Source organism: Lolium rigidum, chromosome 2 (assembly GCF_022539505.1).
Source record: "Lolium rigidum isolate FL_2022 chromosome 2, APGP_CSIRO_Lrig_0.1, whole genome shotgun sequence".
In the NCBI taxonomy this organism is placed as follows: Eukaryota; Viridiplantae; Streptophyta; class Magnoliopsida; order Poales; family Poaceae; genus Lolium; species Lolium rigidum.
The window spans coordinates 112135338-112197021 of NC_061509.1; the positions used below are offsets into that span (position 1 = coordinate 112135338).

Sequence of the window (61684 nt, forward strand, 5' to 3'; positions counted from 1 at the left end):
TGATCATAGTATATCATACTCCTCTCTTGACCCTTGAAAACTTCCTTCACACCAAACTTCAAGCAAACTCATTAGAGGGTTAGTGCTCAATTAAAAATTCACATGTTCAGAGGTGACACAATCATTATTAATACTTCTGGACATTGCACAAAGCTACTTGGACATTAATGGATCAAAGAAATTCATCCAACATAGCAAAAGAGGCAATGCGAAATAAAAGGCAGAATCTGTCAAAAACAGAACAGTCCGTAAAGACGAACCTGGAAGGGGCACTTAACTTGCTCAAACGGAAAAACTCAAAACTAATGAAAGTTGCGTACATATCTGAGGATCAAGCAGGTAAATTTGCAGATTTTTTTGATTTTTGTACAGAGACTTCTTCGCGAATTCGTGACAGACAGCAATGTTGTTTCTGTGCAGCAATCCAAATCTAGCATCAACTTACCATAGAGACTTTACTTGGCACAAAAACATGATAAGGAGAGGTTGCTACAGTAGTAAACAACTTCCAAGACTCAAATATAAAACAAAGTACTGTAGTAAAAACATGGGTTGTCTCCCAGAAGCGCTTTTCTTTAACGCCTTTCAGCTAGGCGCAGAAAGTGTGAATCAAGTATTATCAAGAGATGAGGCATCGACATTACCTTGGGCTTTACCTTTACCTTTCTTGTTCTTTTTCTTACTCTTTGATTTAGGGAATATATGACTACCCCCGGGTGTAGAGGTGAATTTTAGGGTGCCTTCTCCCATATCTATGACTGCTCCCAATAGTTTCAGCAGGGATCTTCCGAGTGTGATTTGTCCTGTTCTGCACATTCAATAACGAGATAATCAATGGATATTGTTCTCCCAAGAATGGTTGTATGCACACCCGCAGCTATTCCTTTAGGAATTATAACACAGTTAGCAATAAGAGTTATTCCTTCTCCCCCTTCAACGAATCCCCAAAGTTGCAAAGATTCATGAATACTCTTAGGCATTAGGCAAAATTCAGACATAATATCACAATTGGCATGAAGAGTTTGGTCACCGATAACAATTTTAATAGTAGGATCCCATAATGAAGGTTCGAGTTCACTAAAACTTGATCAAGACGGTTACGAACATATCTATAATTTTCATTCAAGCGAGATGCACTTGTCTCAAGAGTGTTTAATCTATTATAAATGCTAATAAGGAGTTGAATCAAAGTTATTAGCTGAATCATGTGATGCAACCAACTTTTTATGGCATTAAAAGCTTGATCCCCATTGCAATGAAGGAAATCTCCTCCCACTACAGCATCCAAGGCATATCTATAGCGAATCATAAGACCAAAATAAAAATTACTAAGTAGCAAACTTAGCGTCATTTGAGGTTCGAGCTTTACGATAAGAAGTAAAAATTCTCGACCAAGCATCTTTAAAACTCTCCTCATCCCCTTGTTTAAAAGTAAAAACTAATTCCTCAGGTGAAGAAGTAACAGGTGCAGAGCTAGACATGATAACAAAAGTAGACTAAATGCAAGTAACTAATTTTTTTGTGTTTTTGATATAGAGAGCAAGACAGTAAATAAAGTAAAGCTAGCAACTAATTTTTTTGTGTTTTGTTTAAGTGCAGCAAACAAAGTAGTAAATAAAATAAAGCAAGACAAAAACAAAGTAAAGAGATTGGATTGTGGAGACTCCCCTTGCAGCGTGTCTTGATCTCCCCGGCAACGGCGCCAGAAAACAGTCTTGATGCACGTGAAACACACGTCCGTTGGGAACCCCAAGAGGAAGGTGTGATGTGCACAGCGATAAGTTTTCCCTCGAGAAAGAAACCAAGGTTTATCGAACCGGGAGGAGCCAAGAAGCACGTTGAAGGTTGTTGGTGGCGGAGTGTAGTGCGGCGCAACACCGGGGATTCCGGCGCCAACGTGGAACCTGCACAACACAACCAAAGTACTTTGCCCCAGCGAAACGGTGAGGTTGTCAATCTCACCGGCTTGCTGTAACAAAGGATTAACCGTATTGTGTGGAAGATGATTGTTTGCAGAAAACGAGTAAAGAACAATTGCGATAGATTGTATGCGATGTAAAGAATAGGACCGGGGTCCACAGTTCACTAGAGGTGTCTCTCCCATAAGATAAATAGCATGTTGGGTGAACAAATTACGGTCGGGCAATTGACAAATAGAGAGGGCATGACAATGCACATACATGATATGATAAATATAGTGAGATTTAATTGGGCATTACGACAAAGTACATAGACCGCTATCCAGCATGCATCTATGCCTAAAAAGTCCACCTTCAGGTTATCATCCGAACCCCTTCCAGTATTAAGTTGCAAACAACAAAAAATTGCATTAAGTATGGTGCGTAATGTAATCAACAACTACATCCTTGGACATAGCATCAATGTTTTATCCCTAGTGGCAACAGCACATCCACAACCTTAGAACTTTACGTCACCTGTCCCAGATTTAATGGAGGCATGAACCCACTATCGAGCATAAATACTCCCTCTTGGAGTTAAGAGCAAAAACTTGGCCGAGCCTCTACTAATAACGGAGAGCATGCAAGATCATAAACAACACATAGGTAATAGATTGATAATTAACATAACATAGTATTCTCTATCCATCGGATCCCGACAAACACAACATATAGCATTACGGATAGATGATCTTGATCATGTTAGGCAGCTCACAAGATCCAACAATGAAGCACATAAGGAGAAGACGACCATCTAGCTACTGCTATGGACCCATAGTCCGGGGTGAACTACTCACTCATCACTCCGGAGGCGACCATGGCGGTGAAGAGTCCTCCGGGAGATGATTCCCCCTCTCCGGCAAGGTGCGGGAGGCGATCTCCCGAATCCCCGAGATGGGATTGGCGGCGGCGGCGTCTCGATGGGTTTTACGTATCGTGGCTCTCGATGCGGGGGTTTCGCGACGGAGGCTTTAATTAGGCGGAAGGGCAACGCGGGGGCCACACGAGGGCCCCACACGCTAGGGCCGCGCGGCCAAGACACGGGCCGCGCCGCCCTAGTGTGGCGGCGCCTCGTGGCCCCACTTCCTTTCCCCCTCGGTCTTACGGAAGCTTCGTGGCAAAATAGGACCCCGGGCATTGATTTCGTCCAATTCCGAGAATATTTCCTTTGTAGGATTTCTGAAACCAAAAACAGCAGAAAACAACAAGCTGGCTCTTCGGCATCTTGTTAATAGGTTAGTGCCGGAAAATGCATAAATACGACATATAATGTGTATAAAACATGTAGATATCATCAATAATGTGGCATGGAACATAAGAAATTATAGATACATTTGAGACGTATCAACCATCCATGTCTTAAATCAGGAAATAGAATAAGAAGCTCATTGTTGTCCATTATGCCTAACTAGTGTAAACAAGAAACAAAAAGATGCAATTGCAGGATCTAAAGGAAATAGCTTCGAGCGCACACACAACGGCAACGGAAAGTACTCGAGTTACTCGGGACCGAAGTATGAGTGCCTTTTACCTTTCCTCCCCGGCAACGGCGCCGGAAAATAGCTTGATGTCTACGGGTGCTTCTATTCTTGTAGATAGTGTTGGGCCTCCAAGAGCGAGAGGTTTGTAGAACAGCGAGCAAGTTTCCCTTAAGTGGATCACCCAAGGTTTATCGAACTCAGGGAGGAAGAGGTCAAAGATATCCCTCTCAAGCAACCCTGCAATCACAAAGCAAGAAGTCTCTTGTGTCCCCAACACACCAAATACACTTGTCAGATGTATAGGTGCACCAGTTCGGCGAAGAGATAGTGAAATACAAGTGGTATGAATGAATATGAGTGGTAATAGCAATCTGAATAAAATATGGCAGCGAGTAAACATGCAACAAAACAGTAAACAAACGGAGATTCGATGCTTGGAAGCAAGGCCCGGGGATCCTGCTTTCACTAGTGGACACTCTCAACAATGATCACATAATAGAACCACTCTACACCCTCTTGTTGGATGATGAACACCACTAAGTGTGTAGGATTACACGAACCCTCAATGCCGGAGTTAACAAGCTCCACAATATTCGATATTCATGTTTAAATAACCTTAGAGTGCAAGATAGATCAACACAATTACACCGAGAACTAACATAACATGCACACTGTCACCATCACACTATGAAGGAGGCATAGATCACATCAATACTATCATAGAAATAATTAACTCCATAACCTACAAGAGATTATGATCATAGACTACGCCAAGTACTACACGGTGCACACACTGTTACCATTACACCGTGAAGGAAGAATAGAGTACTTTAATAACATCACTAGAGTAGCACATAGATGATATTCAACTAGATCACATAAAGAGAGAGATGAACCACATAGCTACAGCGGAGCCCTCAGCCCCGGGGGTGAATTACTCCCTCCTCATCATGGAGACAGCGATGGCGGTGAAGATGGCGGTGGAGACAGCGGTGGAGATGACTCCGGGGGCAATTCCCCGTCCCGGCAGGGTGCCGGAACAGAGACTTCTGTCCCCCGATTTGGGGTTTCGCGATGGCGGCGGCTCTGGAAGGTTTTCTCTGGTTTCGTCAATCCGTATCGAAGATTTAGGTCAGGGACCTTTAAATAGACGAAGAGGCGGAGTCGGAGGGCTGACGAGGCGGTGACACAATAGGGGGGCGCGGCCCAGGCCCTAGCCGCGCCGCCCTATCATCTGGGCCCACCAGGGCTCCCCTCTGGTGGCTCTCGGGTGTTGCGGAAGCTTCGTGGAAAAATAGGATGTCTGGGCATTGATTTCGTCCGATTCCGAGAATATTTCCTTACTAGGATTTCGGAACCAAAAACAGCAGAAAACGGAGCCGGCCCTTCGGCATCTCGTCAATAGGTTAGTTCCGGAAAATGCATAAATATGACATATAATGTGTATAAAACATGTAGATATCATCAATAATGTGGCATGGAACATAAGAAATTATCGATACGTCGGAGACGTATCAAGGAACTCGACGAAATTTTCATCAAGGAGGAACCAAAAAAAAAAGGTGGACAAATCTTCGGGTTCATTGACTCGTCATATTGTTTCAAGCAAGGGCATCGGTGATGTACCCGACAATATACAAGAACCAATATATTCGGTTGTCTTATCAAGCCCGAGAGAAAATAGAAGAACCCGCAAAATGGGTCATTGCATCAGCCGAACAAGGCACTTGACAAAATATTCTCGGAGCGCCAAAGTCGCGAATAAACTCCGAATGCCGCAAAACTCGCGAAGGTAAGACCCGGGTCCGTCCCGTGTGGCGTGGCATCGCCAAAGACTGCGCTCTGCTACTTTTTTCCACATCAACGAGATGTGAAGAAATATCTCAGCGGACGCGCCTGTGGACCCGATAAAACGTGACTGGGGCTCGACGGCATGGTAAGACCTTAAGCGGCACCTGTCGAGTTAGCACCAGGCATCCCGAGATCATGTCCAGGGACGTGATCTTGAAGTAGGTTTTGTGGATTGCCACTAGAGCAGGTTAACTAGTACACTGATCCGTCGGATGAACTAGCCCCAATTACCATTATCCCCGTACAATATAGATATGGATGTCAAATAAAAATAGCAACGGCTCTGGAGTCGATAAAAGAGAGGTTGCGCCAAGTTCTTTATCGAGTAGTACAACTTGAGTCTATGCCCGGTGCAAGCACCTGCGCATAGGCTCGGGGGCTACTCTTATCGAGAGTATTGTTCACCCTCCCGATAAGATACAAGAAAGAGGAAAAATTGTGGTGTTGATTAAAAGCAAGTTGAGCCTACACCCAAGTGCAAACACTTGGTTGTAGCCTTGGGGGCTACTCCCATCGGGAGCGCTGGTCGCGCACCCGATAGAAAGATAACTTCGACGGCATCTACGGCAATTAAGGTTTGTAGACTCAACTCGATTCTATGACTCGAGTGGAGCCTACTCCCATCGGGAGCACATGGATTTCATCAAGTCTTCCGCAAATATAGTTAAGTTCTTCATCGAGTAGTACAACTTGAGTCTATGCCTAAGTGCAAGCACTTACCCATAGACTCGGGGCTACTCCCATCGGGAGCCGCTGCGCGCCCGATAGAAAAATAATTTCGAGAATCGTCGACATCATTTATGCTACACATGATCTACGACATGGACCTCGCCTTTGGAGATGATTATGCTTGGAGTCTCTACGCAAGTCTTCGACTTCCCTAGACACTCTGGGGCTACCGACATGGGTATACCCTTTGGGTACCCATTATTGGTATACTCGGATCGGCTCGGCCCAATATGGAGAAGGCCCAACAAGGCAACCCGAAGAAGTAGTCGACTAGGACTCTTGTAAAACCCTAGGCTGGTTGCATATATAAAGCTAGCCAGGGCACCCGGAATAAGGGAGGGAGAGAGAGAGACAACATAGCTCCGCCTATGGAGGCACCCTGTAAACACATCTATGATCATATACTGGATTGCTAGCAGCACGTAGGGATCCTCCACCGAGGGGACCCGAAGCTGGGTACGTCGTGTGCCTAATCTCGCTCCCGGAATCTCCATCGTCGCTCTCTCGAAACCCAAGTCTACAATACGTAGGCATTGCCGAGGTGTTCCCTCGTCAACGGGAGGGTTCGTTGCTCTTTAAAGTCTCTGGCACTTTTCTCTTCGATGGTTTTTCACCCAGATACATGAATAAATATTCAGAGCACTTACGTCGACTTCAGTTTGGCGAATTTATCTTCAAAAATAATATCTTTAAAAAGGTGTTTCCATCTCTCCTTAAGATTTCGGGATCCTGACGAAACAAGCATAGAAGCGTGTGCACAAGCGCAATAAAATTCGAAAATTGTAATGTAACTAGTGCAAAAACTAAAAGGTAAAAATGCTGCAATTCAGACTCATCAACATTCCCAAGCTTAGACTCTTGCACACGGTGGGAAGATTCCACCTCCCGGAGGAAGAACTACCTGGAGTCGACTGGATAGCTTCCGTTTGATGAACCGTGAGTATGTCTTGACTCTTGAGAACAACACCAATGCCATACGTGCCACTTGTTTCACTTTGAACCCCTGACCTTTAAGTTATTTTAGTAGAATGAAAGTACCTGATACACTTCCCAAAGGAAATAATATTGAGTGTCCTGCGATTCGTTGTTTGTACTATGTTATTGCTAACACCTTGCAGGCGTGTGGTGATTTTACAAGAGTTAATGATGAGGACATGATGGTCCTCGCAAAGGCTGTTTTTCCAAACTGCAACTTAACGCCACATCTGGGCGTTCTTCTCGTGATGTATTTGAAGCGCCAAGCACTTGGAGCTCGGGGCCTCATATGAGGAGGAGTTATCACCATTCTCGCACGAGCACTTCACATCAATGTAAGTAATATACAAACATTGGAAGGGCCTTGTCGTCTTGGTTTTGCTACTCTTAATGCATGTGGTATGGTTAGAAAAATAAATGGTGGATATTACTTCAACATACCGTAAGTTGATCACTTGATCGTTGCTCCTTTGCCTAATGGTCTATTCTCTATCGAGGATCGACGTTTTCATTATGATGCGCAGGTTGAGGCAAGTCTACCATAGCCACAAAATGAACCCGAAGGAGAAGAAGAAGTAGAAGAAGAGCATGAAGGGACCAAAGAGGAGAAGCATCCGAAAAACAACTTCACCACCTATGAGGACATGTACGCGTCGAAAGGAAGAATTGAGAACATGAGCAACCTCGCCAGCAGCCTTCGAGACTCTACCGCGGACCTCTCGTCCCAGTTCACCTATTAGAGCAGCCAATGGAACTTCGGAAACTATCCTCCACCGCCACAATGAGCATAAAGAGGGCTTGCAAAATTAAGCCTAAGCTTGGAGATGTGTTACACAAGCATTTTTATTTGTGTTGAATAAATTTGTACTCCTGCTCTTTGAGAGCTTTGAAACACTCGTGTTCTTTTGTTCCAACACTTTTCTTTTACTTTTGCTTTTGCTTTTGCTTTTGCTTTTGTTTTTTGTTTGTTTTTCTTTTTCATTTGTTTTTAGTTCCTTAGTTTGTCGCCAATCCTATTCTTTTTCCCTCTAAACCCCATATTAAAATAATACAAAAATATTTTTCCTTTTATCCTTATTTGTGAAAAAGTGGATTATCGGTTGCCTCTTTGCTTTGATATTATTAATGAGAGTGATCTACTATGAGTTTTGAAGGAACATATCCTAAGGAAGAGAAGAGTGACGTCACTTATAAGAGGTATGTCTTATATCTCCCACTTTTGAAATTTGAAATGTTTATGCTAGTTATTACTTCTGTCAAGATATTGTGCTAGTGGGAGTGATTCAAAACAATTGGAGTAAAGCTTTTTATCTGTGTGTTTAATTAGTTGTGATAGCTCTTGCTCTAGTTCATTTAGTTAACCGAGTCTTGACTTGGAAATAATATTGCCAGAAAAATTCTACAATAATAACTTATGTGATGACCAATTTTCTTAAGAGTTTAACTTTGGAGATACTTAACCACATAGATTTAGTGATAGACTTGATAGCACTCTTGAAAAGAGTTGTTTGATTGAAATGAAGTCTAGTGGTGAGTGAGACACATGCCAAAACTGAAATGTTGTGAATCAAAGTATGATATTGCTTAAAGCTTATCAACAAATTGTGGTGCATGATACGTCTCCGACGTATCGATAATTTCTTATGTTCTATGCCATATTATTGATGATACCTACATGTTTTATGCACATTTTATGTCATATTAGTGCATTTTCTGGAACTAACCTATTAACAAGATGCCGAAGTGCCGGTTCCTGTTTTCTACTGTTTTTGGTTTCGGAAATCCTAGTAACGAAATATTCTCGGAATTGGACGAAACGAAGACCCGGGGCCCTATTTTTCCACGGAGCTTCCAGAAGACCGAAGAACACACGAAGTGGGGCCACGAGGTGGCCAAACTATAGGGCGGCGCGGCCCAAGCCCTGGCCGCGCCGACCTATAGTGTGGGCCCTCGTCTGGCCCCCGACTCTGCCCTTCCGCCTATTTAAAGCCTCCGTCGCGAAACCCCTGATGCGAAAAACCACGATACGGAAAACCTTACTGAGACGCCGTCGCCGCCGATCCCATCTCGGGGGATTCGGAGATCTCCTCCGGCACCCTGCCGGAGAGGGGATTCATCTCCCGGAGGACTCTACACCGCCATGGTCGCCTCCGGAGTGATGAGTGAGTAGTTCACCCCTGGACTATGGGTCCATAGCGGTAGCTAGATGGTTGTCTTCTCCTCATTGTGCTTCATTGTTGGATCTTGTGAGCTGCCTAACATGATCAAGATCATCTATACGTAATTCTATATGTTGTGTTTGTCGGGATCCGATGGATAGAGAATACCATGTCATGTTAATTATCAAGTTATTACACATGTGTTGTTTATGATCTTGCATGCTCTCCGTTTCTAGTAGAGGCTCTGGCCAAGTTTTTGCTTTTAACTCCAAGAGGGAGTACTTATGCTCGATAGTGGGTTCATGCTGCATTGACACACAGGACGGTGACGAGAAAGTTCTAAGGTTGTGTTGTCTTTGTTGCCACTAGGGATAAAACATTGGCGCTATGTCCGAGGATGTAGTTGTTGATTACATTACGCACCATACTTAATGCAATTGTCTGTTGCTTTGCAACTTAATGCTGGAGGGGTTCGGATGATAACTCTGAAGGTGGACTTTTTAGGCATAGATGCGGTTGGATGGCGGTCTATGTACTTTGTCGTAATGCCCAATTAAATCTCACTATACTTATCATGTCATGTATGTGCATTGTTATGCCCTCTCTATTTGTCAATTGCCCGACTGTAATTTGTTCACCCAACATGCTTTTATCTTATGGGAGAGACACCTCTAGTGAGCTGTGGACCCCGGTCCATTCTTTAATCTTGAAATACAAATCTGTTGCAATACTTGTTTTTACTATTTTCTCTGCAAACAATCATCTTCCACACAATACGGTTAATCCTTTGTTACGGCAAGCCGGTGAGATTGACAACCTCACTTGTTTCGTTGGGGCAAAGTACTTTGGTTGTGTTGTGCGGGTTCCACGTTGGCGCGGAATCTGCGGTGTTGCGCCGCACTACATCCCGCCGCCATCAACCTTCAACGTGCTTCTTGGCTCCTCCTGGTTCGATAAACCTTGGTTTCTTTACGAGGGAAAACTTGCTGCTTGTGCGCATCATACCTTCCTCTTGGGGTTGCCCAACGAACGTGTGAAATACACGCCATCAAGCTCTTTTACGGCGCCGTTGCCGGGGAGATCAAGACACGGCTGCAAGGGGAGTCTCCACTTCTCAATCTCTTTACTTTGTTTTTGTCTTGCTTTATTTTATTTACTACTTTGTTTGCTGCACTTATATCAAAACACAAAAAAATTAGTTGCTAGCTTTACTTTATTTGCTTGTCTTGTTTGCTATATCAAAAACACAAAAAAATTAGTTTACTTGCATTTACTTTATCTAGTTTGCTTTATTTACTATTGCTAAAATGGCTACCCCTGAAAATACTAAGTTGTGTGACTTCACTAGCACAAATAATAATGATTTCTTATGCACACCTATTGCTCCACACTGCTACTACGGCAGAATTCTTTGAAATTAAACCTGCTTTACTTAATCTTGTTATGCGAGAGCAATTTTCACGGTGTTAGTTCGATGATGCTTGCTGCCCATCTCAATAATTTTGTTGAACTATGTGAAATGCAAAAGTATAAAGATGTAGATGGTGACATTATAAAATTAAAATTGTTCCCTTTCTCATTAAGAGGAAGAGCTAAAGATTGGTTGCTATCTCTGCCTAAGAATAGTATTGATTCATGGACTAAATGCAAGGATGCTTTTATTGGTAGATATTATCCCCCTGCTAAAATTATATCTTTGAGGAGTAGCATAATGAATTTTAAACAATTGGATAATGAACATGTTGCTCAAGCTTGGGAAAGAATGAAATCTCTGGTTAAAAATTGCCCAACCCATGGATTGACTACTTGGATGATCATCCAAACCTTCTATGCGAGGACTAAATTTTTCTTCGCGAATTTATTGGATTCAGCTGCTGGAGGTACCTTTATGTCCATCACTCTTGGTGAAGCAACAAAGCTTCTTGATAATATGATGGTTAATTACTACTGAATGGCACACGGAAAGAGCTCCACAAGGTAAGAAGGTAAATTCTGTTGAAGAATCCTCTTCCTTGAATGATAAGGTTGATGCTATTATGTCTATGCTTGCGAATGATAGGACTAATGTTGATCCTAATAATGTTCCATTAGCTTCATTGGTTGCCCAAGAAGAACATGTTGATGTAAACTTCATTAAAAATAATAATTTCAACAACAATGCTTATCGGAACAATTCTAGTAATAACTATAGGCCATATCCTTATAATAATGGTAACGGTTATGCTAATTCTTATGGGAATTCTTACAACAATAATAGGAATACACCCCTGGACTTGAAGCCATGCTTAAAGAATTTATTAGTACACAAAGCTGCCTTTAACAAATCTGTTGAGGAAAAGCTCAATAAAATTGATATTCTTGTTTCTAGAGTTGATAGTCTTGCCTACGATGTTGATCTTTTGAAATCGAAAGTTATGCCTAATAGGGATATTGAAAATAAAATTGTTACTACAGCAAATGCCATCCAAGTTAGAATTAATGAGAATATAAGATTAATGGGTGAGCTGCGTGCTAGGTGGGATAGAGAAGAAAATGAAAAACTAGCTAAAAAGGAAAATGTAGCTAAAGTTTGGACTATTACCACCACTAGCAATGCTAATGATTCATATGTTGCTGCACCTCCTACTATCAATGATAAAATAATTGGTGTTAGCAATGCTTCTACTCCTAGTGCAAAGCGCGCAAAATTACTGAAGCTGCTAAAGCTATTTGAGCTGCTTGTGATAAAGCTGCTGAAATTTTTTCCAACCTTGGGGATGATAATCCCATTGCTTTAGATTGTAATGATTTAGATTTTGATGATTGCCACATCTCTGAAGTTATAAAGTTCTTGCAAAAACTTGCTAAGAGTCCCAATGCTAGCGCTATAAATTTGGCTTTCACAAAACATATTACAAATGCTCTCATAAAAGCTAGAGAAGAGAAACTAAAACTTGAAACTTCTATTCCTAGAAAGCTAGAGGATGGTTGGGAGCCCATCATTAAAATGAGAATCAAAGATTTTGATTGTAATGCTTTATGTGATCTTGGTGCAAGTATTTACTGTTATGCCTAAAAAAGTCTATGATATGCTTGACTTGCCACCATTGAAAAATTGTTATTTGGATGTTAATCTCGTTGATAATGCTAAAAAGAAACCTTTGGGGAAAGTTGATAATGTTCATATTATGGTTAACAATAACCTTGTCCCCGTTGATTTTGTTGTCTTGGATATTGAATGCAATGCATCTTGCCCCATTATATTGGGAAGACCTTTTCTTCGAACCGTTGGTGCTACTATTGATATGAAGGAAGGTAATATTAAATATCAATTTCCTCTCAAGAAAGGTATGGAACACTTCCCTAGAAAGAGAATGAAGTTACCTTATGATTCTATTATTAGAACAAATTATGATGTTGATGCTTCATCTCTCGATGTTACTTGAGTATACACTTTACGCGCCTAGGCTGAAGGCGTTAAAGAAAAGCGCTTATGGGAGACAACCCATGTTTTTACTCCAGTATTTTTGTTTTATATTTGTGTCTTGGAAGTTGTTTACTACTGTAGCAACCTCTCCTTATCTTAGTTTTATGTTTTGTTGTGCCAAGTAAAGTCTTTGATAGAAAAGTAAGTACTAGATTTGGATTACTTGCGCGAGTTCCAGATTTCTTTGCTTGTCACGAATACTGGGTCTATCTCCCTGTAGGTAGCTCAGAAAATTACGCCAATTTACGAGCATGATCCTCGGATATGTACGCAACTTTCATTCAATTTGAGCATTTTCGTTTGAGCAAGTCTGGTGGCCTAATAAAATCCATCTTTACGGACTGTTCTGTTTTGACAGATTCTGTCTTTTATTTCGCATTGCCTCTTTTGCTATGTTGGATGAATTTCTTTGATCCACTAATGTCCAGTAGCTTTATGCAATGTCCAGAAGTGTTAAGAATGATTGTGTCACCTCTGAACATGTGAATTTTTATTATGCACTAACCCTCTAATGAGTTGTTTCGAGTTTGGTGTGGAGGAAGTTTTCAAGGATCAAGAGAGGAGTATGATGCAATATGATCAAGGAGAGTGAAAGCTCTAAGCTTGGGGATGCCCCGGTGGTTCACCCCTGCATATATTAAGAAGACTCAAGCGTCTAAGCTTGGGGATGCCCAAGGCATCCCCTTCTTCATCGACAACATTATCGGGTTCCTCCCACTGAAACTATATTTTTATTCGGCCACATCTTATGCACTTTGCTTGGAGCGTCGGTTTGTTTTTGTTTTTTGTTTTGTTTGAATAAAATGGATCCTAGCATTCACTTTATGGGAGAGAGACACGCTCACGCTGTTGCATATGGACAAATATGTCCTTAGGCTCTACTCATAGTATTCATGGCGAAGTTTCTCCTTCGTTAAATTGTTATATGGTTGGAATTGGAAAATGATACATGTAGTAATTGCTATAAATGTCTTGGATAATTTGATACTTGGCAATTGTTGTGCTCATGTTTAAGCTCTTGCATCATATACTTTGCACCCATTAATGAAGAAATACTTAGAGCTTGCTAATTTGGTTTGCATATTTGGTTTCTCTAGAGTCTAGATAACATCTAGTATTGAGTTTTGAACAACAAGGAAGACGGTATGGAGTCTTATAATGTTTACCATATGTCTTTTATGTGAGTGTCTTGCTGTACCGTTCATCCTTGTGTTTGTTTCAAATAACCTTGCTAGCCTAAACCTTGTATCGAGAGGGAATACTTCTCATGCATCCAAAATCCTTGAGCCAACCACTATGCCATTTGTGTCCACCATACCTACCTACTACATGGTATTTATCCGCCATTCCAAAGTAAATTGCTTGAGTGCTACCTTTAAAATTCCATCATTCACCTTTGCAATATATAGCTCATGGGACAAATAGCTTAAAAACTATTGTGGTATTGAATATGTACTTATGCACTTTATCTCTTATTAAGTTGCTTGTTGAGCGATAACCATGTTTACGGGGACGCCATCAACTATTCTTTGTTGGATATCATGTGAGTTGCTATGCATGTCCGTCTTGTACGAAGCAAGAGAGATCTACCACCTTCATGGTTGGAGCATGCATATTGTTAGAGAAGAACTTTGGGCCGCTAACTAAAGCCATGATTCATGGTGGAAGTTTCAGTTTGGACATATATCCTCAATCTCATATGAGAATAATAATTGTTGCCACATGCTTATGCATTAAAGAGGAGTCCATTATCACGTTGTCCATGTTGTCCCGGTATGGATGTCTAAGTTGAGAATAATCAAAAGCGAGAAATCCAAAATGCGAGCTTTCTCCTTAGACCTTTGTACGGGCGGCATGGAGGTACCCCATTGTGACACTTGGTCAAAACATGTGCATTGCAAAGATCCGGTAGTCCAAGTTAATTAGGACAAGGTGCGGGCACTATTAGTATACTATGCATGAGACTTGCAACTTGTAAGATATAATGTACATAACTCATATGCTTTATTACTACCGTTGACAAAATTGTTTCATGTTTTCAAAATAAAAGCTCTAGCACAAATATAGCAATCGATGCTTTCCTCTTTGAAGGACCATTCTCTTTACTTTTATGTTGAGTCGGTTCACCTATTTCTCTCCACCTCAAGAAGCAAACACTTGTGTGAACTGTGCATTGATTCCTACATACTTGCATATTGTACTTGTTATATTACTCTATGTTGACAATTATCCATGAGATATACATGTTACAAGTTGAAAGCAACCGCTGAAACTTAATCTTCCTTTGTGTTGCTTCAATACCTTTACTTTGATTTATTGCTTTATGAGTTAACTCTTATGCAAGACTTATTAATACTTGTCTTGAAGTACTATTCATGAAAAGTCTTTGCTTTATGATTCACTTGTTTACTCATGTCATCACCATTGTTTTGATCGCTGCATTCACTACATATGTTTACAAATAGTATGATCAAGGTTATGATGGCATATCACTTCAGAAATTATCTTTGTTATCGTTTTACCTGCTCGGGACGAGCAGAACTAAGCTTGGGGATGCTTGATACGTCTCAGACGTATCGATAATTTCTTATGTTCTATGCCATATTATTGATGATACCTACATGTTTTATGCACACTTTATGTCATATTCGTGCATTTTACGGAACTAACCTATTAACAAGATGCCGAAGTGCCGGTTCTTGTTTTCTGCTGTTTTTGGTTTCAGAAATCCTAGTAACGAAATATTCTCGGAATTGGACGAAACGAAGACCCAGGGGCCTATTTTTCCACGGAGCTTCCAGAAGACCGAAGAACACACGAAGTGGGGCCACGAGGTGGCCAAACCATAGGGCGGCGCGGCCCAGGCCCGGCCGCGCCGACCTATGGTGTGGGCCCCTCGTCGGCCCCCGACTGCGCCCTTCCGCCTACTTAAAGCCTCCGTCGCGAAACCCCCGATGCGAAAAACCACGATACGGAAAACCTTGCGAGACGCCGTCGCCGCCGATCCCATCTCGGGGGATTACCGGAGATCTCCTCCGGCACCCTGCCGGAGAGGGATTCATCTCCCGGAGGACTCTACACCGCCATGGTCGCCTCCGGAGTGATGAGTGAGTAGTTCACCCCTGGACTATGGGTCCATAGCGGTAGCTAGATGGTTGTCTTCTCCTCATTGTGCTTCATTGTTGGATCTTGTGAGCTGCCTAACATGATCAAGATCATCTATACTGTAATTCTATATGTTGTGTTTGTCGGGATCCGATGGATAGAGAATACCATGTCATGTTAATTATCAAGTTATTATACATGTGTTGTTTATGATCTTGCATGCTCTCCGTTTCTAGTAGAGGCTCCGGCCAAGTTTTTGCTTTTAACTCCAAGAGGGAGTACTTATGCTCGATAGTGGGTTCATGCACGCATTGACACCAGGACGAGTGACGAAAGTTCTAAGGTTGTGTTGTCTTTGTTGCCACTAGGGATAAAACATTGGCGCTATGTCCGAGGATGTAGTTGTTGATTACATTACGCACCATACTTAATGCAATTGTCTGTTGTTTTGCAACTTAATGCTTGGAGGGGGTTCGGATGATAACCTGAAGGTGGACTTTTTAGGCATAGATGCGAGTTGGATGGCGGTCTATGTACTTTGTCGTAATGCCCAATTAAATCTCACTATACTTATCATGTCATGTATGTGCATTGTTATGCCCTCTCTATTTGTCAATTGCCCGACTGTAATTTGTTCACCCAACATGCTTTTATCTTATGGGAGAGACACCTCTAGTGAGCTGTGGACCCCGGTCCATTCTTTAATACTTGAAATACAAATCTGCTTGCAATACTTGTTTTTACTGTTTTCTCTGCAAACAATCATCTTCCACACAATACGGTTAATCCTTTGTTACGGCAAGCCGGTGAGATTGACAACCTCACTTGTTTCGTTGGGGCAAAGTACTTTGGTTGTGTTGTGCGGGTTCCACGTTGGCGCCGGAATCTCCGGTGTTGCGCCGCACTACATCCCGCCGCCATCAACCTTCAACGTGCTTCTTGGCTCCTCCTGGTTCGATAAACCTTGGTTTCTTTCTGAGGGAAAACTTGCTGTTGTGCGCATCATACCTTCCTCTTGGGGTTGCCCAACGAACGTGTGAAATACACGCCATCAGTGCACACTCTTGGGATGCTAACAACTCCGCTAGCTTACGCATGATTTGCGGATTCAAAATCCCAATTTCAGCTATTGAGTTGTAGACATGGATAGCGAGCTACTTGTGGGCAAAAGCATTAGTACTCTTGAGAGTTGTGCAAAATATTGCTAAAAGGTCATCTATGACTTTTATTTGTAATCCAAAATGGATCACTTCTAAGTTGTTGGCATGGACTCGTTACTACTAGATGAATTTTCTTGAAAAGCATTGAATGAATAGTAGTGTTTTGGTAGCCTTGATCTATTGATGTGGGTGTCAATAAGATACTTCGTTGCTTATGCTGCTTTTGACATGAATTCTCACACTTAACTTTGATGATAATAAACTTCCTAGTGTTTCTTGACATACTCAGAGTTAACTAGATGAATTAGGATGATTGTTTACACAACTAGTTATCCATGTGCACAGAATATTTATTGTGATTGTCTCGAGTTACCAACGCTCATATTATATTCTTGGCATTTCTCTAACTATGCCAAGCTTTCGAATGGAAGAAGGCTGGACTCATAAGGCACAACTTGTAAGTGAAATTACCTTCTCGTTATTTTGGTTCAAATGCTGAGTTCCTTGTGATTTTGATTTCTTGCTGGAGGACGATCAAGGATAAGCTTGGGGAGGTTGATGGATGTGAAATACGCCATTTCTCCTCATGTTTAAACCCTTTGCTAATTCAATAAAATGACTAAACATCTCTATTAGTGTGACACTAATGACTAATTATTGCAAAGATGTGCAATCCCTTCTCTTTTTGTGTGATGTGCATGAAATAGCGTTTTTAAGGCAAATGGGCCTGCAATTATTGAAGATAATATCGTCACAAATGCAGCAAAGTCAATCGGGCTCCCAAAGTCGGTTCCAGGAGCAATAGCGGACAACGGTACGGGAAAGCCCCGTCCATACCGTCCGCCCATACTGGGCGCCGGAGACCCCTGGGGTCAAACCCTATAACTTTCGTGAAGGGAGCCATTCTAGAAAGAGAGCCATTCGTCACCAAACAGAGCCGGCATCCACCAGATCTATATGCAACTCATCGAAGGAAATCCACCACCATAGTTCATCCACCTCCTCTCCAATCCCCTTCATAGTCATAGCCATCACCTTGTAATAGAGATCTCCATGAAAATTGGCGACCATTGTAAGAATATTTGATTTCAATCCAAGTGTTTGCAACAATGATTTCTATATCTTTGATCTTGTTATTATGCGTGAGTAGACCTCACGAGTTATGGGTTGAGGTGAATCCTCGCAGCGTTTATGTGTATAGATTGAATAGGAGCTATGCTATCTTGTATTTTTGTCTCTTTGCCTCGATCTGAGGACTTATAGGTACCCGAGCCTCTTCGAATCGATCAAGGGAAGAGGTGAGATGAGTGGAGAACGACGTGCTACCTCGAAATATCAGTGAAAAAAAGGAGAAAGTTACGGTACTCGCTTAGTGATTCGATTGGGATAAACAACAGTATTATCTATCTTAATGCTTTGGTCTGTTTTACTTAATAATGGTTGTAACTTGCGGTTGTAGGGACAACGGTTGGATCAAGATGCTATTGTTACCTCTGGTTTTAGGGACAATAGTATTTACGGATGTGCTGCTCACAAATCTCTTATCACTATTTTATTTGTGACATAATATGGTGGTTCATTTATATCTTAATCCCATATGTATGCATAGCTGGAGGAGAATCCTTGACCCTGGCCTATTTTCCATCCATTGAATACAACACCAAACAAAGTAAACTAGAAAGGTCCGGCAAACGTAAGATAAAACTAAACAGCAAGTCTTGTAGAAGTTTCCATAAATCCATTTAGCAGTGTTTTCCAAGGTTCAATTAAACCTAGATCTTCTAGGGAAAATCTTACAATACTACAATCCATAATCCGGATCGAAGGTATCACTACTATAAGCCATTTCGGTAGCACGTCGGTGCTCTGTTCGGGCACCGGTCTAGGAGGTGCACCGATTTGTGCGCCTTTCGCTCTTCGCTCCTTCTCTTCAACTTTACGACCTCGGCCTTCAACATGGGCTTCCATATTTACCTCACTTCTCTTCGTCTATGACAATGTATCCCTACCATTGACATGAGATGGATTATAACTTAGTATACCATCCTTGAGGGTGAACGGTCTCGCACAAATAATTGAATTCACCTTTAGGTAATGTGATGGTCTTGACGTGTATGATGTGGTGAAGACCGAATTTCAGGCTACATTATGTAGATTGATTAGAGTGCATATCACTGTTCTTTTGTGAACCAACCAGGTACAAACTAAGTTAAATGAAACTTTTGAATGTTTAGGTTTTGCGAAAATGAATCAGAATTTAGTTGGGCCGCAGCCACCGTCCATATTTGGTTTAGGAGGCCATAGTTTGTTATCTATATTAATCCATATATGTTGTAGGACATAAGTCCCTCTTTCATATATTTGTGTCACGTGACAATATATTGCATTAGTCTTCAAGGTGAAAGTGGATCCGATGGTACCTAATGTGAAGTACTAGTTTATCGGATTAAATTAATTAGGATCGGAGGGTACCCTAATGCTGACATATCCGCATATCTGCTCTATTAGATGGGTATGCAAGCTAGGAATCAACCCTGGTTGTCTAGTAACACCACCGCACACACCCTTCACGTGTGGTATTGTCATTAAGCCCTCCCTACGACCACCTACCTATTGTATGTGGACCATCATTGCCCCTCCATGCGCGCTTACGTTGTGGGGTTCCCATCGCACGAAGTCAGCTCTCCGTACGAGAACATACAAATTATAGATATTTATAATAAATAATATTAACAGATTACATTATGAAAGACAAATTATGTGTGTACTTACTATATACAAACAAATAATTTTAATACTATGTAAAAGTAGATAGTACCTATACTATTTTCTTGTATATCTGTAAAAGGAATATATATGCACTACACATTTTATCATAGAGGGCAATATATTGGTATCAAAAAGATACAATTACATTCGACCTCTACATCAATTCAATATTAAGAGTAAGTCAAGACATCTAGGATACAAGTGTGTGTATGTTTTTTTGCATTGGAAGTATGTAAGCAAACTGAATTTATTTTTTTGTGCGTGTTGAACATTGATCTCCATTCTCATGGAATTGGAGTTAGAGCATCTCCGGCTCGCGTTCCCAAAACGTTCTCCAAACGGCGCCGGATCGAGCGTTTGGGGGACGTGTTTTGTTCGTGTCGTGTTTGGGGACGTCGCTCCCCAGCCACGTCCCCCAAACACCGCCCCAAACTTTTTTAAAGGGTTTTTGAAAACACAACCATTTATTAAATATAGCATATAAATAGATATGTTTGTGGAGATTGTTTTAAAATTAAAATACAACAAACAATAAAACAACTAAACAAATGTAACAAATGGGGCTAGATCAAGGTGCCATGGCATTTGCTGATAATCCTTTGATCCTCCACATATGCTCAACGAGATCAGCTTGAAGTTGATCGTGAACATTGCTATCACGGATCTCTACAGGCAACTCATGATCAACCTCCGCAAGAGGGATCTGACACTCATAGGGACCAACATGTGTCCTGGCATGATTCTTGCGGTCATCCTCGATGATCATGTTGTGCATGATCACACAAACCTGCATCACCTTCCACATTTGGTCGTGAGACCAGCTTAGAGCAGGGTACCGGACAATTACAAATTGAGCTTAAAGCACACCAAATGCCCGCTCGACATCCTTCCTGCAAGCTTCCTGTCGCGCAGCAAAGTGGGAATTCTTCTGACCTGATGGAACCGAGATTGTTTTGACAAAAGTGACCCATTTTGGATATATACCATCGGCTAGATAATAGCCTTTGGTATATTGGTGGCCATTGATCTCATAGTTGCTTGGTGGAGCATGCCTTTCCACTAGTCTGCTGAACACCGGAGACTGCTGCAACACGTTGATCTCATTGTGTGATCCCACCATGCCAAAGAAAGAGTGCCAAATCCACAGGTCATAATCTGCCACAGCTTCAAGCACCACACTGCAATATCCATGACACCCTTTGTATATACCTTGCCAAGCAAACGGGCATTTCTTCCATGACCAGTGCATGCAATCGATGCTTCCAAGAATTTTAGGGAATCCTCTGGCATCATTTTGTGCCATGATCATTGCAGTCTTTTCCTCAGTTGGCCCTCTCAAGTAGTATTTGCCAAACTTTCCCACCACAGCTCGGCAAAACTTGTACATGCACTCAATGATAGTAGACTCACTCATGCGAAGGTAGTCGTCTTGTGTATCGACGGAGTGCTCCGTATGCAAGCATCCTCATGGCAGCGGTGCGCTTCTGAATCGATGAGAACCCGGCAACGCCTACAGCGCCGTGCTTGAGCTTGAAGTAGGGGGTCGAACTCTCAAACGTCGTGGAGGATATTCATGAACAAACCCTTGCTCATCCTATACCGGCGCCGAAAAATGTCGGCATGTGTTGCGTCATCTGCGAAGTAGTCGTTGTGCAACATGGTATGCCCCTCCATCCTCTGCCGGGGCTTCGACTTGTTTCTCCCCGGCCTTGATCCTCCGCGACGCGGCCTCTTCCTCTTCTCCGCCTCGACGTCAAGCAAATGCTCCCGGATGTCATCGTCGAAGGCTTGCTCGTCCTCCGAGCGGTCGGATAAGCATCTCATCATCGCCATCCATGTCTGAAGCAAAATCAATGGTTAAAATTGCACCACGGCAGACGAGGCAACGAACAACGGCCAATCGCGCCTACCTGGCAAGTCGTCGAACACCTTGTGTGCGCGGAGGTGGGGCGGGTTTGACGCCATGTTCTGGGACGCGTTGGCGAAGCGGCGGCGGCGAAACGGCCGGCGAGAGTGCCAGCCGCGATGACAGTGTCGACTCTCAGAAGAGATCAACCGTCGAAACGGTCGGCAAATCCAGCGGCGGCGGAAGGGTGGGAGGCGCGGGAGGGAAGGCGTGACGAGAAATAAAAGGCGCGAACCAACGGTCATGGAAATAGTCGCCGACAGTTGAGAGCCCGCCTCGCTTTTCGTTGTGTTCGGCGTGCCCGAAGTGTCCCCTGTGGGGCTGGGACGGGCTCCGGGCGTCGGACACCGTATCGGGCCGCGCCGAACAAAAAGAGGCTTTAGAGGAAGCGGCTGGAAACGTTTTTTTTGTCCGGCACGCCCCAAATCTCTTTAGGGACGCTTGGAGATGATTTTTTTTCTTTTGAAAGCAACCACATATTTCATTAATCGAAAACCAAGTTAGATGAAGCAACACATGTGGAAACTAAAAGATTAACTGGGATAAAATAATTATCCTGAATTTGCAGATAAAATCCTTAAAGATCGAGAAATACAAAACGATCCCTAGGGTTTCCTGCAATCACACGCAGCTAGCGGCCGCCGTCCAATTCCAACGCCGTCGAGACAATCGCAAGAAGAGACACCGAGCCTCCACCGTTGCAAGTCATTGCCAACGAGGCTTTGTGAGTCGATGAATAGGCCTCGCGCAAGCAGCGAGGCACATGTCATTGTGGCACGTCGATCGGGGGCGTCCCCGTGTTGTCTTGGACCAAGATACGCCGCCTCCCATCGACGAAGTCAGAGAAGAACGGCATATCCACCGCCTCCGAACCAACATCTTCGCTTCAGAAGAACCATCTCGCCCCCGGCCGCAGCGCTGTCGTGGACAACGACAAAGCCAGTATGATCTTAGGGCATCTCCAACCGGACGACCCAAACGGACGCGCTGGGCCGTCCGTTTTGGGCCGCTTGAGTGCCCGAGCGGATGCGCGGACGGAGCCCCGCGTCCGCGTGTCCGTTTGGGTCGCGCGCTGCGCCCAACGCGCCAGATTTGGGTCGCGGCGCCCCATGGTATGTTTTTCTTGTAAATTCACTAGAAAAACGCGAAAAAATATTATATAAAATATATAAAATAGTTCAAATGCTCAAAATGTATTACATATTACATAGTCCATGTAATCAAGGATAAAGTATTATTCAAATAAAATGAAAAACGATACAAATGCTCTAGGCTTAAGGATTTCCTTCATCATTGTTGTTTGCAGCATTGTTGCCTACATGCTGCCACATGTGCTCGACCAAATCAGCCTGAAGCTGGTTGTGTACAGCTAGATCTCGAATTTCATGGTGCGCATGAAGAATGTCTCGGAATGATGCCGGAGCACCTTGAGGAGTAACTAACTCTCCTTGGCCTTCCGGTCATTATCAAACAGTGAATCATCCCTCTCTACCTCAACAATCATGTTATGCATGATTACACAAGCGGTCATCACCTCCCACAGAGTTTGCACATCACGAGGCTCGCGGCGGTGTCCGACGATAGCCCAACGAGCTTGGAGGATGCCAAACGCCCGCTCGACATCTTTCCGGGCTGCCTCCTTGCTCTTTGGCAAACCTTGCCTCTTGCTCCGAGTTGGGGTTTCGGATTGTCTTCACGAGTGTAGCCCAAGGTGGATAGATACCATCGGCAAGGTAGTACCCCTTGGTGTAGTGGTGGCCATTGATCTCAAAATCCACATCGGGGGACTTACCGTACGCTAGCCTATCAAACACGGAGAGCGGCCGCGACATTGATGTCATTGTGCGAGCCAGCCATTCCGAAGAATGAGTGCCAAATCCATGTGTCATGGGAAGCAACGGCTTCAAGAATGACTGTGCACCCTCGGAATGGCGCTGTATGCCCCTTGCCAACCAAAGGGGCGAGTTCTTCCACTCCCGGTGCATGCGGTCTATGCTGCCAAGCATCCCGAGGAAAACCCCTAGAAGCGTTGATCGACAACGGACGAGCTGTGTCCTGCGCATTGGGTTGCGGAGGTGCTTGTTCTCCGAACGAACCGATCACCTGCTCTGCAGAACACTGTACATCGATTCCAAGCCGGTTGACTCACTCATGCGCGTGTACTCATCTACGAAATCACCGGCAACGCCATATGCGAGCATCCTAATCGCGGCCGTGCATTTACGAGTACGAAGAGAGGCCTACCTTGCCAATTGCATCCACTTTCGCGCGAAGTAGTCGTCGTAGATCTTGACGCCATCCATTATCCGGCGGAACAGGCGGCTCTGGTCATCCGAAAACGACGGCGAAACAAGGACGGCACGAACAATGGAGTGGGTTGGAAGTAGTCGTTGTACGGCTGGTCGTGGCCGCGTTCTCTTTTGCGGTCCAAGGCGGCCGCGCGCCCCGCAAGGATCCCCGGTACACGGGGATCCGCGAGACAATGTGCTCGTGGATGAGCATCGCGACATCCGTGAAAAAATCGTCGTCGGACTCCTCTTCGACGACGTGTCGATGAAGTTCTTGAAGTAGTATTCATCGTCGGCTGTCCACCATGATGCGAAAAGGGACACATTTTAGTTCGAGCATTTGAACGAACACCTCGCGGCGGAGGCGATCCAAATGCTTCCGTAGGGACTGCGAGGCATGGCCGTCTCGGCCGATGTGCGGTCCGGAAACACGTTGCGGGGAGAGCTCACCTCCGGCGGAGACGGCGCAGCTGCGAACGGCGGGAGGTGTCGCGACGGTGAGAGGACAACGGCGCGCGACGAGCGGCGTCCTCCGACTACGCTACGACGCGGCGAAAGCGGCGCCGGGACCTCGACCTATGCTTCCGCCCCGCTTGCTCGGCGTCTCGACGACGATGGCCGGCGTCGACGCGCTCCCAAATCGCCGGTCCGTGGGTGGCGGCGGAGAGGTGGGGAGATGTGTGCGAGGGGCTTGTGTTTTGGGACGCAGACAGGCGGACAAGGGGCGGACGCGAGCGACCAGCCTTTCGCGTCCGCGGCCACGCAAACCCGTCCAAGATTTGGGCCGTGTTTGGGTCATCCCGGACGCCGCGGCCATCCGTTTTAGGGATGGGTCCGCGCGCTGAGCCGCGGTTTTGTCCGTTTCGACCCATCCGGACGCGCGGGCCCGGGATGGGTGGCTAGGTTGGAGATGCTCTTGGTACCGTACGTAGCTGAATTCCATTCTGCCGTTTTAATTTTGTGATCCAAACAGACTCTGCAAGGGCAAAAGAATGGACGTTCACCGCGTAGCGACAGAACTACACGGGCCGCACCTGCCGGAACTTTTCTCCCTCCTTCGCCATCTCGGTTCTTTATCCAGCAGGCGGCGGCCGCACCTCCTCCTCCTCCTCCTCCTCTCCACTCCGCCGTCCTTTTCTCTCCCCGTCTCCTTGCTCTCGCAGCCGCTCTTCAATCCCTCTCCTCTCTTCTGCCCTCGCGGATCCGGATCTTAGCCCCCTCTTCCTCTCTCCGCACAGCGCGGTGCGGCGGCGGTAGTTGGATGAACACCCCTGATATTACAAGGTAATAATCCACACAAAAAGTTAGAATTGAAACTCGCTGAAAAAAGTTATAATTGATACATTTACCTGTGTCCTTTAATCTATTTTCGTTATTTTTCAGGCGCCTAAATCAGAAACAGGTAGCTGTTGGTGCACAGATGCAGGCAGCAGATAATCTCGGGGAACAAGTGCTGGGGCCTGTTCTTGTTGCAAGCAATACTTGTCAAGTAATGGTTACTGATAACTTTGTCTGGGGATTCTCTATTTTACCGAAATTTTGGACTGTATGTGCATGTACCATAGATGGAAATGGACTTGATGAAACTGTTACAGGGTGCCGTGGCTGATCTAGGTTGGGTCGCCGAAGTGAACCAGTCAGGGGCAGAGCTGCACGTAGAAAAGGTATCACTTGAACCTATCTGCTTACAATGTGCATTCGTCATCTAATAATATACAAGGAAAGTACACAATTATCATAAACAAATGGCGAATTGCTGTGCCACCTAAATATCATATGAGAGCAACTTTGATGGGAAAACAACAGCATTTGCAAGTGACAGTACTTAACATCACTACTATATTTCCTTTTGTGGTTAAGCTTCTTCCGGGAACGTGTAGTTGGTGACATGATGGGTGTCTTGTAGTAGAATTCGGAGAGGGCTGTGCTTTTGACTCCTTTCTCTTAAACAACATCACCGCTATGTCTTATTTGAATGTTCTCATGCCTGGTTTTATTTCTCTTAAACAACATCACCGCTATGTCTTATTTGAATGTTCTCATGCCTGGTTTTACTAGGAAATAAGTATTAACTTACACAGGAACCTGTTGGCAAACAAGCAATAGCAGAAGGAGGTCCGCAGCAGACTGGTGAAAATGATCAGGTACAGAAACCAAACAAAACATAAGAAGTACCACTCATATACGTATTGCTCTGTACAAGTATTGGAATTCAATATGATTGCTTAACATAGACTTCTCACTTGCATACAGGAACAAGCATCAAATGGCATTGACACAGCTGCAGAAGGACTTTTGGAAGATATTATATTGGATGAACAATCCAACTTTGGGGAACCTACAATGCAGCACGCTGAAGCACAAGATCAGTTACATGATGTTACAGAAGTGCATGAAATGCCTAGCAACGATACAAGCAGTGGAAGCGATTCAGGCAGCAGTTCAGGGAGCGAGTTAGATACTGAACTGGGGAAATGCTTTTACCCTAGTTTTGAGGCATTGGAAAATTCAAGACCACCAGAAGTTGGAATGAAATTTCCGACCCTTGAAGACGCAGAACGATTCTATAGCACACATGCCCTGTTAACTGGTTTTGCAGTAAGGAGGGGATCAAACTACAGGAGAAAGAAGTTTCATCTACAATGCAACCGAAGTGGCAAACTAAAGCCAACCCAGGACTTGCAGAGGAAGAGGAAGCTTAATGTATTGGGGTCACAATGCCAAGCAAAGGTGATAGTGAAGCTCCACCAGGAGCAATGGGAGATCACAGGAGTTAAGCATGAACACAACCATCCATTATGTCCACGCCGATCACTCACAAGATTCTTTCTGGACCACAAATACTTGTCAAGTGAAGAAAAGTCATTTCTAGGAGTTCTCCAACAAAGCAGGGTAAATCCAAGGAAAGCTATGAAGATTTTCAGGAGAATGAGAAGCAACTTCGGAAACACACCATCATCAAAAGAGAAAGATGTGCACAATCTACAGTGTGTAGAACAATGGAGAAAAGAAAACTCAGATGTTGAGACGGCACTGAAGCGTTTCAAAGAACTCGAGCTGCGGAACCTAGGTTTTTCCTATACGATGCAGACAGATGAAGATACCATAGTAAGGAGTCTTTTCTGGACTGATGGGAGGTCGAGGGTCGATTATGAGATTTTTGGAGATTTTGTATCGTTTGATACTACCTATAGCACTAATAGGCATAATATGCCTTTCACCCCTATTATTGGAATGAATAATCATGGGCGAACTCTTTTGTTTGGATGTGCATTGCTACAAGATCAGAAAGCTGAAACCTTCAAATGGATGATCCAAACATTCTTGCATGTGATGGGAGGGAAAATGCCAAGAGCAATCATAACAGACCAAAATGAAGGTATGACAGAAGCAATCGCAGAGGTCATGCCACAAGTAAGGCACAGGTTTTGCAAGTTGAATGTGATGCGGAAAGCAGATGAAATGCTAGGAGCCTTCATGGCAGCAAGGGGCGACATTAGTGCAGAGCTGCACAGCCTAGTAGACAACCCAATGACACAAAAGGAATTTGAAGAAGGATGGTCTGTGCTCATTGATAGATACGACGCAAGTGAAAATGAGTACCTACGACTCTTGTGGGAAACAAGGAAAAGCTGGGTTCCTGTTTATTTCCGAGCAGATTTCTATCCATTCGTCGAATCAGCTGTACATGGTGAAGGGACAAACTTACTATTCAGAGACAATGTGCTTCCTAAGGACAGAATTGAGAAGTTTATTGAACAATATGAGAGGATGCAGGAGAACATAGTAAAAACAGAGGAAGAGGACACGTTGCAATCAGCAACTGAACCAGCATACTTCTCCATGCAGCCAATAGAAAAGCATGCAGCACACGTATACACAAGGCAAATATTTCTGAAAGTACAGAAAGAACTGTACTATTCTACAGCACTCAACGTGCACGAGATACAAGGGGGATCAATGTACAGACTCGAAAAGGTCTCCAACTATGAGAACCCGGAGTTTGATAGAAATTCTTTCGAAGTGCTAGTTGAAGCTGGCACACATGCATTCAGATGCCAATGTGCAAAGTTTATTAGGGATGGGATTTTGTGTTGCCACATATTCAGAGTTTTCACACAACTCGGAGTCAATGAAATACCAGCGCAGTACATAGTGCCCAGATGGACCCGTAAGTTCAGAGAGGAGCAGCTGAAAGACTACGAGGAAAGATGCTTGAAGAAAACAGAAAATAAAAGGAGATATGCTATGTTGTTGCGTAAAATGGCAGGCATCGGCAAGGGAATATGCGTTGATGGCGCAAAATCTAGTTGCTTCATGCTCGAGTTAGATAACATTCAAGAAAAATTGGCAACTGACGGCAGAAGAAAATCCCGGAAATAATCACAGCTAGACATTTAGCATTGTTGACAGGGCATGTGCAATAGTATGAGACATAGCAGGTTTTGTTACGGTAGCATGTTTAATTTAGCCTAAGGTAGATATAAGAGTCGAGGAATGTAGGTAGTCTTGTGCGAGACCTGCTGGTGACGAGGATTAAATATCTCTGACCATCCATCATTTTGCCTAGTGTCTTGTCTGTTTTCTTCGGTATATTCCTCTTACATCTGGCAGAGCATTTTGCTGCATTCAGGTTTTGCATCCTGATTGGTTATTATCAGACCTTTTTAAGGTAGTATTTTTGTTGCTTCTCTCCACTGATGGATCATGTTGTGCAGTTATGCAAGATAGGGAGCTCTCTGCTTCGATGTATGGATCATGTTGCGCAGTTATGTGGTAAGTTAAATTTATTTTCTCGAGATGCAAAGTTCTGTGCCACGCAACAACCGCTAGACAGATATGACAACCAACGCATGGTAACATCCACTCAAGTGCACTAGACACATTCCAGCCACAGGAACACACGCCACTGCCGCTCTGGAGACGACAAAACTTGAAGCGCCGTTGATTGTTGGCCTCGCACGCCGATGGTGCGGAGGCCTTGAATCACCACTCACATCTTGAACCCCATACATGGCTGCACCCCTCGCCTGTTGCAAATTGCAACACACACCTGCAGGAAGGAAACAACATCGACCTGCGGCCAGGCCTTCTAGAATGACGCCTCCAGAAACGAAAGAGGATCTTCGTTTTCACCCGGAGTAATCCACGCAGGTGATGGTGCTCCTATGTGGCGTGGCTCTGTCCTTGAGCTCGGTTCTTCCCTTGATCCGTTTTTTTTTTCACACTGGCGCCAGTCCTTGCTGGTGGAGTGGAGTTGCCGTTGGCCTTCCTTTGAACGGCGCGGATGGGGAGCGGGCTGCGGAGCAGAGGTGCAGCGGCGCCGGTCTAGACAGCTGGGAGGGCGGCGGCGCAGAGGTGTGGCGGCGCCGGTCTGGGCAGCTGGACGGGCAGTGACGCAGAGGTGTGGCGGCGCCAGTCTGGGCAGTGGAAGGGAAAAGGTTGCGGCGCCTGCAGGGCTGCTGCTTGTGGACTGAGTCCTCTTTGCATCGGCTTCTTCGACTGTTGAATTGGAATTCAACAATCAATCTTCCTCATCAACCCTTTGAGGCCAGTCCCGGTTGTGATGTTGCTCTTTCTTATGAGACTAGTAAAGTTGCACGTGCGAAGCACGTTTCTGTTAGCCAAATGACACACAAAATATGTTCCAAACTATCGTACACAATTCATAGTTATTAGTTTGCACACGAAAATGGAAAATATATTGCATGAAACTGAAAGACAATGAACATTGTTCGAACTGTTAAATCCTATTGAATTACAATGCCAATTATGTCACAAAAAATTCAAGTGAGTCAACTAAACAAAATATATCTTAGCATTGTTACTCATCTTGCTACTACTGCTCATCACAGTTGATAGATTATTTACAAATGATGGAATAATTTTGCTCAAGTCTCTTTTAGGAGGCTCCCACTATACTCTGCTTGACCGCTTCTTATAAGCTTTCTTCGAGTCTTCTATAGCAGCATGTGTTGGCTGTGGCACATACATTCAAGCAAAAAATTGCAGTCTTGCAGATTGTATGAAGCGGTGCATTTTTTTTTTGCATTATATAATGGCCTAGCATTTCACAAGAGTACAAGCGACTGAAAATCCTTTTAAGTGTGATAAGCAAGGAATGTGTTCTCATTTCATATAGCAAACCATTAACTGAAGCTCCAAAAAACCAAACATGTTAGTTGCTGCATCTGGCCAACCGCAAATATACTTATAAAACCTCGCTTTTCCATGGATATACAGATCACTTGCCATTATCCTGGACAAGTACCAGTTAACTAATTCGTCAGCCACACCATTTGGCTATAAACAAAACTTATTAAAAACCTAACCAAAGTAGTAAAAAACTAACTAATGCATCAGTCGTGTAAATGCATAACTGGAGGGGCATTAGTCCATGCTTCGTAAGGACAAGTACATAACCATTTACTCTGATGTAAAACAGTAAAGATGTGCAGTAAAAAACAGTAAAGATGTAAATATCTCTTTCTCTGTCTAAGCAACCACTAATTACATCACCACACTGATACTTTATAGGTAGTATGCTTAAAGCAGATCTAGTACAGGGAACATAGTGTTTTCATGGCACAAAGAGCATAATTGTGAGACAGAGAGATCTAGTGCAACCTCTGAATGCTCGCATTTTTTTTTTTCATGTCACTGCTGCAGAGAAATAAACATTCCACGTGATTTAGATGCTCCAGAACCGTGAAAATACGAAACAACAATTGTTGTAGCACCGGCGATGGCCAAACTGGAGGCAAAACACATTTTATTCCTTTCTTCCTATTTCTATTGCCCCAGTAAGAAACTGCTCTTGATCTCTATGTAATAATGCTATGTAACAACATGAACCAACCATATAGACGTCGTTGTGTCGACTCGTGCATACATGATCACCTGATTGAATTTGCATCCATTGTAACCATGTAAAAACATGATATCTAATGAGAGGCTTTTTCTGAAAAAGATACCAATCAGTTACCTCGCCATATCTTTTTAAATGTGCATAAAGTTAGAAAACATAATGTGAATGGTCTTTTCATATAATTTTATGGGTAGGACACTTCGCGTAGCAATCTGAGCAACCAGCTTTTCTGTTAAAATACTTGGATTTCCCAGTATTTTGTGAAGAGTGGATATATCAATTCAGGCTAGAACTTACCCTGAAATTGGTGTGCACTACACAATTAGTAAAGCATATATTTTTCAGTAGAAGCAAGCTTTCAATTTCAATTTTATTATTTTATCCTGCAAGTGTTGTCTCATTCCAATATTCAATTAAACACAAAGGAAACTAATATTCCATCCATCTAGCTTATTTACAGCTATCAAGTGCAAGAAAGAACTTATTTACAGCCATAGATATAGGCAAGGAGAAGTAGGAATGCTAATGGTCTTACATATCTCCCATTCTTTGCTTATAGCTGGAACCAGTCCGATAGCTTGGTGATCCCCTTAGATGTACTATTCCTCTAAGGTCAATAAAACATAACAGTGCATAGACTATCTTTCCATGGGCTGTAGCAATTGTAGACAAAACAACTCTTGAACCAGCAGAAGCAGCTAAATCCTGCAAAAACTAATACCACTGAATATGGGGAAGCAAGAAAGCATGTATGGTATATCATATTTAAGCAATAAACACTCCTACCATGCATGTTTAGAATTCAGATAAATTGAGACATAACCGTATCCTAGAACTGGCTACATTTAGTCATTAGACAAGTTCATAAATGCTTCAAGAGATTACAGAGTTCAAAATAATTAACTAATTGAGAGTTTTAGACAAGTTTCACGGATCATCTCTGAAATTTTGGGACAAATGAAAAAACTGCATTCATATGCTAATTCTAATATATCAAACATATCAGCATTTTCGAATAAAAATGTCCAGACTGTATTCGAATATGACAACATCACGAGTTAAATTAGCATTTTCGAATAAAATAATAATTGGAGTTTTCTGCTAGAGTAGCATTACCAATTAAATAATCGAGCATATTGTTTTCACTAACGCATGTCATCAGCTAGAATGTGCAGACTCCGAATCAAGTGTCCCAGTAATAATTTCTTCAGGGTTATCTGAAAGGAGAAAATGTACTCACTCTAGTAGCTTTTGCCGCAGTGTTAAGGTCAAACTGGATAACTGGGCGTGGTGTGATGGTGTGGCTTAGCATCCAGGTGTGTGTGTGCGCACGCCCACGTGCTCCCCCTCTTCATTTTTGTATCTTGGGTTTGGAATGCTACCCCTGGTGCCTTGCGCCATCTTCTTGTTGCTAAATACTCTTCTTCATCATGAGTCCCTTCTAACTCAATACAGATTGACTCTTTTTGTGAATGCAATATAGAATACTGATTGATGTAATGAGAAGATATAGTATGAACCAACTTTACGCTATCCCCTGCAAGTTCCAGGAATCCGTTGTAAGGAGTGGACCTTTTAGACACCGTCGATACATATCCAAAAGCCAAATAGTAATAGTGAGCAAATGTGAAAACATACATCAGGTGGTGCGGCACCGCGTCATGCCTACAGGGAAGATGTGGAGCAGGAGATGTGTAGGAGGCAGCTGGCACGGGCGTGTTGGCTTTCTCGGTGCTCATGCGGGGCGGCTGTAGAACGGCGGGCGGGATTTCGTGCCGGACGGAGGCAGCGCGACGGCGGCGATGGTGAGGAGTGAAAGTTAAGAGCCTCGGCGGTCTCCGGCCTGGGAGGGATGCGGAGGGAGCCGGGAAGGGCCGGTAGGGCGGCGACGGCGGGAGGGATACGGGGGCGATGGGGATGGCGACATCACGGGGAACGAAGAAAGAAACCGCTAGTTCCTAAACGTGGGTTAGTAGGGGAATTAGCGAGGAGGGTGTTGTCCGCCCGTCAAACACGGAATAGATCTCAGACGTTAGATATTCGGGTTTAATGGCCACGATTTGTTGGATGGGACTCTCTCGCTCTTTTATAGTAGTGGTGATGGTGATGGTGATGGTGATGGTGATGGTGATGGTGATGGAGATGGTGGAGGTTGCTTTAGGGTCAATTCAGCATGATGCCCAAAACTTGGACTGCTTTAATTGTAATCAGCAAAATCGGGTCAATCTTTGGTGTCAAGATAATCTTTACTATTAAATTGCAATAGGTAGTATGCTGGTGTCACAAACGGGCCAAAATTTTATTTTTCTCGAGACCGGACGTTTCCTGTAAATCCTAGGCCCAATATCTTTGAATAGTGATCTATTCCATCGCACCTTACCTAAGTCTATACCTAATAATAAAGGAGCTAAGGTTTCTGCCAAAATTTTCGTCCAACAATTTTTTGGACGGTTTTACCTTCCCACCGCAGTACATAATACGCACCGTACCATTACATACCGTTTCATTTTGTTTTTTCACATGCCGGTCCATCGGTTCGTGTTTTATTCCCACGACCTCCGCTCTCTGAACAATCGCTGCGCTCCCCTTTTACCCCTAGAACGCTAACTTGAGACAGAAAAATTTACTGAGTGCTGCCACCGCCAAGTAAAAACGTTTCGTTGCTGGGTTGACCAAACGCTCCTCGCGAGAGATATGGGCCGGCCAAACGGCCCAACTCACCAGCAAGCGGCCAATGCAGGATCACGTAGATCATCCGCTTGGGTTCGTCTAGCTCCGAATCATATCGAATCAATTAGAAAAGATTCCTAGATTAGTCCCACATCGTTTTGTTACAGGAAGTCAGGCCGGCTTATATACGCAAATTTCCTCGAATTCAACAAGCCGCGTGAGAAACAATAAGCATCTCCATCGAACGGAGTATCATCTAATGATCAGGAAGGAATACACAACGAGAAAGGAAGCAGAGGCCCCTCGGATAACTCAAAGTCCAGAAAAGATGGAAGGAAACGTGGAGAAAGGAAGCCCCCAGGTTAAACTCAAAATCCATATAAAAGATGGAAGGAAGGAAAACGTGGAGAAAGGAAGAGCCCCTCTGTTACTCAACAATCCTGCGAATCGCATGGCGGGCGGCGGCCCCTCCTGACGGAGGCGACGCCACACGAGCGGGGGGCGGAGCTTTGCTATTTGCCACACGGTCTCGACATGGGCGCGGACACGGCCCCAAGCCGCCCCGGCAGGAAGTCGTCCGCGCTGCTCTCCTATTTGGAGAAGAGAACCTTATCCGTTTATACAACTAATATATCCTTCACGCTGTTTGTCTTTTCATCGGTCCACTTCTACTTTATTTAAGTGCGTTTTATGCATGTGAGTTCTTTAAATTTCTGTTTACATAAATGGATACTACAGAGTATGGAGAATATGGGCAGTTCCGAGTTTCAAAATTTTCAAACACCAGGCTGCCCACGTGCAGCTAATTCACGCCACAGTTTTAAAAGGTACTACTGGGCATCCCGGGGAATCTGATTTCCCAGCTTGCTGGTTCGTGTGCTGACATGTATTATTTTTTCTCTATCTAGCAAAAAAAATGCCCAATTTTGTTTCACTATACTAAAAAATGGTTCACCCACTAAATAAAAGAAAAATGACAAGCTCGCTGAACACACCATCGGAGACTCGTCAGAGAGCTCGTAGCAAAAAAAATTATGCTATTATAGCAAAACTGGATATCGTCGGAGACATCGACTGGGAACTCGCCGAAGAAATCACAGGAGACCTTGCCGAAGACCCCGCGTACCAAACATCTGTGCAATTCTAGCAAAACCACAGAAAAGTTGCAGCAAAAGAATATTCATATGTTGCAAATCCTTGGAGAGATCAACGGAGACCTCGCCTGCAGCCGGCAACAGCGCGGTCCAAGGTTACAACAACTCCGTCCGCCCAAGACAGCAACGCCCGGAACCACCAGTATCAACGCTCAACACCTAATGTAGCAAAGAATGCCTCCGCCGGTAGCAAGGCTGGAGGCCTAAGGTAGCAAAACCGGTAGCAACGCCGCAGACCTATGGCAGCAAACTCCTGGAGACACGCGGTGCCGGCGCATGGATGTCAGCGACCTCGGCCTTGGGAGGAGCAGGCCATGAGCGGGGCCATGAGAGGTAGAGGAAGCCACAAGCATGGCCATGGTAGGTTCAGGACATCGTGCCATCAGCGGAGTTGCTAGGTCCCGCCACTCCATGCATGGGGGTGAACGAGGGCATTTGTAGCGCCGTCCGTCTTCCTTGAGGGCGAGGAGGGGCCAACGTCGATGGTCGAGTGCAGGTGGTGTCCCGTGCGAAGGAGGCTAACGTAGGGCTCGACCCGATGGCAAGAGAGGTGATTGGCGGAGCTCGCGCGGGGGCGGACAAGAGCGCGGCGGAGCTCGTGCTAGGGCGGACGAGGGTGCGGCGGCATCGGCAAGGGAGGGAGAGGCCGACGGGAGAATTGCTTGACGGAATTCGCGCGGCCGAGGACGATGGTGTGATGGAGCACGCGAGTAGGGGGCGGACGAGGGAGGGGAGAGGCGAACATGAGAGGAGGGGTGACTGGTGAGGAACAAGGCCGGCAGCCATGGGGGAGGAAGCAAAGATGGTTTCTTCTAACGGCCGGGCAGCTACATGTGCATCGCCTGTTGTGGAATTCGCATCATCATCCGGACATTGATCTAATACTCAACCTATTTTGACTCAGATTTCATAATTTAGACACCATTTTCGTTGTTGAACCTTTTTTGATCTTGATTGATACTCATTATGGCAGATGTATAACTATCACAAATAGTGGACATCAATTCGAATTAACCTGGGATATCTTAAATCGATCCTTTTTTGAACTTCATTAATGTACCATGAGATAAAGAAATGAGGATAAGAGGGAGAGATAGAAATAGGCAGATTATTATACTTAAATATAATATATTAATATTAAAAGAGTATAAATAGTAAACTAAATAAAAATAAATTCAAAAATGAAAAATATACCTAATAAGAAATTGAATTTTTTTATAGGGTTATGCAAGTCCTTCAAACTGGGGAAAAAACTTTGATCGTTGCGATATTTCTATTCAATTGATGATTTTCTATCTTCCGGTGCATGTGCATGAGCACTTTCTTGATACATCTTCTAATAATAAAGGAGCTAAGGTTTCTGCCAAAATTTTCGTCCAACTTAACTTTGCTCCCGTTTTTTCCTTAGAATTACATCATATGCCACCGTTAAGTTGTCCATGTCAAACGTTTTCATCAGAAACGCCCGTGGCTGATGCTGATGGGCCGCTGCTCTACTGGGCCTGCTTTCACGGTTACGTCCCGACCTGATGCTACCAACCACTGGATAGATTGTTAATCCCACTTCGCCTTCGTAAATTAAGTTCCACCAATTTATATAGTTTTCCAAGTTGCTAATTTTCCAGCTGAGACGGGAGTCAAGAAGCCAAAGAGCAGTACGAGTTAGCTAATTAAATAAGGGAAAGGCAGGCCGGGATGGCCGGGATGACCGAGCCAGAGCACAGTCTCCGGCAGCGCCACCGTGTTGTTGAGGAACGAGAAGAAATTTGGAGGCAAGGAACACGAGCGGCCGTGCGGGACGGCGGAGCCGGAGAGGCGCTGGACGAGAGGAAATTTGGCAGCGCCACCGTGTTGGTGAGAAACGAGAGGAAATTTGGAGGCAAAGAACCCGAGCGGGCCATGTGGAACGACGGAGCCGGAGCTGCCGGCGGGTGCTGAACGAGAGGAAATTTGGCAGCCCTCGGCAGCCAGCGGTGGGGATAAGCTGCCTGGGACGCAGCCAGCGGCCCGGCCAGGGAATTCTCTCCTGGGACAGAAAGGGGTGTAGTTGACCGAGAGAGGAGGGGGAGACGGGATCTCCTGGGACAGACGGAGGCCGACGGCCAGGCTGCCTCTTCTAGGATCTGTTTCCGTTGTGCTAGATCAGATCCGTTTTCCTTTTATTTTATACTAGCAGCATGCCCGCGCTTTGCTGCGAAATGATAACATATTGAATATGCTTCTATGTTTCTACATTTTACATTTTTTTCAGGGGCCACTTTCCCCTCACATTTCTTAATCCTATTGTGCGCTGCCTAGTTCGCACACCAACAGTATGCAACGCGTGTCACCCTGCCTCGTGAAATTGTTGGCCTTCACCCATGTTACCGCTCCACTCGTTTCCTACAGAAGCATTTTCATGTGCGCAGCCCATACTCGGACATTTTTTCAGGAGCCACTTCCTCTCACATTTCTTAATCCTCTTGTGCGTTGCCTAGATCGCAGACCGACAGTATGCAACGCGTGCCACCCTGCCTCGTGGAATTGTTGGCCTTCACTCGTGTTACCGCTCCACTCGTTTCCTACAGAAGCATTTTCATGTGCGCAACCCTCACCAAGGTCGATAGATAATTAAAACTATGGCATAAAAAATCATAGTCCACACACATGAACGAACCAAGGTGCTTCTCGATTTCACTGATTTGACGTTTCACCGTTGGCTAAATCAATATTTAGTTTTAAACATACTTTTTATGTTTTTTATCAACACCGTAGGAAACAAAAAATAGTAGTACATTTTGTTTCGCGTGCACCTTAGTATATGGTTTATTGTACCTCGAAGAAAGTACTACAGTGCAATGATCGAGTTGTGTAAGTATTTTTTTATCAAACGGTAATGGACGGAGAGGTGACCAAACAAAACGAAATAAAAATAGCCAAGATAAACAGGGACATGCTTCCATGAAATACGATAAATGAAAGGCCTAAAACCGTCGACACCATCAGTCTCCTGTGGCTAGCCCTTAATTTTCACTTTGTTTCCTCTGTGCGTAGGGAGCATCGACTGCGGATTGATATCCCGATTTTGTAGGGGCTAAAATACAAAATTGCTGTAGCACATTTAGGCCACCTTCCAGCTTACATAGCATCCCTTGCTTGTAGCCCGAAGATTCTATGATGGCCCTGATATAGCTGGTTTTTCTGAATGCTCCTGCCACTGCATATTGTTCTTCAGAAAATCCCAAGAGCAAGCATCAAATGCTATAAGATTAACAATAGAAATCTAATCAACCCATTCTAATCTAAATTTTCTCTGTTGATCTATCTCTTGCTGGAATACACACCTACCTTTGCGAAGTACATGTAGATTTTCCTTCCAAGAAAGAAACGCGTTCTCGCATCATTGTGTCAATGTGGATCCAATGAACCGAGCTGCACTAATGGACGCTTCTACTTCCATTAAAGCATTATCATCTGCCAGCACAGTTAATACCTCTGCTTGTTGACACCTTGAAACATGGAACCGAGGAATTCTGATATTATAGGTGATGAAGCGGAACTCCTAATAATGGTAAACCAAGCCTGCAATAAAATCGTAGCATTCCAAGTAACAACTTGATCAGACATTTCCAATAAGTACACTGGGACCAACACACTATGCACCGTTTAGTTCATTATTATGGAGCTAAAATCTGACTAATCATATCCGCAGCCCGCATTATCAATTCTTGCAGCAGTAGAATAATTGACCAATTCAGTTTAAGAGGAAGATGCCGAAATACCAACCCCCAAATATGCCACCATGTGCTTCAATTAGACGATAGACCAATCACTGGACAACCAAAGCTTCTGCATTGCAAAGCAGTACATCATATAAATTTATCCACAATCAAAGCCATAGAAACAACCGTGAAGCATAAAATCACTGGAGGACCAAATTTCATAACCTGTAATATCGCCCAAGCTTGTCGAATGGCCGGGTGCAGCCTGGCGGTGCTGTGGTGGTGTTAATTCACGGTTCGCCGAAGGGGGCAATGCATCCTCCAACACACACCCATGGACACTCCCCTGGGTACAAGAAAGGGCGACACATGCATCACCACCTAGACAGAGCTCCCGGTCCGCACGGGTGCGCTTGGGCTCGACCGCAGCCGAGTCCATGATAATGTGTGACATCTAAATTTCACGATAACATGTGACATTCAAAATCCCGAACTCAGTGATGAATTAATGTACTCTGAGGGCTTCTTTCCATCTCAAATCTGACATACGTGCAAGCTCCTGGTTTTGCAAGAAATTAAGAACCAATATATAAGATCTTTTACTTAGTCAAACAAATTTACATGAGAAATTTTGAAATTTCCCTTGCCGACTGCTAACAAGACTTGTGTTCACAGAAATAATTTGGACTATCAATAGCATTCAGCAAAATCCACTCCACAAATTTGCCCCATAGCATAAAGGACCTCAGTACCTCACAAAAGCAGTACAACGAGCATGGATGAACCAAAGAGAATATCAGTACTTGTTGATAAACAGATTCACCTGAGATCTTCAATATTCCTCGGACCCAATGTGGAGGAGCTCAAATCATTCCTCAACGCCATCTGATGCGCAGCAGCCTTGCTAGTCCACGCCGGCGTATGCCTTCACGGCGTCAATCGCTGTAGCGTCGAGGATGCGCTCGTCCCTGCTGTACGCCTTCACGGCGTCAATCGCTGCAGCCGCGCTCGTCCCTGCTGCTCCTCAGTTCTGGGCTGCAAACAGGAAGCAGGGATTTGTAAGACACTTATAGATTCCTCCATAGCAAATAGTTCAAGAGTGTTTGAGCATTTTACAGTAATTCTGTGCGTTCAGGTATGAAAGAAATAAGGAACATTGAGATACGATGATCTGATGGTACTTTACAGTAAGGGGCATAGAAGAGTGAATCATTTTTGGTGGAGAAATCTTCTGTGGGAGATCAGCAGTAGCACTGTTAGATGGCATTGCAAGAAATTATATATTGGTGGTATTCTGAATGCACCAATTTAGTAATCGTGCACTGCAGTCAAACCGATTCTTTGGTAAAGGCAAGAGCGGCCGCGAGATGAACGTTTATAAGATAACTGCAAAAAACGAACAAAAAATGCATAGGTAGTGAGATGGATCAGGAACAATGTTCATTGCCTTTTTCGAAGCTCCAGTCATAAAGATAAAGATGTATTCACATAGCAGTCATCATAAATGATTGAAGTGTTACAAAAACCAAGTTTCCCAAAACTACCTTTGTGTCAAAGAAGAAAATAATTCGTTGGGTGTTTGAAAGCTAGTACCTGGCATCTGAACTATTAACTGTGACTTTACCCACAAGGTGTTTATTTAGTTCCATATCAAGCATTTAGCACCAGACCGATCTGTTGACCCTATTCAATCACAGAATACAGATGAACCCATATTGTAGAGCGTAGCAAAACAGGGAGGAAATCTAAAAATCAAGGAGAATTTGCTGAGATTCAGAATAAAAAATGTGGTACAACAACTACGAGATTCAGAATCAAAACTTAAGCATTTCCATCCACTTCCAAATGCACACAAACACACAAATAAAAATCAGACTGTGAGCTGAGGCAATATAATTGGACTCCCACTCGTAGGCAGTGGCATTCCCATGAAGTGAATATAGTCAGAGAATTGTTTGTGGTAGTAGTACATCGGGAGAGATCTAGGGTGAGGGAGGAAAGAGATATGGATGACCAAAGTGATGGGAGAGTACATATGTTGACAGGAAGAAGATTGGCATTTAGTTAATGACAGATATCAGGGCAAATGACTTATGCTCGTGGGGGTTTTGCCCCACAGTTTCATGGTCAAAAAAATGACTTATGCTCTCTAATAAGACAATGGTGTCAAGATAAAGGTGCATTAAAACCAAGTGAGATAAAATTAAACATTGTGGAAATTAACACCAACTGTCTGCTCCAGCTTGTGCTTCAAAACACTCCCAGCATAGTGAATAAAATTAACTTGATGTTACATTTGTGTGGAGATCACCAACGAAAGTTGATCCCCCTCCTACTCTATCGTTCTAGCTGTTGTTACTCGATACACAACACCATCTGGCCAAAAGTTGATTGAGATTATGCGATGAAGTCTGAACCCGGACTATCATGTGATCCTTTATTCAGATAAAAGAACTTGAACGGGCTGCAGCAAGTAAAGCAGATATGTAAATGCATCTCCCCTTTACCTGACCCAGCCGGCTGGGGAGAGGCGTCTTGCTCACCGCGGCCTGCCGCACCGGTCGGCTCACATGGCTTGGGCAGCCATCCTCCGCGGATTAGGGTCCTCAACGCGACGCCGAAAAGGAGGAGGGTCCGGTCTACTCCCCACGCCACCAAGAGGATCAGTCAAGGAATCCGAGACGCTCGATAAGCAGAGGCGCGTCCCGCCGCCTGGATCTCGCCGTGCTGTTCCCTTCTTCCGCTCCGGCCTCCAACCCTTCTCCATCGGCGTTCCCCAACCGCCCCCGCCGCCAGGAGGACCGGTCGAGGAAGCCGATACGCTCGCGAACCAGCGGCGCATCCCGCCGCCGGGCGCCAGGCTGCGCCATCGCCTTGTTCCGCTGCAGCTTCCATCCCGCCGGCCGGAGGGGCGCTGGCGGCTGGCGAGGTCCTGGCTGGCTGCTGCCTGACCAGAGGGGCGCTGGCGGTCGATTGGGTTCTCCCGGGCGACGATTGCACGCGATGGCACCGCCGGTCGCGGGACGCGGCGGCTTTCCTTGAGATTGAAGCGCACGGGGGAGGAGGTGGATTGGGTTGTGCGATGGGCGGGGGAGAGAGAAGGGGGCAGGGTTTCCTGGCTGAGTAAACGAACCGGTACGGTAGCAATTGTATGTATTATTCGGTTTGGTGGGAGGGCAAAATGGTCCAGAAAATGTTGGACGAAAATTTTGGCAGAAACCTTAGGTATAGATTATTATTAGGTATAGACTAGGAAAATGCCCGCGCGTTGCTGCGGCAGAGGAAAATATATTAAGCTTAAAATAGAAAACAAAAAACAGTTGTGAATAAATACACATACATAAACAATGCAATATTTTACCTCCTGGGAGATAGTCATATGTTAAAGTATTATTATATGTTTATCATTTTCCGCTGAAGCTAGAGATAAGGCCAACTTGTTTGGTGATGGAGGCAATGGTTCTTCATTCATCAATTATGAACTAACAGAGTCAGTATATTCCGAAACGATAGATGCGGTGGAGATGGTAAGAGTTGACAATGGATCATCTAAAACACATGTTTTAGAACTTCACCTTTTTTAGAGGCCTATTATCAAAATCATCAACAATGGTTGATTCAACGTTGAATTCCAATTCCTAAAATAACAGAAAAGTTGTTTTTTGTAATTAATGAGTTTTGAGCACAATCACATAATTCATCTATTATAGCACGACAACACATGTTCTGCTTCCAATCTAGAGTGCCCAGTCCAAGCAGGGGTACTAAATGACACCTGTAATACGCTCGATGCAGGGGATAGTAAATTCACAAATCCATGAGCCGGCCGGCCGAGAAAGCAAAGAGGAGGAGAATTGGGCGTGTGGCTTCCCCTGTCGCCCCGATGCCCATCTGCGCCTACCCCGAGCAATCCGGTCAAACCCACGCCCCCCTCGTTAATTGATTTTCTCAGCATCTTCTACATCTCCGGCGCCAGCACCGCCTCGTCTTCGTCGTTCTCCAGGTGCCCGCAATCGATCCAGGGGTCCAAACCCACGCCCCCCTCGTTAATTGATTTTCTCGGCATCTTCTACATCTCCGGCGCCAGCACCGCCTCGTCTTCGTCGTTCTCCAGGTGCCCGCAATCGATCCAGGGGTCCAAACCCACGCCCCCCTCGTTAATTGATTTTCTCGGCATCTTCTACATCTCCGGCGCCCGCAATCGATCCAGGGGTCTACCCCGGCACATCTCCTAGACATGTTTCCCTCCCTTTTTGCTTCACGGGCTTTTTCGCCGTGGTGACCGTCTTCGTCTCCGCAGGACCTCGCCGCCGGCAGGCCCTTCGATGACCTCGGCAGCTCCGCTACTCCTCGGCCTCTCGCGCGCTCGTCGAGCCAGTCCTCGACTGGTCGCCGGCCGCCGCCATCTCCCTCACCCAGGAGCACCGGCCTCTGCTACTCGATGTTGCTGTTTCCCGTCGGCGACATCTCCGGCGCCTCAAGCTCCCCGGGCACGCGGCCTCGTCCTCGAGGCCCCCCAGCACCCTCTCTCACCCTGACGCATATCTCGCCACCCCACCACCTCGTCAATCTGCTCTTCCTCAACCCGGCTATGATCCACCGGGAACTCCGGCATCCTCCTTTTAATTCACCGAATCAATCCGTTGCGCTCCTTCTTGTTGATTCACCTGGCTGATATTGCAGGCAATTTCAAGGTTTATAAATCGGTGGAACTCCTCACAAGGGGACGATGTGGGACTATTGAAGCCAATATTTTTTTGTTGGATTCGATCTCCATAAATTTCTGTTACAAACTGCTGCCAATAGGACAATAGAGAAGCCCATATAATAAAGCTGATACCAAATTGCAGGCCCAAGAAAAAGGCCGAAGTGCACTGGCTGTCGCAACGCATCCCTGCTGTTCGTTCGGTGGGAGATGGACGAATCGGTACAATGGCAGGGGTAGTATTATGCGATTTGGTGGGAGGGCAAAACCGTCCAATAAAAAGTTGGACGAAAATTTTGGCAGAAATCTTAGCTCCTTTATTATTAGGTATATATACTAGGAAATATACCCGTGCGTTGCAACGGGAGAAATAAAGAAGACGACTTCTAAGAGCAACTCTAACAGAGCCTGTAAAACGGCCGAAACCGAAAAAGTCCGGCGACTTTACGGGTTCAAGCCGAAAGTGGGCCAGAACGGAGCCCGAACTCGTGGTCCGGCACGTAAAATGAGTTCGGGGGCCGAGAAACTCGGCGGCCGCCTCGTGATTAAAAGGGGCCACGAGAGGGGGTTCGGTTTCCAAACCCTACTCCCCTGCGCCGCTACGACTTCCTCCGCGGCCGCTCCCCCTCCTCTCCGGCGAGCAATTCTACCACGGCAGAGAGCCTCTGCCGCCACCACCCCTCCGTCAGCAATGGGCCGCGCAAGACGCGTATGTAGGGGATGGGGCCTAATCGGCGGCGGGAACCTAGCTCCGCGTCCGCCGGGTGTACGGTGTCTCTGCTAGAGATGCTCTAAGAATCACTGATCTCTTGATCTTTATTCGACGTGTAGTTGGTCATCAGATAGTCGCCCTCGCAACAGCCCACCAAGCAAATTGCATGTCATCCTCCAAACCTTCCAACTCTTCCTTCACTGTCGTATTATATGATGTGTGAAGCCTTGCATCTCTGAAAAATAGAATATATAGCACAATCCTTTAGCAAGTCTAGTACGATCTTCTCCAATGCTGGATCATACTTGTGCTGGTCTACGTGTTTCTGCGCCTGCAGTCTTGATCCCGCCGATGAACTTTAGGACCAAGTATTTATCCATTTAAACTTGTATAACCTCTTCTACACACATTCTGATGTAGCTGGCAAAACTTTGTTCTGACCTTCCATATTGCCTTTTTGGCCTTGTCAACTTCATCATTGCTGCCGAACCGGTACCCAGCGGAAACAATCAGGAGGCGGCGCAAGAAGCTACAAAACCCATCTAGGGTTCCGTCCTCCTCGCCGGCGATACCGCTGGTCCGCTCCACCTCCGGTGGCCTTGGGGCCTTGGAGGTGTGGTGGACCACGGTCCCTCGCTGGCGGGGAGTTTTCGTCCTTAATTTAGTTTGCTTTTCAGTCTCTTTTTTGGGATGGTGAGGCGGCTACATCCTGAAGTCAGAATAAGGTCCTCCCCGCCCTATCCTCGCTCCGGTGGTGCATCTAGCGCTGTCGGAGGGCGCGTGGAGTTGTGTGCCCGTCGGATCTCCGGGGATCCGGTCGGTTTTCGTGTTAGTTGGTGTGGTTTCATGTCAGTCTCTTCCGATCTATGGTTGTCATCATTGGCGATGGTTACTACTACGGTGTCTTTGGTCCTTTGGGACCTTAGCACGACGACTTCCCGTCTGTCTACTACAACAAGCTCTACTACGACAAGCTTTGCCGACTCCGGCGATGGAGGGGCGAGGACAGCGGCGCGCCTTCGGCTCGTGCTAGTGTCTGTAGTCGTCGCTAGGTGGTCCGAGTACCAATTTGTAATTTCTTTTACTTTTTGGGCTATTTGTACTACTGTTGATGATTATTAATAGATCGGTGGATTTCTCGCAAAAAAACTTCATCATTGCTAACTTCAAATTTCTTGGCTAGCCCGTTCTTATCTCAGTCAGGCCGTAATTTCTCAACTTATAAGTTCTCGTAATCTGGCAGTTGTTCAGTTTCTCTACTTTTTTTTTCTACTGCATGTAGCTTTAATCCTAGCCATTTACCTCGGCCCTTAGTCAGTTTCTTTCTCTGCAGCATGAAGACGTTCACTTGTCTCATCAATATCTTCCTTGATCCTAGTTACCTCATCCTCAAAGATCTGACGTTGTCATGAAGTGCATCCACTTCAGAATCTTGATCTTTTAAGCAAAGTGCTTGTTTCATCTAGTTCTTCGAATTACTGAATTCAAAGACTTGCCTTTCTGAATAATAGACTGATTGGCTTCCTCTAATTAACTGGAACTCCAACAGATGGACTTTTTACCATATCGGGTTTTGAGAAATTCCAGACTCGCGGCTGCCAGTATGTATTGTACAAGATTATTTTGTGACTGAGTAGTATGTACTCAGCTGACAGCTCCACGTGACCATGACTCGCTAGTAGCCAACGCAGTCTCGCTCCCGGCAACGTAATTCCTCCGCTTGAAACTTGAGATCGGTAATCACACAAACTCGGACCATTAGGCGACGAGCAGCAAGAGATCGATGCACCGCACAGACACGACCACGTCGGCGACAAGGGCGACCAGGAAGCCGAGGCCTATGCAGCATGCTTCTGGAGCACAAGGTGCTTCGCTGGTCGTGTCTCCACCGTCACCATGGCAAAGCCGCCTGGCCACTGGATCGGCACTGGCGAGTCCATGATCGCCTAGTGGACTCAGTATCCTGCAACTCGACATCCTCACCCACACCACCAAGGAGGCCACCATCTAGGATTGTCAGGCTGCGCCGCCGCCGCTCCCCTACTCCCGTCTCCTCATGGTTGCCAACGCAGTCGCTTCCTTTGCCTTGAAGGACGCAAAACTCGACGGTAAGGCCCTGGTTTATTTTCAGATCGAACCAAGGTGACTTGCCCTCTCCAGAGTCCAGAACTTCCTCACAACGTCACCGATCCTTGCTCCACGCCCCCACCAGAAAGGGCAGGTGAAGAGCGATCACCAAGCCCTCGACGGCAAAACTGTGTCAGGCCTCGATCGACACCATCAGAAAAGTTGATCGGCGGCGCAACCGTCAAAGGCCTCAATCGGATCCCATCGAAAAGTCGATCGATTAGAGATTCGCCAGCCCAAATTCGACGGATACCCTGATGATCGAGCGGGTATTATCGAGCGATTCTATAGAATTTTCTTTGGGACTCTTTTTAAATAGGACCGGGAGACCAAACCTAATACGGTACGGTGAGCAACTACGATACGAAATAAGGAACCCACGGACGGACGTACCAGACAGACGACGGAAACCTGACGGACCAAACCGCAGAAACACTTTTGTATTTATATTTTGGTGGGAGGGTAAATCTGTCCAAAAAAGTGTTGGACCGCAAGAAACCTTATTTTCTTTATTATTACTAGCAAAAGTGCCCGTGCTTTGCTACGGGGCAAATCAATCAATCGTCCTCGTTTTGCTCCATGTTTTCATTGCACCACTCCACTGACACGGTCTGTTGGCATTTTTTTTTGCTTAATGTGTACTCCCACCGATACATAATATAAGTCTTTATCTTATATTATTAAAAAAGAGCGAGTACATTTTAAATTTATTCCGAGAGATGTCCAAGATCGCAGTTAGTTCAATAGAACAAATATGTACTCCTTACATTCTATTCTGGTTGTCATAGTTTTGGATGTATTTATATGTTTAGATATACCCAAATTTGTGACAACTAATATGAAATAAAGGGAGTATTCAGTGTCAAGCGATTAAGGAACAAATAATTTGCTCCCGCAAAAAAAAACCAAATAATTTGAAAAACTTGGTTCTTACAAGTGACAAAAAAAAGTGACAACAAATTGATCCGACGACAATTAGCACATTGCTCATGTGTGTACCATACTCAGAGCACAAGTTGCAGTGCACCGGGATGGCTTGATATCTCTGCAACAAACTCCAATACTGTCATGTTAATTCCGTATATATTTGCCACCAAAAGTAAATATTTTACTGATTCATGAAAAAAGAAAATCAACTTGATTTGAAGCTGGATGAGGCTGTTTGAAAGGAGTTGCTACGTGAATAATACAAAGTGTGTTAGACGCATTCAAGTAAATCTTACCTGACCTCATGTCTCTTATTTTCAAATGATTCAGTAGGTAACTTCTCAAAACCGATGTTGGTGCCACTGATGCTCTTGTGCCCGGATGGAGCTACGCTTAGTGAAGCCATCTTTTGCAGAAGCTAACAGACGCATCAATGAAGTAGATAACTTGGTATATCTGTAAATTCCATGAGGAATATCAATTAGTTTTTCTGTTTTCAGAAGAAAAAAAATCCGATAGAAGCTATTGCAAATTTACCTCGACATCCATAGAAACGGATGACTTGACTTCAGTGATTGCGGCCATCTCTTCTCCTGCTCCTGCCTCAATTCTCTGCAAGATACAAACGATGAACGATTCATTGATTCATTGTCTGACTACAGATAAACATGGAGATACTGAAAAACTTTGGCATAATTTGTAGTCTAATCAATCTGCAGTGATGAAAGTAGGCAGAAAAACTCATAGAAGCTATTGAAACTTTACCTCTACATCCACAGAAACAGATGACTTGGCTGTAGTGATTGCTGCCATCTCTTGTTCTGCTTCTACCTCAACTCTCTGCAAGAAACAAACGCTGAACAATTCATTGTCTGCTACAAATAAAGAGCTACTGAAAAACTGTGGCTCCTAATTTTGTAGACTAATCAATTAGTCAGAAAAAAAACCACATGAATTCAACAAATCCATCAGGACTAATGCCGTACCTCGGGTGCAACTTTGGCGGACATAGTCCTGACTCCTGACAGTACTCGGCAGAACGATGCAATGACGCACACGGGGGGAGGAAAGTTGGTTTCGCGAGATTGTAAGATTTGGATGCGGCAATGTCCGCAATGTGAGTTGTTTTTTCTGTCGACGGAGTTGAGTACTATTTGTAGCCTTCAGCTTGCGGAACAGGCGAGGAATCGATTGTGGAAAGAACTCCGTGTTGGTGCAGAAGTCGAGAGGAGAACGGACGATGCACGATCATATGTTTCCATGTGTGCAGATGCGTCCAGAAGTTGAGAGAAGAACGGGTGAGACGATCATCTGTTTCCATCCGTGCAGTCCGCCAGCGCGGAATCATCTGGTCCAGCCCACACACGCGACAAATGTTTTGGCCCAAAAACACAAGAAGCTGGCCACCAGCCCACCACATACATTCTTCTTTGCAAGAGCCAAGAGATTGAGCATCAGGCCGATTCCCTTCTGCTCATGGACGAAGCGCTCGCGGACGAAGCGCCTGATTCTTCTTCTGCTCGCGGCCTGGAGCTTCGCCGCCGCACTCCAATTGGTCGGCCACGTCCGCCTCCGGCCGCCCGCGTAGGCGGCGGGCGGCGTTGACCCGCGGCTGAGGGATGCTGCTGCGCGGGATGTGACCGCGGCGAGTTCCGTGCGCCCGTACCCCTGCAGCTTCCGTGAGCCTCCGACGCCGGCGTTGACCCGCGGCGAGCGATGCTGCTGCGCCGGGATGTGGGGAGCCGCGGCGAGTTCCGTGCGCCCGCGCCCCTGCATCTTCCGTGAGCCTCCGACGCCGGCGTTGACCCGCAGGCGACGCTGCTGTGCGGGATGTGGCCACGGCGAGTTCCGTGCGCCCGCGTCCCTGCAGCTTCCGTGAGCCTCCGACGCCGGTGTTGACCCACGGCCTTTCCCGTGACCTTGCTCGCGACGTGTGGAAACAGATGCGGTGGAGGAGAAGGAAATAACCAAACGAACCGGTATTGTGGCAATTTGATGTAATATGTATTTTGGTGGGAGGGTAAATCCGTCCAATAAAAAGTTGGACGAAAATTTTGGCAGAAACCTTAGCTCCTTTATTATTAGGTATAGATTTTATAAAATAAAAATTGAATTTTGCTGTACGACTGATGGAAGAAAATGCAGACCAGATTTTTTAAAAAAAGTTTCCATGGTTCGGTCCATCATATTGGTTTCGTCCATATTTCCTTCGATCGTCGTCCGTTCATCGATCATACCATGTGCCAACCTAATCAATACGTGCTCGGTTCGGATTCTTTTCATGATCGGTCATGATCTTGTTGGGCAAGAGTCCCACGCAAACTTCTTATCCGGATTAGGCCAAGTCGTCATTTTCCCTTCATGAGTCTTTAAATACAGGAACAATCTATTGCCGATCATCGAATCTGAGTTCCAACAAGCCACGAAGGACAGAAGCAAAATCGACGCGGCGAGGTCATCGCTGAGATGAGCGCTTTGATATTACGCATGAGGCGGTGGTGCAGTCACATACTATCCACCTCGTGACCGAGTACGAAATCCACAATCTTTGATCACTGTTCTCCTCCTCCAGCGATGGGTCGTAGTCGCCAGAGCTCAGTGTCATTGGGTTTCACCGGAGAAGAGGACATAAGGACGCTACTCGGCTATATCTTGTCGTGGGCATTGCTTCGGTGCTGGAGGTTCGCATTGTCACAAATATGTCCCCCAAGAGGTTTCTTTGAGCGTAGAAGCTTCCTCTGGCTGATTTTTGAATGATCTCGGGGCGGCCATCCTCGCCTCATCTACTCCGATGTACATGTGCAGCAGTGGGACACGATAGATAGTTTGATGTAGCTCTATGACTGGCATGCAGATAAGTCACAAGCAAAAATAATGATATCGATGGCATCATTTTAGATGAAGCTTCGTCAATTCAATGTTTGGAGGCAGGCGTCGATGCCGGTGAAGGGATGAACAAACTTGGGGAGGCCAACTTGAAAGTCACATTGCGAATGGAAGAACATTCAACTAAATCAAGGATGATTTGTTCAAGGACATCGAGGTGTATTACGCGCTAATCATCGCTGAAGACAAAGGCTCTGTAAAGACCAACTATATATCCACGATGTCGCGTACACTGCGAAGGTAACCTAATAGTGTGCTCTTGAGGGCGGAAAGATAACAACCAAGAATGAACTATCATTCGTGACGGTAGAATGAGAACTCTGGTGTATTCAAAATGAATTCCTAACTTATTTTTCCGTTGCAACGCACGGGCATTTGTGCTAGTCTATACCTAATAATAAAGGAGCTAAGGTTTCTGCCAAAAAGTTTCGTCAACGCTTTTTTTGGGACCGTTTTACCCTCCCACCAAATTACATAATACACCAAATTACTAGCGTACCGGTTCGTTTTCTTCGTAAATCTGAAACAGTTTGCATCTCGTCCGTCCGGAGTGGGCCTTGGAAAGCATTTGTTGTCGGCCCATCGCACTTCAGAAACGAACCAGAGCCAGGCCTCCACCTGCCGGTTCTCTCCCAAAATATAACAGGACGAAAAAGTATAGTTCAATAATCCCACCTCGCTTTATTGTACGGACTTGCACCTATTCATATACCTAGCTAATTGCATGGATTATCAGCAAGGTGTCCCAAAATAGCATGCACTGCTGACCCGTCGTATCCTGAGGTGGATTAAAATTACTAGAACGATGGCCAAAGAAAGGATGGAAGGAAAGAAGAAAAAAAACAGAATGCACATACGAGACTGGAAAGAAAGTCGAGCCGCGAGGCTGGCGTGGGGCGCTCAGGCGCGTCGCGGAGGAACCGAAGACAGGGCAGGCGAGCGGGGCAGGTGATGTGCCGCCCAGTGGGTGGACCTGTGCCCGTCGGGGTACACGACCAGTGCCTTGGCTTGCGCGTCCGGCAAACATCTGGAGGATTCGCCTGCGGCCGCGATGGTGGGAAGGGACCTGACGGAGCGACGATGAAGCGGGAGGTGCCTAAATTGATGCGGATCGTTTGTCTTTGGTAGGTACTTCCTGATTTTTTTTTTCCGCGGGAGAATCAATCAATTGATTGATATGAGAAAGTATGGACACCGAGCGGCGTGAACTCGCGTATGCATTCCCTCCCAAGTTTGGTAATACACGGACTGACTGACCAACTGATTTCGTACTGCCAGAGAAGAAAGGGGATCTTCAGCTCACCTGCTTAGGTACAAGTCGGCGGCAGAGAGAAGAAAAAGGATTTCATTTGCAATGCTGCTGCACAGCTGGTAGCCTATTTATTTGCAATTCAGATCTGTGTGATGTCTATATACAGCCTAATTGAAATTTGGCATCCCACTGCAATGTGAAGGACAATATATGCCGAAAAATAAATTAGTTTTCTCACACTTCTTCCGCTCGATGAGACAAAAGCCGAATCATGTGTGGATGCGTTGGTGGCCTGGTTCACATTAATTCAATGGGCCGTGCAAATTCGTTCTCATGAAATCCGTCCCGTACAAATAATACCTTGGATTTTGCCGTGTTAGATAGTCCCACATCACTACATTATACCTTCCTCCACCGGTTTATATACATCAGATTTCTAGAATCAGCAAGCCACCTCCAAGAATAACAAGGAAGGAATTATCTGGCATAGCATCCGACTGGAATCGAGAGAAATGAACAATGTGAGCCGCCAACAAGGAATTAACTCCGATTTGATCCAAAGGAACATCTCCCCGACATAATGGAAAAGCCCGCTCGGAGGGAAGGGGAAGAAAAGATGAGTGGCGACGTGGGGTGGTCTGGAGGAGGCCATGGCCTCGAGCTCGGGCACGGGACGGTGGTGCTCGGCTGCGCGGCGGAAGAAGGCCGACGGCGGGGCTGTGTCGAACAGCGGCGATGACGCCGTTAGATGCAGAGCGTGGCGGACGACAGCGGCGGGAAACAGGGGAGGCGCGGGCGCGAGGATGAGGTCGGAGCATCGCTGGCGGGGATGCACTCGCTCGCGAGCGGGTCTGGGGCGAGACGACGAGGGGATGGTGGAAATTGACGCGACCGGTAATGGGGCAGCGATGAATGAGACGCGGGGAGGGGGGCTAGGAGGAAGAGCGACAACCATCGGAAGGAGAGGGCGAGAGAGGAAGCGAACGAGGGGCGCGCCGCGTCCGGGTCGATGGGGTCTCGGGCTCGAGCTGCCTCCAAGCGGGGTGAGAGAGAGGTCAGAGAGAGACTGGTGGGGGTTGAAATTGAAAAAAGAAAAGATTGAGGGGGATTTCCGCAAAAGGGGCCAACGGCAGGGAGGTGGAGAGCAAAAAGACCATGGGGCTCCGGTTGGGGCTTTTAGGGTTCGGCCAGGTGGGCTTGTTTGGGCTGGGCTGGGTTTGCCTGGCCGCATGGGAGTCTTCTCCTCTTTTTTTCCAAACATTTTCCTGTTTTTATTTTCGGATTTCTTTAAAGTCATTTTAAAAATAGTTTTTGGACCACAAAATATTAGAAAATTATAGTTTTAATTTGAGGATAAAAGAGAGAAGTAAATTTGGCAACCAAACTAATGTTTTAATAAAATAATTTTACGGTAAAAAATATGCATGATGCTGATGATTTCGGAACGACACGGAAAAAGAGCCGCGAATAAAATTTAATAAGGGGTTTTTTCGGGTCGTTACAGACGACACCACTAAAAAGGAACCTCGGGGCGAGATTCCATACCATGATACTGGGAAGAGAGGTGAACTAGCGGATCTTCTGATGACGTGTCGATCTTCTCGACACCACCAACAAAGGATATTTTTACGCTTCCGTTGCAACGCGCGGGCATTGTCCTAGTAATAAATAATAAACAAAAAACCCCACCAACCGGTCAGAACTGGCTTAGACTTGGCGTCCGCGCCCGCAGCTCATCCCCAAGGCAGAGATGATTCCCGCCCGTTCCCTTGAGGAGCATCTCGAGGACATCAATCCCATGGCAGCTGCGGTCCAACGTGAGAACGACATGGCCCTGCCCATGGCGTCTCGGAAGTGCTCAGCGCCAAGCATGGAGAAGGAGGATGCGAGGCAGAGACCACAAAGGAAACGGGAAGGAGGAGAGCGGCTCTCTGTGATCCGTTCCTAGCTTGACCTGAACTCTGCCTTACTCCACGAGAATCTAGGACGGTTACTAGCACGCAAACGTATGAAGTCCGGTTTCCAGGTGGACGTAACCCCTCGATGGCTCATAAATACACCGATATCCATCGATCCACACGGTCTTCCCCGCTGAGTCGGGAATCGATCGACTTGTGCGAAGGATTCTTCGTCGAGGAGCGTTGGATCCTTTCACATCGTGCTCGCCAAACTGAGGCGACCGGCATCGAAGCCTCGGGACATCGGCGTCGTCGCGTAAGTTCCGAAGAACGTTGTGATTGCGGCCTCTTCCGAGCGAGCCGCCCGGTGCCACCTCGTCGGATGTGGGATCACAATCTACTATCTCCGCTCCGTATCTCTCATGGGAGCATTCTTCTATCGGTAGGAGGCGAATGACGTATACAAACTAGATCCGTGTACGGTCTTACGAAGATAACGACGACAAGGGTCTCCGACAGCCGACAGGTCAGGGCAAACTACCTAAATTCCCGAACCCGGTCGTCGTGGTCATACTCAGCTCATGTGGCTGAGCGATCGTAAGCTTCCTCTACAACGCCCACATCTCAAAAAAATAGGACACGATCTCAAGCAAAATACTCCGATCGTGTTGGCGCGTGCGCCACTGTGTGCTAGCTTGTTAGTGGTTTTACACGAGAGTGCATGGACGCAGTCATGTGGGACGCTGGTCAGCGAGGCAACGCAACTATCGGCGAGATCGACGGCGAGCGGTACCGGCGCCGATGGCTAGCTCCCGGAATCAGTCTCCCGACTTCCGGCTGAACTTGCCAGCGTCAAAGTGCCGGAAGAGTGGTGGAGGAAGAAAAGGCGGCGGCGCCATGATTCGAGGCAGGCCTGATCCTGTGAAGCATTAGGCGGCGGGACACGGGACACCGCGGAGTCCGGTGAAAACGTATCCGACTCAATAAGAACATCCGCGGGGATACAACACAAAAGAGGAGCATACGTCCAGTTTTCTAAGATTGTCAACGCTTACACTTCTTGCAAATCGGATGATATTTCAGCACCAAGTTGTGCGCATGTCGTATACGTGATGCCGAACACAATTCATGGCAAGGGCAAAGAGCAGGACCCGGCAACCGAGACAACAGCGTCACCGGTTTGTTGTTGGCGCCACCGCCGTCCGCGTTACGGGAGTCATACCAGCGTAGCTTCCAATAGGCCTTGATGCCGCCCTCGTCACGGAAGTCATACCGCGCTTCGCTGCACCTGAATTTTTGGGGGTCTACTCTCTTCACTTGCGGAAGAACTAGCACGACACCGAAGCAGAATTGAGATGACTGGTCGGTGAAAGAATACGAGCATCGGCCACAATGGGCTCTATAAAAGCCACGATGGATCTGCTTCTTCGGGAGTATGTGACTTGCAAGAAACGGGAAGTCTTCATAGTTTTCTTACTCTTGACTCCCTAACCTTGTATCGAAACCAGAGTGGATGAGCGATTAGCATTCTTTTCTCTCTTTTATTTGAGAACCTAGCAACGTTAGGCATATCTTGGTTCCTGGACTTCGGGCTTAGCAAGGAAACAAAACGTTACACAGTAATCTGCAGGGTGATGCGGATGAAGGAAAAGACCCGAGAGCATCAATTGGCTGAAGAATTTATGTACAAAACTGAATTCGTGATAAGTGTTCAATATAGATTCATCTATAGATGTATATACGTGAATCAATATCAGAATATTGCTCCTCATGCTTTATTACGTTGGTGCAAAGGAAGATAGCGCTCGAACGATTACCTAAGCAAAAGAAAAGCTTGGAGGTTCAGGTCACTTAAATAAATATTTCAAATCTGTCAATTATTTCTTTTTATATGTATTTATATAACTTTATTATAGCACTTAGATTAACATTGTGTTGTTTGAAGGATTTTAACTTGGTCTTCTTTTGTTTGTGGATTTCTACCTACCGAGTTCGACGCAATGCGCGGCCATATTTTCTACTTTGTTCAACGATCTATTATATTCCGTAGCAACGCACGGGCATTCAACTAGTACCAATAGGATTCACACACATGGATCGTCAGTTAAGGGAAGGACTAGGGATCTAATTGTTACCCACAATGGAGAGGTCATGAATGCTGAATTAAAATTATATGCGCATACTCTATATATAACCCTGAGGCAAATAGTTGGCAATGCTATATATACAATTGAGCAAGATCTGACTTCAAAGTTTAGATGCACAAGGCTATGTTGTTATGTTGATAAGCATGGTGTGTTCGGGTTGATCCACTGGTAGTGGACGACAACGCTACTGTCAAGGTTCCTCAGATTCAACAGCAGGGACATTTGAGATTGAGCTCGGTGATGGATGTTCAGTATCTACAACTTAATACCCCCTTCCTCAGATGCAAACACTAGACAGATTGTCGGGAAAGCCACCCGCATGACATCAACTAGTATGGAGCATAGATGCTTTTGAAGACTACATCTGCGGCACTTTTGGATCCGGCTTGTTGATGGATGGGCGATCGCCGTTTGTTCCCTTTTGTAGTCTTCGGTGTCGAAATCATGTGTTATTGTTATCTTTTAGTGAGTTGTGCCACTTTTCATGCTTGTATCTTGCTCTAATCTATGGAGCCACAATGTCGTTAATGTTAATATATCTTCCCGTTCAAAAAAAGGAGGGAATGACACCCAAGGGCGGCACGTCATCGACACCGACAAGGTCGGTAATGCGTTAGTGGCAACCCCGCATGTGTGTTTTTCAACAACTCTTGGCCGGGTGGTGGGCTAACCAGGTTCTTAGAGTAGCATGTTGTTGTTGTTGTTTTTTTTGGCGAAAATTCCACCAATATATTGATAATCATCAACATTATTATAAAGATCTCTAAAAATAAAATAAATTACAAATAGATCCTCTTTGTTGTTGTTGTTGGTGGTGGTGGGGTGGTGGGGTAATCAGGCTAGCATATTGTTGTTGGTGGGGTGGTGGGCTAATTTTCTCACACTAGCAACAAAGGCCACAACACAACATATATCACGGCAAACATGAGCCAACCAGAACGACAACCTACCATGGAGCCGCCTCACCGTCCAACCTAGAGCTACAACACAAACACCATTTGTGGTTCATCGGTGCACGCGTAAACACTCGCTACACGGCAACGTCATCTCAATTAAAGAAGACAATAATTAGCCCCTTTCAGTGGTATTTTCGATATACATTGTAAATACAGAGTTAATTTCATTACTGGTTTGAATTAGCTCCAATTAATAGTTTTGGTGTTACAACATACAAGCAGCAATGTTCCTAGAAGTTAACATTTCCCCCTCTTAACTACCGATACCCTATTTTCAATCATTCAAGTCACATAATACGTTTATATCAATCAAACATAGGCAACTCAGTAGGCAACAAAATCAGTTCATGTCATTCTCTATTTTTGTAAGAAGAATTTCCAAGCACATGATGATAATTTTGTACTTTGGTACACCTACTCAGTCCATTATTTCACATGACCCTTTCAAAATCCCATCCCAATAGTAGCAATAAAAAATCTATCGACGTCAACGAACTATGATGAACACACACAAAATCGAGCTTTATAAATAGTCCGATGAGTGTGTTCTTTTTTAACATTGCAAAGTTATAAAAGGAAATTCTGTTGGATGAGACAAGAAGGAACCAAACTAACAATTTTGCCTCGTGGTATCTAATTTTGACCCAGATTATGTTCAACAAGACGAGGACGGATCTAACAAATAGATTCTTAGTTCTCATATCTATACTGGCAATACTTGCCTAATTTACTCATGCATAAAAGGGTTTTTTGATAGAAAACGATAGCACCTTTGCCTTCGAAAATAACTCTTGTGGGAAAATCTTCTCGAAAATGGACACCTTTGAACCTTGGCGGCCTTACATCTCTTTCACTTGAAACGCACTTCGAGTATTCAGACCTCACACCCTCCTCTCATAGGCACTTCGATAAATGTCCTTCTTCCATATATTTTTTACACCCACCTCGGTATCCTCGACCTTACTAACCGACAAAAAATATTTAGTGAGAAGCTACGTGCCAACGGTGTGGTAGTATGTGGGAAGAGGTGGTGTGATGTTGTGACCTTCATATATGTGATGCTTTGCGGTGCATTGCTTTCATCAGGGAGTCTTCATCCATCGCAGAAGCTCCGTCCTCCGACACTCCAAACCTCCCACCGGGACGAGTCGGAGTGAGACCATCCGTAAATATGGACGTGGTAGGAGGAGGTGTACGGGGAAATCCCACGACTGTCTTAGCTTGAGACACTATGGCATCCATAGGAGGTTGGGTCGATAATGGTGAAGTAGCAGCCGACCCATCCAGCTCATCCGAAGACGACAACCTTGCCAAAGACGTGGAGGTCGGTGTCGATGAAGCGACCTCCACCGACCCTGAGGCCAGTTGATCTGAAGGATCCAGTGCGACGAATAGGGGAGGTAAGGTTGGTGTTGCACCCATGGAAGTCCAGCCCATTTGGCGATTCATCTGAAAAAGACGGTACTCCTCCTATATTAACAAACCGAGGAGCTTGAACATTACTAGTGGCCCTATGTTGCCACCCCAATGATGAAAATCGATACCCTTTCTTCGACGGATGGTTCCAGCCCTTGGTCGCCTTGAGGAGCTTAGTTTTAGGTACGTGCAGGTGCTCGGTAATGCCCCACTTTAGGCTGGAGAGTTGGTGCCACCCTTATGCCATCTGCCCTGAGGTTTTCCTCCCTCCACATCGCCACCTCTAGCCTATGTTGTTTCCCTCAGGATCTCATGGGCGTAACTTCCCAAATAATATGGATCTCAATCTCTCTCGGGTCACAAACTATGAGATATATCACTCCACTCCATTACAGTGGCATGTCCTATTGTTTAGAGCATGTTCATGGACAGAAACTACTACTTCCGTTGTGTCCACATCAAGTTCCAGAGCTTTGTAAGCGTCATTGTGTTAAACTGCTGGTTGACCGATACACCTATGTGATGGATGAACTCATCATCGTCAACTCTCCAAGCCTAGAAAAAATGATCCTGCAGAAGCAAGGTAACGAAGAACTTGTAGGATTCATGGACCATTATCTTGCTCTTGGAGGATTATTTTTTCTCGGCTTGGAGAATCGACGATGATGACATAATCCATCACCTAATTGTATGGGTCAACCAATAAGTCTCACGCAATGAGACTTACAAGGCTCTAGGACCTGATGTAAACGAGACAGAAGTAGTAATTTCTATCTATGAATAGGCTCTGAAGAATAGGGCATGTTCCGGTCATGGCTTCGAGAGTGTTCTCATAGTTTGTGATCCGAGGTCAATTAGATTTGGGAAGTTAAGGTCTGCGATATTCTGAGGAAAATGGCATAGGACAAATGTGGCGACATAGAGGGAGGAAAACCTTAGGGATAACATCGACATGGTTGACATCAACTCTCCAACTTGAAGTGGGGTGTTGCCACGGACCCACATGTCGCTAAGACTAAGCTCCTCAAGGCGATCGAGTACTAGGGACTGGAACAATTTGTCGAAAATAGGGTATCGGTATGCACCGCTAGAGTGACACCATAGCATCCATAATAATGTTGAAACTTATCTGTTTGTTCATGTAGAAGGAGTTCCCTCTTTCAAATGAATCTCCAAATGGATTGGACATCCCTATGTCATTGATGGCCCTTTTTAGGTATAGCAGTATTTATGAAATAATAAGATGTGAAAAAACATATATGAGATATTTTGCTCATGAATAAAATAGAAGACATATGGGGAACAAAAAGATCTGCGGTGTTGCATTGCTTCAAATAATGCTAGAAAATTTGTGGCATGCGTTACTAAAGCGTGACTAAAATAAGTATGATTTTTATTCCAATAATAATATGAACATAAGCATAGAAATTAAACATAAGGGGAACATCACCTTCGGATGTCGTGGTGCTGGTCCAATGATAACACGGAGGTGGGAAAGGCACTGGTCGACGATTGCAAAGAGGATCCTGACAACGACATCAGAGTTGCAGCGGCAGTCGTCTTGCGACCATGGCATTCAGCTGATACACTTCAGAAGCAAGCCTAGCAGTAGCGTCATGACATGCCGGGGTGATAGCTTAACCTTTGTCGGGTGATATGGTGTACTTGCAAATGTTTGTGCCGTTTCCTCTAAAATTCATGTTGAGATTCCTGGATCGCACAAAAGCACTGTTCAAAAACTAGGCCGATTCGGCGATTACTAGGCCGATTAATCGCTACTAGGGGCCTGACCGTGTCGATTACCATTAATCTCTTGTGTTAATCTTTTAGCCCGATTAATCGTACCGAAAGTCCGATTCCTAGGTATATTCCCGAATAACTACTGCACTTGGTCAAAAAAGTTATAAATTTTTCAATGCATATAGCTAGTACAGGCGCTACCCCTCCCCAATAAAGTAAGTTTTGCAAAGCCCCGCTTGATTGCAGCCTCCAACTCGAATTCCGCTATCACCAACTAGTTCCTTGCCCTCCCAGACCAGTTACTCTCAGTTGCCTAGATACAGGAGCTCGACCACCTTGAGTAGCTCGTGCAGGAGCTCAAGAGCGCCTTCGATAGGTTAGGTGGTTGAGGTGTAAGAGGGGTCGTACCCTAGGTAGGTTGTGGGAGAAGATAAACTTCGAGAGGTGAGAGGATAAGAAGTGGAAGGAAAAATGCGGCTTCGACTAGTGGATCTCGATTCGCTCGTGACCTTGAAGATTAGGTCACTGGAGAAGAAGCATACATGTTTTTCTCGAGATTTTAGGCTATATAGAAGTAGGGTCGACATATAGAGGCTCATAGACTATTATTTTTCTTATATAAACTGTTTTTTATGTGCTAATTTGTGTAGGTTACACCGATTAATAGCCGATTAAATCAGTTAATCGTTCGAATTCTGATTAATCGCTACTCCCAAGCCGACCGACCAGTTAACAATTACCGATTTTCTTACCATTGCACGAAAAACTATAGTGAGTAAATTAAAAGGCCACGATCTTTTCATAGAAGCATGATGGAGCATTAGGGACATGCCATCTTTCGCATAGTTTTTTATATCTGGACAAATGTATACTATTCATGTGTCTAGATTTTCTTGAGGCAACATCTGAATTAAAGAAAACGTTAATTAGCCCCTAATATTAATGTGTCTAGATTTTCTTGAGGCAGCATATTCTCTATTAAAGAAGACAATAATTAGCCTCTTTTCAGTGATGTTTAGATATACGTTGTAAATAGAGATTTAATTTCATTCATAGTTTGAATTAGCTCCAATTAACAACTTTGGTGTTACAACTTACAAGCACCAATGTTCCGAGAAGTAACATTTTTCCCTATTAATCACTGATACCCTATTTTCAATCATTTCAGTCACATAATATGTTTATATCAATCAGACCTCGGCAACTCAATAGGAAAAATAATCAATTCGTATCATTCTCTATTTTTGTAAGAAGAATTTTCAACGACATGATAATAATTTTGTACTTTGGTACACGTACCCAGTCCATTATTTCACATGACCCTTTCAAAAGCCTATCCCAATAGTAGAAATAAAAATCTATCAACGTGAAGGAACTATGACGAACACACACAAATTCGAACTTTATAAATAGTCCGCTAAGTGTGTTCTTTCTTAACATTGAGAAGCTATAAAAGGAAATTCTTTAGATAAGACAAGAACGAACCAAACTAACAATTGTACCTTATGGTATCTAATTTTGACCCATATTATGTTCAACAAGACGAGGACGGATCTAAAAAATAGATTCTTAGTTCTCATATCTATATTGGCAATACTTGCCTAATTTACTCATGCATAAAAGGGGATGGTTGATAGAAAAAGATAGCACCTTCATCTTGGAAAATGACTCTTGTGGGCAAATCTTCTCGAAAATGGACACCTTTGAACCTTGGCGGCCTTACATCTCTTTCACCTGCAACGCACTTCTGAGTATTCAGATCTCGTACCCTCCTCTTATAGGCGCTTCGATAAATGTCCTTCTTTTATCCACCTCGGTATCATCGAACTTACATCCGACAAAAAATATTTAGTGAGGTGCTACGTGCCAGCAGTGTGGTAGTAGGTGGGGAGAGGTGGTGCCATACTGTGTCCTTTATATATTTTGTTCTCATTCCCGCCTCGGTCCTATCGACGTACTGACCGGTCACAACTAAGTGTGCCACCTTTTGGCTAAGCATCTTTCGGTGGAGGAAAGGAAGCGAGCGGTGGGGGTGGGTAGTTGGGAAGAGGAGGTGTCACATTTTGCCACGTGGTGATGATGGGTGTAGTCGGGGAAAGATGATGTCATATTACGGCATGTGTCACTAGTACATAAATGCCTACACACATGTGTAAAATTGCCCGTCACACACGGTAAACATATCCATAACTATCGAATGTTGGGTGATGCACCTTCACTTCACAGATGGCTAAGAAAACCCGTTTCCCTAAATCACAAACAGATTATTGATATCAAAACGTGTGGAATGTCCTATACTATACAAATGACTTTTTTTCGAAATGGGGGAAATATCACCCCAGCTTCTGCATCCAAAGGATACACATGATTTTTTTATTAGATTATTCACAAAACCTTACAAGAACAATACAAAATATCAACCTCGAAGTCACCTCACTAAACCTGCAGTGGGATGAAGAGGGTGACAATGCACCAACTCACATCATCCAAAAAAACCAAATGCCTTCCCAAACCGCCCAATAGCAGGTGAGAAGCACATCCAGTCAAGCAAACTCTCAGCGCACGCCAACGTACACGCCACAGAAGTTGCTACCGCCGTCTTCCTCGACTCCATCTTCAAAAGAGATCATCGCATTAATCTTGCAAGACCTGCTGTCGATGTCACCATGACGCCGGAT

The 61684-nt window shown here is 45.1% G+C and overlaps 1 protein-coding gene and 1 long non-coding RNA gene across 2 annotated transcripts; one reads left to right on the plus strand and one right to left on the minus strand.

Annotated features, from left to right (window-relative positions):
- The first annotated feature begins 24865 nt into the window (after positions 1-24865).
- LOC124692237 (protein FAR1-RELATED SEQUENCE 5-like) lies at positions 24866-28407 on the plus strand. The gene is made up of 5 exons (XM_047225558.1): positions 24866-25131; positions 25231-25336; positions 25443-25511; positions 25929-25991; positions 26101-28407. Exons 1-5 carry the CDS (start codon positions 25109-25111, stop codon positions 28228-28230), a joined length of 2391 nt encoding a protein of 796 aa, XP_047081514.1. The 5' UTR covers positions 24866-25108; the 3' UTR covers positions 28231-28407.
- A 10334-nt stretch (positions 28408-38741) lies between these two features.
- Positions 38742-39272, minus strand: LOC124687115. Its single transcript, XR_006998093.1, has 2 exons — positions 39064-39272; positions 38742-38799 (listed from the first exon to the last, which is right to left on the minus strand). It is a non-coding gene; the product is annotated as an uncharacterized LOC124687115 (long non-coding RNA).
- Positions 39273-61684: the final 22412 nt, after the last annotated feature.

Excerpts from the sequence above, each read along its gene's own strand:
- LOC124692237 (XM_047225558.1), top strand. The coding sequence starts at position 25,109 with ATGAACACCCCTGATATTACAAG. Across the intron at positions 25,512-25,928 it reads CAGAGCTGCACGTAGAAAAG|GAACCTGTTGGCAAACAAGC; the intron begins GTATCACTTGAA and ends TAACTTACACAG. Across the intron at positions 25,992-26,100 it reads AGACTGGTGAAAATGATCAG|GAACAAGCATCAAATGGCAT; the intron begins GTACAGAAACCA and ends ACTTGCATACAG.